The sequence below is a fragment of the Chanos chanos genome, chromosome 8 (assembly GCF_902362185.1).
Source record: "Chanos chanos chromosome 8, fChaCha1.1, whole genome shotgun sequence".
NCBI lineage: Eukaryota > Metazoa > Chordata > Actinopteri > Gonorynchiformes > Chanidae > Chanos > Chanos chanos.
In genome coordinates this window covers 14,009,285-14,081,373 of record NC_044502.1, presented here as the reverse complement: position 1 = coordinate 14,081,373, position 72,089 = coordinate 14,009,285, and the positions used below count along the sequence as shown (strand labels likewise).

At 42.2% G+C, this 72,089-nt stretch overlaps 2 protein-coding genes across 2 annotated transcripts; both read right to left on the bottom strand.

Annotated features, from left to right (window-relative positions):
• Positions 1 to 28,329: 28,329 nt before the first annotated feature.
• Positions 28,330 to 48,299, bottom strand: smc3 (structural maintenance of chromosomes 3). Its single transcript, XM_030781490.1, has 29 exons — positions 48,155 to 48,299; positions 47,256 to 47,331; positions 46,930 to 46,968; positions 46,724 to 46,791; positions 46,341 to 46,412; positions 46,168 to 46,247; positions 45,953 to 46,031; positions 45,623 to 45,740; positions 44,972 to 45,147; positions 44,662 to 44,742; positions 43,452 to 43,616; positions 42,541 to 42,662; positions 41,973 to 42,186; positions 41,179 to 41,282; positions 39,617 to 39,716; positions 38,925 to 39,085; positions 38,665 to 38,806; positions 38,018 to 38,168; positions 37,473 to 37,625; positions 35,696 to 35,847; positions 34,781 to 34,939; positions 33,749 to 33,856; positions 33,541 to 33,649; positions 32,909 to 33,156; positions 31,361 to 31,573; positions 29,854 to 30,045; positions 29,403 to 29,580; positions 28,944 to 29,050; positions 28,330 to 28,552 (listed from the first exon to the last, which is right to left on the bottom strand). Exons 1-29 carry the CDS (start codon positions 48,167 to 48,169, stop codon positions 28,481 to 28,483), a joined length of 3,654 nt encoding a protein of 1,217 aa, XP_030637350.1. The 5' UTR covers positions 48,170 to 48,299; the 3' UTR covers positions 28,330 to 28,480.
• Positions 48,300 to 49,842: 1,543 nt separating this feature from the next.
• On the bottom strand, positions 49,843 to 54,346 carry dusp5 (dual specificity phosphatase 5). Its single transcript, XM_030781516.1, has 4 exons — positions 53,983 to 54,346; positions 53,012 to 53,154; positions 52,164 to 52,383; positions 49,843 to 50,363 (listed from the first exon to the last, which is right to left on the bottom strand). Exons 1-4 carry the CDS (start codon positions 54,344 to 54,346, stop codon positions 49,957 to 49,959), a joined length of 1,134 nt encoding a protein of 377 aa, XP_030637376.1. The 3' UTR covers positions 49,843 to 49,956.
• Between the last annotated feature and the right edge of the window lie 17,743 nt (positions 54,347 to 72,089).

Here is a 72,089-nt window from a genome sequence, read left to right as displayed (position 1 = left end):
ATATGTTGCTTATCTCATATTCTACGACGCTTGTGTTCAAGGGATATTAGTCAAAGGGAAATTTTAAGTAAATTTTAGGGCACCGTGCTTGGGCAAATACACTCAACGACGCTACGAATAATGCTATGTCCCTAGCGCTCAGCATGAAGAAACTCAGATGAAGCCCGGGCAGATTCAACACTGTCCATATTTCTCTTTTTCAAGATTTTCATATTTTTCCACTTACGACCCAACAACAGAAAAAAGGAGACACCTCAAATTGACTGCTGCGCAAAACCCACATAAACATATTCTGTCTTCAATGTTTTAAGACAGTTTTAAACCAGTTTTACCAGAAAGTTTGGTTGTCCATCTGTAATTCCAAATATGCTGGGGTCCCGTCCATAGGTATCGGTTTCTTCCATTAACATCCAGTTTTCTTTGAAAATACAAAATGTACAGTGACACACGTGTGGCGAGCGCAAACAAACACTGACTGGGCGGGAGTGAGCACAGTTGAAAACCCTCACACCTGACAGCTTACAGATGAGGAATGATGACAACCATGTGGTTCTTTGAAGCCTAGCTAACACAAACGCACCAAAAAGTAGTGCGGCACGCATAGTTCAAGTACACACTTCACAACAGACGAAGTAGCTGTGCAGTTGACTTCGGTTTCATTAGTAGGATCCTACAGTTATAAATTATTTATATCTTTATTTCGAGCGATTCATATTCTGACAAACAGACTAACCGAGAAACTGACGAAAACATCCTTGTTAAAATCCACTGAGTAAAAGTGACTTATGTTACAACCAGATTTAGACCTTCGCACGGAAAAAGAGGGGTAACATTCAAAAGCATATTCTTAAAAGCAGGCCTGAGCGTTATCGACTTTCCATATTCCCGGTCGACATTTGACCCCCGCTCACTATTTTCTATAATTAATTGACACCAGACTAAGGCCTAATATGGGGGGTAAATGGTTTTGTTTACGGCGGAGGCCACAAGGTTAAATGCGCTACAACTTTCCGTCACCAGATGGCATTATTTTCGCGTTTTAGTCTCAATTCCTCAAATAGCGAACAACCCGTGGCCCCAACACCCTCCTCTACACATGGACATGCGCCATTTCAAAACAAAGAGAAAGATCTTTCCCATCTTCATGAGGTTCGCAATCCTATAATCGTAAATTCCCGTTTGGTCTCCCGCTAACTAATCAATATTCACAAATCGCACTATGGCATCTGTAACACTCTTCTGTTCTACTGTTCACTGGTGGCAGTCGTAAACCACCCCTAACCGACTTTTACCTAAACGCACAAGCATCCGATTCCCCGCGAGGTGTCAAAGCGACAGATTTACAGTCAGCCCATCTGTTGGCATTCAATCGAGACGACATGGCAACCTGCATTTCAGATTCTCTCCCCTTCTTTGGGCACTCAGGCGGGAGCCATGTGGATGCGCCACGAAGCCTTAAAACGTTCAAAACATCCCGCCTGTCCGGTACCAAGACTTGGGCGGATTACAGTCGGTCACCCCCTGTGGTGTGAACATATCGTCAAGGAAGTGCCAAAGATCCTGGTTGTATAACGGGGCATCTTATGGCGTGTGATTAACTGTAGTCTTACCCCCTCTACGAACTACTTTGCGAGTGCGTTCAACAGTTTTGAAAACTGTATCATTGAATGTAGCCTACACTGTCTTAAAGTCCGTCCGTCCTTAAATTTAAGTCCCGCTAAATTAATGCTATTGTGGTTTAGGTTGTTGTTGTTTAAAGAATAGCCTTTCTCTGCATCCCGAATACTTTGTAAGCACAGTGACATCAGAATCACAACCCTCCAGATATGACTAGTCGGTTATTTTTAACTAACAACTTCATTAAGTCCACCAGATGGGGCTGTGAAAATCGCCACTCTAGTCTCCAACACTGTATTTTATAAGATCCAACCAAACGAGGGCACTGCACGCTCTAAGATGAACCTGTTTGGACCAAGCCAGTCCTCAATTTAAACAGCTAAGACGCTGCTGTTACACGACATTAGGAGCTCATTCACATTTCAGAAAAGTGGAGAAAATACGTTGTGTTAACAAGTCCTCCCTCTGAACAGCTGAAAACGAGTAAAATATTAACACAGCATTTAAAACCCTTAAGCTTATAAATCCATGACAAGTACAAAAAAGAACGAAAAGAAAACTGATCCAACGGGAGAATCATTTTTTGTGGATAAGTGAGAGTGACTGATCACATCGAGACTTCAACCAAGTCAGTCTAGTGGACAAATCCAACTCGTCACACAGCGGGGGTTTGCTCAGTCAGTCCAAGCCATACAGTGGATTGGGATGGGATGGTCTGGACTGAGGAGTGTGTGAGCGTGGAGTGTGTAGGATTTACAATGTGCTGCTGTTGCCTACAGTGTGAGCCCTGAGTATCATCCCTGAACTGGACAGTAGCCCGCCGCTCACTTCAGTGATTCACATCTTATGGCACAGTTACAAACATTCCCACCAGACGTTTTTAAAAGACACAAATTTATGAAGGACGTTAGACTTAATGTAAGCTTTTATTGAGAGATATTAGAGAAGAGAGGATTAGTAATGAGGACACTAACAGCTAGGCTGTTATATACCGTCACTCTGTCTCACTTACTCACACACAAACACACACACACCCTCTCGATCATACATACACAGTAGCGATGTGATCATGTTCCAGTCTTCAGATGGGTGTTAAATGAGGCATCACAGTCATCAAAAAAAAAGATGCAAGTGAAACAAAATGTCAGAATGCTTTAACAGACCGCTAGCTCCAATGACGTGCGCTTTCTGGATATTCAATACTGTAAACTATTTTAAAAAACGAGGTGAATAAAACAAATGAGATTTTTGCTCGGAACACTGTGTTCATTTACTGCAATCAAAGAGTTCCTTGTTGGAATCTGATCTCATTGTATCTATATTCGGTAGCTAGGTGAAACGCAATCTCCTCAATGCTGCGGTGCTGACAAGTGTTTATAAAGGCAGTACAATTACCTGCAAGTTGCTGACAGTACGTGTCAAACCGCAAACTGAGAGCAGAGGCCAGGTGACTTAAGCAGACTTGGCTTGCTCCGAGGAAGAAACAGAAGCTCAGTAGGGGAACGGTAGCCCCGAAACTAACGGCAGCTGAACCTCTAAACCTGCTCGGTGCGCTCTTGACACCTGACGCCGTGGGCCCGATTTCAGCCCGGCGCTGCCAACATGTGCGACCAACAGTCTGTTCCCCCCTCTGACTTCTCATCTGTGCATCACTGACTAAGGAGCTCTCCTTCCGCTGGGGTGATGGAACAGGAAGAATGGTTTTACGGATACCGAAAACATGATTTATACTGACGGAAGACACAACCACCTGTCTATAGAGGAACATCTACTCAGTCGATTTAGGAAGTGGGGAAATCTGCCAGTCACAGAGAAGATTAACTATAATTAAATTAATGGACAAAGTTGGCAAACAAGATCCAAAAGGAAAAGAGATTAAGCGAATTCAACAAACGGTCTTTTCTTTCTTTCTTTTTTTTTTTAGCCATTCAACCATTTAACACGTTGTAGAGTCGAGAGATTCTTTTATAAACTGATCAAACCGTATCAATAAAAATTGTATATTTAACATGGACGTTTTAGTCTGGCTAATAAAATGTTAGTTTATTGTTAAAAAGGATCATTTAATTTAACACATTCAGTAATCTAAAATTGTTCAGGTCATCAAACAACATCAAAATTCACGTTATTATCACTATGTGAATACTGGAGTATATCTGCAGTATCACTGCTCTGACTTCGCAGGCCAGTCTAGATTTCCATACGTAACTGGTAGTGGGTTTGTATCAGACTACAGGGTGATGCAGTTTTGGCAGTCATACCCCTCTCCCTCTCCCCCTCCCCTGCTTGCTTGTGAGCTAAGTCCAGAGCAAGCGAAGCATTTTACCATCTGTCAGCACCCTCAGTCTGTGAATGCCAATCACACCCTGTCACTCCACGGCGACACAGTCTCCTCGTGGCCAATCCTGCTCTAGCACTACCCAGCAACGCGTCCTACTTAGCCAATCAGGAATCAGCCCTCCGTACACCTGCTGTACCCCTTCGCCTCAGTCCACAGATGGAAAACTATGTCTATGTCCTAAACTCCCTCAACCCCTCGGTCACGGATATACAGCCCCTTGAAAGTGATAGTGCTCTGGTGGGGATGCATCGGATTTCCAGTGTAAAACTTTTCCTGTGTGTGTGAGAGCAGTGAGGGAGGGGAGAGATGGAGAAAAGCATCCAACTCAAGCATTTGTCTTTTTGAAGTTCAGAGCTCTGTTTCTTTAACGCAACGCTGAGTGGATGAAAGATTCTTTGGTCACGAGAAAAACGATAGCATCCATGTACTACAGTAAATGCTACTGACATATTAATTTACATTCCTTGGTTGTGGAATCCTTACTGCAGTCAGTTTCAGGTGCGTCATCATGTCTGAACTGTATAAACCGCTCAACAACTTTCCCCCATGTGTGCACATGCACACAGACACACAAACACACTCACAAATTCAGACACACCCACATGTGTGCAACCGCTCAACAACTTTCCCCCATGTGTGCACACACACACACACACACACACACAAACGTGCACACATGTACACAGTGAATGAACTGCCCTACGATGTCTTTCAACAAGTCTGAGAATTAGAATTGACTGAAATGAGGCACATTGCTTCCTGTGTCTGATTTTCTGAAGTTGAACAGCTCTGGTTAAGATGACAGACCTGACCTGCAGCCTGTGGAAACACCATTATAAACACTGCACGGTGATAAAACAATAAGCAACTAGCGGTTAAAAAAGAGCGGGGAGCACTGAGGCAGGGTCATCCCTGTGAAAGCTGCAGAGCGCCACAGATTAATACCACTGTGCAATACAGCATGGAACAGCACGCAAGAAAGCGTTTGTTATGGTCTGACTCTGAATAGATGCAGTTTAATGAAAGTAAGCCAGCTTGTCAGAGGGAAAAAATAGAGGAGAGAAAGATGGGATGCATCTGTGAACGAATTAGTGACACTGCTCTTTTGTTTGTGCGCCTCTGATATAATTATGTGTGTGTGTGTGTGTGTGTGTGTGTGTGTGTGTCTGTGTCTGTGTATGTGGTAGGTTGAGGAAATATGAATCACAAATGAGAGGTTGGAATTGAAAGCACAGCTGGTTTTAGTTTCTGTGCTAGAACATCACATTGCAAGAATTAATAAAAACATCTGTTGGATTTCCAAACCAAAAGTACCAAAGTGACGAACAAAACCACAATCTCTTTGTTCTTCCATGTATATTTAATTTACTCACACTTATAAAGAAACAATGGTGTATATATAAAGGTATCAAAGTAATTTGCCACATGTTTAATTGAAGTTTCACTGTAGTGTCTTTGTCGTTCTAGAACACTCCTGACTGAATGTCTGGTGAGACTAGTCCTAAAGGGTAAAAGAATGCCATTACTCTTGTATCTGCCCACTGATTGTCTGTCTCAGCACTGTGTGAATCATCACACACACACACACACACACACACACACACACACACACAGAGCGCAGCTTTCCGTCTCTTTCCCACACACATCCACATTAGGAATACTTCAGCAGGGGCTGTGGTTGAGTCAGTCAGCTTGTCTGATTGACTGGACTCCAGCTGAGACGAACCACTTTATGTCCGCCCTCTTTTCGACTTGTCTGATTGACCGGAGACCAGCTGTGTCCAACCGCTACACGTCAGTCCTGGACAGCCACTGGCTGCTTCACGCTTGGTCCCACTGGGCCAATCGATTAGGGCAGGGTTAATTGAAGAGGGACTCTTATGGTGGGGTCAAGACTTTGCACTGACAGGCACACAGTGTATGGGCCTGAGGAAAACCATTAACATGCCACACAGGAGAGCATGCTTTAGAGTCTGCCAAAACCTCAATCCTTCCAGGATACACACACACACACACACAAACACACATTTTCAGATGTAGATACAGAACAAGTAATCTTTGCACAGACTCACAGACACACACACACAAACATAAGCACACATACAGAGACATATGCAAACAACAATACAAAACATCCAACAATACAAAAACATTCATGCACACCCGAGACCTGCACAAATCTACAAACACATCCACATTCACGTACATGCACATTCACACACTGCCCTCAGAGCATAGGTAATCAAAAGAAAACACAAAGACTGTTCAGTACGCTGACTCCTTCTTTGTTTCTATCTCAGTGTGCGTCTCTCTATCTCTCCCTCTGGTTATACCACTCTGCAGTAATAGTACCAGGACTGATAGCACATGCTCGGAATAGCCATCCGTGCACCGGTCCATATTTTGTCCAAAAATGGAGTCTGATGTGATTAGAACCCCCATGAGAACAAATGAGACTTTCAGAGGCTCCAACTGAGCCAAAAGTCCAATCATTTCTCCATTATCTAACTCAAAGCCACAGTCACTTGAGTCGGCAGAGTACAGCATGAGACACAAATATCTCACTGAGCTGACCCCAGGCCACTAAAAGTCCAGTGACAGTAATTCCTGAACTCCAGAGAACTCCAGGTAAAGCAGGAGTTTTCATTATGGTCCTACAGAGAAGAACTTACTCCACCGCACAGGTGTGACGAGTGAATATGATGACTGGACAAAGGGCATACAGAGTTTGGTGACGCACATGTACCTAAGCTGATGTAGTTTAATAACAACATAACAACCAGTGACGCCAAAACAATGGGTGGGTGGAGTTTCAACGATTTATTTTCGGCAAAAAAACCCCAAAAAAACAAAAAAAAAAACGTGAGGTCTCTACTGCTGTTTTGAGTGAAACTTTTGAGGGATTCTTTGTCAGCCCTGAGTTATATCATTCATGCAATGTATGAGAGTAATACTGACCCAGTTTCAAAAAGAAAAAGAAAGAAAAAAAAGAAACACCAAACGAAACAAAAAAAAAAGATGAAGTGTTGTTATGCAAGGTGTGCAGTGGGAGGACATGAGTCAGCCAGTCAGACCCCCAAAACTGTCCTATGACTCACCGTAACGCCACATTTCATTTTTCATCGCTCTGCTATTTACATCAGGAGACTGCAGAGAGAGAGAGAGCGCGCAGACCGTTTGCACTTTTCACACACCCCACCTGACAAACAATCGGTGCCGTCAAATGTCAACCTCCGCTTCTGTCATCTCACGCTAACCCCCCCTCCCCCCACCATGACCAACAGCGCTAACGCCGCCCGAGAGAATTTTTAGACATGATAAATTACAGTCTATTGACACAGGAAGAAAGAAAAAGAGAAAAGAAAAGCACCCCGCCGAACATCTTCATCATTATTAATGTAGCATTTGACAAGTACGTACGAAGGGTGCGTGTCAGATCACCCATACGCTACGAGAGATAATGAAGAAAAGTCTCTCTGAAAACATTTTTCGTCTGGCAACGAAAACAGTTTAAGAATGTTAATGCAGGCTAATCTCACGTTAAACCCTAGCCAAACATTAGACAGGCCGACTGAGACAGGGAGACAGAGCCAAGCATCCGAGACTCATCTCTTTCTAATCCACTACGGATAGCTCTTGTCGTCCTTGGTTTCTGTGTAAACAAATTAATGCAGCTCTTAATTCAAATGCTAATACAAGAGGTTTTTTGGCAAGGTACACCGGTTTTCCACGACAGGTAACGTGATACCTGAAGTGTGAGAGCACGACACCCCAAAAGAGTCGAACCTGAGCATTCATCAATCTGGCTTTGACTGTTCATTACATGACCTTTGACTACATTTACAAAAGTCTTCATTAGACTCTTTAAAAGAAGAGATTAAGTTGGCTCCAAGTCATGGAAAATCTGCTGGAAAAAACACAACACAACAGATCTATTCAAATCACACAACCCTATGTGCTTTCAACTCGTTTTATTACTTATTTGATCTTGTAATGAAAGGAAATGGACTCTTTATTGTTTACTTTGTCAGCAGAAAAATTTAGTATTTTTAACTGGAATTGATGGCACTCATGCAACACCATAAAGATGCACAGACTTCATCGTATACAGTGTGCAAGAGCAATTTAAGAAGCATTCCAGTGCTCACTGGATTTTTTTCTAGCTTGCATTTGATCCTAGGTAAGAACAAAATCTACAAGTGCTTAAGACCAAGTGTAGGGTTATACGCACTACAGCTGTTCTGCTGATTTCATGCTTTGTGTAAAGTCAGTTACAGAGGAAGTCGTGGGATCTATCTAATTGGTTGTCTAGAATGTAGAGTTAATGGAAATGAGATATTGTGTCCCCTGAGATTTAGGATCAGCAGTCCAACATTAATAACACCAGGTTACACTATCAGACATTACATTTGCTAGGGATGCACCGATCCGACTTTTTCAGCCCCGATACCAATACCGAACCTGGGCTTTGGGTATCAGCTGGTACCGAGTACCGATCCGATACCAGTGCTTAATTAATGAACTGTATGCCACACTGTGTGGAAGAGACAGGGATCATTCTTTTATGTGTAAGGCAACATCAGGCTTGACTTAAACATTGCTTAAACATTCCTAACTTTGTAAAGCAAAATGTAACAAATAACTACATATATATAAATGGACTGAATCGTTATCTATTATTAAAATAATAAATAATCGTGCACCGGCAACTGAATTCGACAACCTTTCCAGTTATTTTTGTCGTTTTCACACCAGGGAAGTTTCTCGTGTCTTTGCAATGCACCCGGCAAAGTTAACTGCTTCTTCAAATCATCCCCTTTTTTGTTTGGTTGAACTCGTCATGTTTTTCTGGGGGTGCTTGCCCTGTCCACACTAAAACGTATAATTATTTCTCTGTTTAGCCCTTGCGTCCACTGTAAAACAGCATTTTCCACCATCGAAAACTATACTTTTCCAAAACGCTCTCTGAGGTGCCGAGTTCACATTGTAATGTGGACAAGGAAAACAGAGAGTTTCAGAAACGTATTGTTGCCATGACACTGGAAAAAGTTTGTGCTGAGACACCAACACAAACATGATGGGCAAAATGCAGTCAATGCTGCTCTGTCTGTCAACTATGCTAATCTGTCTTCAATTACTGATCATCATACTGTACAATGCACATGCACTGCTCCAGCGGAGAGGATGAGCTTTATATTTGCTGTGTTTAAGAGATGGAAAACAACCGCAATGGTGATTCAAACCCTACCTGGAACGGCGATTTTGGATGCGACCTGGCCAAACAAATAGTTGGTGGGACAGTTTTGTGATGGCATAAAAACAAACCCTGAGGCGTTTCAGCGTTTTGGTGTGGGTGTGGGACATTTGGAAAACGTTGCGAAAATAAATTGAATTGAGCAGATCAGCCCCATAGATCGGCCCCATTGTCACCGATACCCGATCCAAGCTATTTCAGTCAGTATCGGACCGATATCTGATATCAGTATCGGATCGGTGCATCCCTACATTTGACGTATGGATACTGACTACAGGGAAGGCCATTTTACTGCCATGGTTGTTGTATTTTCATTTGTAACACTTTTTATTTAGTTTGTCTTAATCTGAATTATTGGAGCACTTACCTGAAGTTAACATGTTCGCGTGTTTCCACTTTAAGAACAATTACCAGTCATTAAGAGAAGTACTTGGCAATGCACAAAATCACATGTGCATCAGTACTTCATGAATCCCACATTGCTTTGTTTGTCCACATTTTGTTCTGATTGTTCAAGAAGAAATATGAGAACATTTCATCTCATGGAGCTGAATTTATCTCATGAGAATATCTGCAGTCATGCTTTGACCTCACCACTCCCGCTGGTATAAGCACGTCAGCGTTAGCAAATTGAAACCAAGTTATCACAGCCAGAGGACTGGGTCAAATCCCCTTCAGTACAGATACTGTAAGGTGGGGACGTAATGGTTATAAATAATATTAGCATAATTTATATATCCATAACCTATCATTTCCATTGTTCTAGCTGGTCATTAGTGCGCTTGACAGAGTACATGCCCATCACACATATCTCTCTCTCTCCCTCCCCCTGATATATATATCAGTATAAAAAATCAAAACTGTCTATCACTTAATGGAGATTCAGAGCATCAGGACTGAACCTGAAACAACAAATTCCCCCCAAAATGAAATAAGGGAATGAGATAAGCAAGATTGAAAGAGCTGACATCAGTGAATGGGTGAAAATTAGCTCTGTCAACCAGATCCTATTTATTTATCCAGCCTGGTGAGTAGTATCAGGAATCCACAGGGATCCTGGCACGAATCGAAAGGTGACCACGTTTTCAACTGTCAACAACACCTCCACAAAATGTCAGATGGCTGCAGTCACCAATGCACCCAATAGGCTGATCCAAGTCATGTGACGCTTCCGTCTATAATTTGAGACACTGCAGTTCTGTTCTGCTGCTGTTGTTAGTATTTCGAACATGGTGAGCTGTAAAATTATATATTTACCCTACTTACACACACACACACACACACACACACACACACACATACACACACACATACACACACATACTTCTCTTCGTGCACATCCACCGGTAAATCAGAGTAGTATCTTGTGTTGGCGTGCCGGAAAATTTATACACCAAGCACCTGACACATGCGAGAGGCACCGTGATGCCAACTCAACCAGACAAAATTCAACTGGGTCATCTCCTTTTCAGACAAGGTTAAAGCCAACACCACGGCTGCGTGGAGCACAAGGTCATGCATCCCGATAGCATGTCAGTTTGCATCATACGACACCGCAGATCAGTGCCCTGGTACGAGGAGTGCCGTGAAGTGAAGCAAGGGCACATGACCTTATGGACATGTGAATTTGCTAAACATATACGGTTTAATTAAGGATGAGCAATATGCCTGGCAGATGATGTCATATGAGACAGAAGCAGATAGTGAACAGCGAGGACATAAAGGTTGTTTGAGCGTTAAAGTTCCTACAGACGCCAAAAGAAATGTTTTAACCTTTTCAAAGAATGCCATATTATGTATTTAGTACCATTTTATATACCATACTACAGATTTTACATAATGTTTTATACCATATTACAGATCTCAAATTATTTTATACATTATGCAATGGATTTCATATTATTTTATATCATTTTATGTGCTATGCTATATATTTAATATAGCTGTATATGTTACACTATGGACTTGATAAGAGCTTATGATGAAAAGGTCTGTGAGGATCATTTCTTAAATCATTCTGTCACATTAACTCAATGTCTCCACACATACACATCTAGTCATATCAAACCACATCTGAGCAAACTCATTCTCCTTCTGTTTCCCTTTTTTTTATTATTATTATTTCTAATCTTTTTCTTCAGTTCTGTCTCTGTCTAAACTCCACCGTCATATGTATGTGGCTCAGATGGTGTTCTCTCCTGTTGGCCCTACTACAGTCACACTGTCCACAGAGACAGTTAGATGTCACAGTCAGACTGGTATGTTGACGGAGGGACGCTCCTGAGACCACCCTATTTGGTTTTAACTACTTTTTCAAAGGCAGAGGAATGCACCACGTATTCCCTGTCTCATGACACCCCACCACCTCCACCTCAACCTCCACCACCACCACCCCACCCCTCAAATCATCCCAGAGAATTTCAGTATCGCTTACACACATGCACATTCAGTCAGGTACTGCCGTGAGAGAGAGAGAGAGAGAGAGAGAGAGAGAAGGGAGGAGGGAGAGAGACCCAGCTTCCACAGTGGCTTAAGATAATGGCAATGACATGCCAGGTATGCCTCAAATTCAACACACAGCCAAGGCCCTTTTATAAAGAGTTATTTATGTTAATCTTTTACACAGACCGAAGGCTTACAGCGTCTGTCACCCACGTTCAATTAAACACTCCAATCAACCATTACAATACAACAATATCTTCTGAGGCTAAAAACAAAGTTATAATAAGCTGTAATTTTTTGACTGAATTACAATTTTGAGTGAATATATATCCAAATAGAGATACCACAAAATATATGAAATATCTAAAAATGTCACTTAAATCTCTGCAGGAGGGACAGCCTCACACTGAAGTGAAATTCATCTTTTTATTACATCTTATTAATTACTGAGACCAAAACACACACACACACACACACACACAAAACTGATGGTGTTATCTCCACGTGATGGACTGAGTCTTGGCTAAAAATTGGCCCAATCATGGGCTGACGCATCACGTGAAGGTGGTTGACTCAGAATGTTTCAGAGGGAACAGGAGGGAGGGAGAGGAGGCTAATAATTCCGGCACTGGGAACGACACGATAATGTCATGTTCGAACACTCACCTTGATGTGTCGTAACATCTAATAAACCTCAGAGCCTCTTAAAATTCCTTGTCCCAATGTCAGATGCCGATATTTCAGTCGTTTCTCTTTTAGCCGCCAACCATGTCACTCCCGCAAAAAAAAAAAAAGTTTGGCTACCATAAATAGAATACTTACACAACATGCCTCTCTGAAACAGAGAAGCTTTCAGAGAATGGACACACTTCAAAACTCAAAAAAACCCAAACCCAGAAGTTGCCGATATGTCATTTTGACATTAGTATTTCCCATGTGTCTGATTTCGTGGGTTTAAAAAACAACCGCGTGACCTCTGGACTTGTCTTGAGACGGCCACATAGATCGGGCTGGCTTAAAGAAGCGTTTTATGTTAGGACATACCAGAGGTTTCAAAAGAGTGAGTACAACCACTTGTCAAAACATCATCAGACCATTCCAACGACAAGCGTATGGACTTAGCACCTCTGACAGTTATGAGCTTCCTGAACAGCGCGTAAACCTTTAACACAGACACTTTTATACCCTCTGCTGCAAACACAGCAAAACGGCTCTTGGAAACACGAGTTACATCGAAAAGAAAATGATCGTTCTAAATTTGGCCAACGATAGACCAAATAAGTATTTCTGACAGACTGCAGTCGATCTGAGCGAGGGCCAGACTTCCCGTCAGCGTGATTTAATGGGAGGATAATACACAATTAAAAATAGGTTATTATCGCCATTATCTTTGAGCCTCTCGCAGCTGAAGACATCACATCCATCTCTGCAGGGCAATCTGTGACAAGGCTGAGAATTTGACTTTAAGTGTGGATGCCTGGGTTGGGCTGAGCTATAGATAGCTGGGCCCCAGCAGAAGGAGCTCATCGCCACTGGACCCCATTACTAGACATTACATTCTGTAAGAATTTTATTTGGAACGATGGGTATAGGTTGAAATTTCCTGATCCTGATTGTTGTCAGAAGAAAAATAGCACTGATGATCAAGTGGACAACAGTATTTTTACATGCTAACTCAGTGTTGTGCCTGTGTGAGTGTCTTTTTGTGTGAGTGTGTATGTGTGTGAGCAAGCGTGTATTTGTGTATGCGTGTATGCATGTACCCCCTGTGTGTGTGTGCACACGTGTGTGCGTGTGTTTAAACTAGAAAGGTCACATTAACAGTGGGATTATCACTGAACAATGACATGCATCCACTGAAGATATGGTTACTTAAAGCCCCATGCAGTTCAACTATTTCCCTCTCTCTCCGCCTAATGCAAATGATGCTCACCCCACTGGGTGTATGTAAACAACACCAAACACCACCAGCAAATGGGCATCTGGTCAGGACATCAGAGTGGAGAAGTAAGCCAACAGATCATGTGCACCCCTTTAAATGTGATTTCTCGTGTTCTGGTGAAGGCAGAATGCCTTTGAGGTGAAAACACATGTCTCAGACTCTTAGAGTTCAGCTGTTGACAGAGGAAAATGGGACATGCCAATCTAGTTCAGTCCAGTTCGGTGGTGGTGGCGGTAGAGGAGGAGGACGAGTGTAGGGGTCTGGGGGGTTACCCACTTAAAAGGCTTCAATTTGCCTGACTGCGAGGTATTTAATCTTGATCCTGAAATACTAACGTGCTGTCCTCTGAGATGTGGGCACACAACATTTACAAGAGGAGGCAGAAAGAGACAGAGACAGAGAGAGAGAGAGAGAGGCCGAGAGAGAGAAACGAAGACAGATCAGAGCGAGGGAGAGACAGAGATAGAGGCAGAGTGAGAGAGAGAGAGAGAGAGAGAGAGAGAGAGAGAGAGAGACCGAGAAAGACAGAGACAGAGAGACAGACAGAGACAGACAGAGAGACAGACAGAGATGGGAAGTGACTCACTCAGAATAACCAACCACGGCCACATGCTTTAGGGTTGCTAAGAATAGCCGTGAGGTTTTGATAACAAGACGCCATTTTTCCCAGTCTTCCTCACTTAGATATTTGTCATCAGTGGTTGCCAGGCTGTAAATCTAAGGTAAACGCTACACTGCCTGTCAGGTGTGGCTTTTATCTGTGTATGCCATGCCTTTTCCATTCAAATCAGTGAGGGCCAAACATTGCATTCAATTTGATAACCGATCCCCTTATTGTAAAGAATGACCAAACACACACACACACACACACACACACACACACTCTTCACTCTTCACCCCCCCAGGGGTGACACAATGTATAAGCCTCACTGACAATGTGCAACCTATATACAGAGGCACGTCAATGGTTTTAAATTCTGCCCTTGAAGCTCCTTGTGTTTTCACAGTCCAATAAAGGCTAAATAAAGGCTTTATATGAACTCAAGGCTAATAGCTCAGCTCTGGAACACACTCTCAATTAAACTGTGATCAACACCTACTTTAATTTCAGATTCTGTTTACCGAGAGGTCCTTGCCAACATGTTAGTGTAGAGCGAGCTGCAGTCAGAACAAATAGGACTGAGCTAAAAGCAGAGCCTATTACAGATAATCTAGTCCACGACACATCATGAGGATCTGTCTTCGGAAGGAAGAGCTCAAAAAAGTACGTTCATAGATTGTAATGAACCGATCGAGACTTACCAAAGTCTACAGTTTCATATTAAATGATTACACCGCGCGGTCTAAAGGCCTGAAAGATGATACCCGGGAATATTTCACTTTAGCATAAATAGATACGTACCCGGACAAGAAGATAGATGTTGCTGGGCAAGCATCGATGCACACCTATCAACACTGGCTTTAGGGTGTCAGTCAAATAGAACGCAATCTAAAATCTAAAAAAGTTTAATTCAATTCCCTCATTAAAAAGATGCTGTTTTAAACTCTTCATAACAACTCTTTGATTCTGAAAAACGCTTTGTAACATGTGATCTGGTTTGAAAGGTATCTACAGAAATGACTCATACTAATTTAGTACCATCTGGCAACATAACAAAGATAAAATAGTTACGTCTTTTCTACCTGCTAAAAGACTTTTATTAATGACTACGCACACTTTCAAAAATAAGCCAGGCCACGCCACTTTAAAAAGGTTCAAACTTAAAACAGGCACACAGGGGGTTATCTTACATTTTGAAGTCAACTTCTTTTTTGTTTTACCATATGTGGTCAAATCATACGCTACAGAATATCCATCCAGAATGTACCTCAGATGAGAAACAGGTTTAATCCCCGTCTGAGACTCTGGCCCCAGAGGTGTATAAAACCAGTTTTTATCCTCAACCAAATCTTTTAAAGCTGTTGCCACACTGCAAAAATGTGGAGAAAAAAAGATCAAAGTGCCTTTACAGAATGGTTATAGAATTTGGTATAGCTCTTTATCTGACTTCAAACATGGCCATATCCCGTTTGAGCCCCCAAATACATGCCTCCATATACAAGGCTAGCTTCTGTTCCCAAATCTTTAATAAAACCCCCGAGTCTACTTTTAGGCACCACAGTGCTTTCTCTCTCTCCGTCTCTCCATATATGTCGTTCACTGACACAAATTGTTACTTTCTGGTGCCATAAACACCAAAACAACATCACGTACTTAAGCAAAACTAATTGAGTCAAATGACTAAAATATCTCTCTGTGTCAGTTTTTTTTTCTTAGTCTTTACAACATAGCTAAGAGTATGCACCTGGTTGTGAAAAGCATAAGACATAAAAACAGTGTGTGGTGCTCAGGCCGCATGGTGAGCCCGTCGTAAAAGGCCCAACACTCTTGCCACAGAACTGTCAGGCCATTTAACATAAAGATCAGCCCAGTTGCTTCCACGTGTCAACACAGCAATGAACACTTGCTCAGTGTACCGAGCCGCGACACCACGGCAGCAAACACACATTTCGGCAGCGAGAGTTTAAAAAAAAAAAACTCGCTACAAATAGGCTTAATGGTTGATAAATGACAGTGCTAGTAAAGCCGCTGTAGCCCTATGAGCCAGCAATGCAGTTCACGTTAATGTGATGAATCAGATGTAACTGTGGATCTTTCTAAATTCATGTAAGCGTAAACAACAGGTGTAAATAATTTATTTACACACAGCATGAGAATACATACAATACCTCTCCAAAAACAAACAACAAACAAAGTGAAATGTTATTCATTAGGTCCTCCCCCATCCTCCCCAATTGTAATTTCAAAGGCTTTATAAACAAAAGCGATGTATAAGGTGTGAAGTGCTGTTCATAAATTAGTCTTGGTGACAGAAGAGCCATCCTCCAGAGACTTTGAGAAAAGAGAGAGATGGTGTGGGTAGTCACACCCTCCTGAAGAAGCAGTACTGTGTGTGACATGCTGTTTAGCACCAGCTAGTTGCAAAGTTATGATGTGTAAGAATCCCACTCCCAAACACAGAACCAAGTGCTGTCGGAGGGAAATTAGGCATTCGCAACAACAACAACAACAACAACAACACTGATTCACAACAAAAAATGTTGATAGACCATTCCAGAAAAAGACCACTTTGATTTGAATTTTACCCTAGAATCCATTGTAACAAGGCTCCAGTGAACTGTCATGACTTACTCTGAAAACTGTTGGACGCTAATACATTTCAAGAATATTCCGTAACCACGGCATATGCAGATGCGTACTGTCATCTACATCAAAACAAATTTCCCTGTCGTTAACGATACACTTGCTGATGAAACTCGATGTCAGTCTCTTTCTTCAGGGCAATTTGAAATCAGGGCAGTCCAGCGGGGCAATTGTAAATTCAGATGCATTCCATGTATTCCAGTTTGTCAAACATGCAGAAACAATTTCTCAACATGCAATTAATTCAAGAAGGCTGTCTTCAGCTGTGACGGATACAGAACAGTAGGTCTGGTAAGGTTTCCCAAAGACTAGGAAAGTAGACAAGAAACCTTGTACAAGATGGACTACGAGTTGATGAACAATAGTTCATCTGTTTTCACAAAGCCTTTTAGTACCACGTTATTTGTAAAACCACCAAACATGTGTTCTGCTGAGATCCAAGGTCAAGCTTAAGGTCACAGCCTGGTGCAATATGAACCTTTTTTTCCTGTGGTACATAAACCTTCCCAGTCACATACAACAGCGAAAACCCCTCCGCTCTCAGTCTGTACCCCGACACTGACTGACCTTCCCTCACAGCACCAACAAATCTACCTGGGGATTGCTCATTCACATGGATTTAACTTTCCTGTGGCATTTTTCGCAAAGGGGTGGAAATGAAGCACTTGGTCGCAGTTTTATGACGCAGTCACATAGGTTGGAAAGCACTGGAGGGCAGGTGACACTACCGAGTCACTGACAGAGAATGGCGGCCAAGACTCCCATCAGCCCTCTACAACCCCGGTCGTCAGGGGTAGTGTCATCCCCCCCCCCCCAACACACACCCCACACACACACATTCACACACACTCACACACACTGACAGACCAGCAGGGTGATATAGAGTTAACAACTGGGGGAGTAAGAGAAAAAGATGAAGTGAGAGAGTACGAAGAAAGAAAGAAAAAAGAAAAGACTGAGTGCAAAACATAAAAAAAAAACATTTAAGTAATGCTGCTGACCGCTAAGTAGTTAAAACAAAATCAATCAAAAATCAGAGGTCATGTTCCAGACTGAAAGGACAAGGAGCACTCACTCTTTAAAAGAAACTGACTCATGCTGTGCAAAAGCCAAGCTGTTCTCTGTAAGCATACAGCTATGGAATTACAGCAGAGAGCTAGGATAGAGGTAAATTACAGAAATGAAAAAAAAAGAGGAATAAAATGAAGAAACGAAAATAATGTTTTTAATAACAAGTTATGACAGCGTCAAGCTCACACCGAGGGACTTTTTTGTTTTAATAATTTTTTGTTTTGGTCAGTCTAAAAATTTGAACAACATTTAATAAAAGAAAATGTACTTTTTGTGTACTTTACATTTGTAGAAAGAAGATCAATGCGGTCTTTCTCACACACGCAGATGAATTAAAGTTAAAAAAAAAAAAACCTGAATCAACAAAGCAGGTGTACTGAACCAGTGTGTAAGTACTGCATATTCTCTGTAGTACATGCATGCAGTAGGCAGGATAAACATTTAGGGAGGGTACATAGAGAATTCATGAACCACTAAAGAACTTTAGTTCTCTGACAGTTACAAAACAACGACATAACTGTGTGTACTCTCTGTCAGAGTGTGTGAGCCTGATCTCCAGCAAACGCCATTAATCCAACACACTTAAAGCAGTCTTCTTCGATAATACAAGATTTGTAATACACAGGCTGGACACTTACATACAGAATCATTTTGGGGGTTTTATTGTTTTGTTTTATTTTTTGTCTCTTTGTTTTGTTTTGTTGCAAATAAAAATGTAAATCTTTATCAACAACAGATGTAAAAACTAAATGTTTACCACACACAACAAAATGGCCACAGAGAAATTCTCTTTCGATCAAATATATAAAAACATCAAAAACAAATACATAAATTGTTGATGTTTTAAAATAGAATCAGGGGAACGCAAGACCTTAAAAGGAGACCTATAACCTCTCTCACTTTCTAGAGGAGTCATGAACGTGGACAGAGTCATGGCTGTCCCAATTCCCCAAGTGTAACATACACACACACACACAACCCACAGGTTTCTCTTTAACCCTCTAGATTATCTCTGAGCCTCTAAGTCAACAGTGATTTACCAAGCTTTTACTTCGCCTATCCCGCAATATACCACACGCACACACACACACACGCACACACACATACACACACATACATACACACACACACAATCTGCTCGATCTCAACCATCACAAATTCATCAAAGAAATGTTGAAAGTCATACCTGCAAACAGTGTCACTTAATCTTACAGCGCAAAGAGAGAGTCCAGGCACAAGGCGATAGGAATTTGGAGCTGTTGTGCATCAGGCAAAGAGAGTACTACTGCTTTCTTTAATGCCTTCTGTCGAACAGGCGAATCGTCCGCATCATCGTTTGTGATACGATTCGAGAAAAGTATACACTGCATACACAGAACACGCCACCCGCCCCAAACACAGCTTTATGATTTACTCATGACGCTTATTATTTAGTCCTACTCGGAGGGAGCCTATGCACACTACAAATTATTATACCAAAATTGATATCTTTATGTTATCTTTTTTTTTTGTTATGAGAGTGTTGGTATGTAGAAAAATATAAATATAAATATATCTCAGCAAATATATCTCGGTATTTCGCAATTATAATTCAAGACTGAGATCAAACGCAGTCTGCAAACTGAGGAATGTTTTTAAACCGACTGGAGACCAGACAAAACTGCCTCAGGTCACAAAGATATAAATACATTCAGTAAACTAATGAATTCAGTAAACACAGCAGAAAAAAACACACATACAAAAACACAACAAACACTACTCCATGTGTCTATTCTTAAAACCATATGAGATCATATCCTGTGAAGCACATATTTTGATATTATTGAGAAGACGGATCCCAACTCTCCTGTCTGTTCTCTCATGTGTTCCTCATCTCCTGAGCTTTTTTTTTTCTCTATGATTGATTCAACATGTGGAAAAGAGAAACTATTTTAACCCTGACAAGACCTCAGTTCTTCCAACATTTCACCCTCAAAACCACAATGTCAGTCAACATGACATTTCTTTTCTACTTAGTGTAAAAAAGCAACGTCAAAATGTTGAAATATCGGTCTCACTCCCCACTTCCCAAGTACAACTGGATTGTCTCTTTTTACTTGTTTTCTTGGTAGTTAAAAAAGAGTCTGCATTTATAACAGGTAGCTCTGCATGGCTAAATTGTGGCACAAACCTATCTTTTTTTTTTAAACAAATTAAACTGAAATAAATTAAATGAAATGTTCTGTAGCTTTGTCATGGCCATAACTTTTCTCAAAATGATGACAAATGCTTTATACAAATTTTTTTTTTTTTGCCGTCGTGTGTTATTACATAACTATTATTAACTATAATTTATCCCACAGTCATACGTACTTCATCTATGTCCTTAGAGAAAATGATGTTCTTCATGCTAGCAAATCACTTTCATTTTTAATTTGAATACTGTACAGACTTTATACAGCATTCTCCCTGCTGTTTAAGAAAACTGTTCACAACATTTTTTCTGATTAAAAACATTTCTCTAAAAAAAAAAACAGCAAAAAGAATCCTGTGCAATTCAAATGATATAGTTATATGACTAATCAAATAATATCAACACAAACCACACAGAGAAACAGCTGATATCTGAACCACCCAGGAAAAAGATTCCCTAAAGACTTGTTGCCCACATCTTGTCCACCGTAAGACCGTGTGACACAGCCACATTAAACATGATGAATGTGCAGACCCAGTCCCCATCCGTTTCTCCAGAGTTTTAGTCGAACACTAAGCCAGAATAACCTCTTTTTTGGCCAGGAGCATCGAACAGCGCTCAGAGAGCAAACTCATTCATCATTTTTTTAATCTGTTATGGTTGGAAATTCAGGCTGTTTTTTTTTTTTTTTTTTTTTGCTCTTTCTCCAGAGGGCCTGAACTCTCAGAATCAACGCCGTTCCAAATATTTCAGTTACGCATCAGCCTTCCACTTGCTCTTCAAAAAAAACAAAAAAAAGAAAAGAAAAAAAGATACACACGCAGATAATGGGTAAAGTCCCGAGGGGGAAATTCAGTTTTTTTCGTACATGGGTTTTATTTCATGCCAGAACTACACTGCGAAAATCGTTTCCCTATCCGAGTGTTGTAAAAAAAAAAAAGAAAGAAAGAAAAAAAACCTCCTTACCTCTGAATGTGCTCAGCAGAACTTTTTGTTCCTGCAGCATGTCCCGCGTGGGCTTTCCCCAGCATTTTAATTTGGCCATTCTCAAAAACACTCTTATCCCAAGCCTGCTTCATACTAAAAAAAAAAAAAAAAAAAAGAGAGAGAGAGACAGACAGAGAGAGAGGGAGAGATCTTCTGTCTCTTTTTCAGCAAACACCACTTGAGGAGAATGAAGTGCAATCAGAAAGACAGAGTGCACGGTAGCCCGTCAAAACAGAATCCACACACACGGTGTACACCTTCTTCTGTACTCTTTCTCTTCCCAGGCCAACACACGGCTGGGGACAGCAGAGAGCTCAAGTCTGCCTCTGCTGTGTACAGTACGCAACCGACCACAGCAACGGCAAAGAACCCACTCTTTTTTTCCCCCCTCTCTCACTCTCTCACTCTCCTTCGCTTTTTTTTTTTTTCCCCAAAGTTAAAAAGTGGGGGGAAAAAAACCAAAAGGCTGTAAAAAAAAAAAGAAAGAAAGAAAGAAAAGAAAAAAGCCAAAGTCTTCAAAAGAAAATGTGGCAGAGTTTTTAAGAGGACTGAGGGGAAATGACAGTTGTAAGCCAGCTGAAAGGTGCTCGACCAATTGGAGGGGAGCCCCATGGACAAAAACGGACAACAGGGGTAGAGCCCTGCTGTTTTACACACACCCCCCTCCCCCTCACCTCCCCCACCTCCTCTCCCTCGCCCCCCTCCTCCTCTTCCCTTCGGTCGCAGCCCAGGATAGAGTGGAGTGTAAAGAATGCCATTACTCACTCACTGGGTGCTTGATCAATTTAGCAGAAGCATACACTGGAAACTTAGTCCCCAAAAACACAGTGTCAAATTATTCACATTGTGTGGTATGGCCATTTGCCTGGTATTACACATCTGTGTGCCAAAAGCCGGTGGTCTTTTCAATAAATCACCGCAAGGTGAAGAACAGCACTGAATGGACCTGTGTTAGTGGCTCCATCACTCATTCGACTCAAAGGGAACCGCGGCTGAGTCAGGAAACCATTATTCAGCAAGATAATATTGTGCCTGGCACTCGGGAACATCTCTTTACACAAGCAAAAGAACTATAGCCAGCTATATGGGAGTTTACTTATTTAAAGATAAAATCAAAACTGAACTGCTTCAGAATTATGCCACATGTGGGCCAGTGTTGGTAACACAGTGTCAGCACAAGAGATCCCTGAGACTCATAACTGTCACAAATTTAATAAACCTTTAAATCTGTCCTCCATCACAGACCATTACCACCAGTGTCTAATCTACAGCGCTGGTGTTTCAAAACCAACACAGCAGCTTAATGTTGGTCTGACAACTAAACGGAGAGAGACCACACAAATGAAAGCTAATTTCAAACACAGTAGTGGCTAAAACCTTTTTTTTTCTTTCTTTCTTAGTAAAAAGGCTCCTTACATATTCTGAATACTTTCACCTTCACTTTATTATTTCTAAAAATTAAAAAAAAATCACTGTCCCAAAGTCATGCAGTTAAAACACTGTCACGGTCATTTCTGGACAGAAATTTCGACTAATTTACTTAAATGTTTTTTTAACTCACCGCATCATAAAACTCTGCAAATAAGCAAGAAACGTATCTAGCGACCAGAGACGTGTGAACTCTCAAATGAATTGTTAACATGCAAACTGACTCTGCACAGAAGTTCTCCACCTCCTGGACGTGGAAGTCTCTCCACTTCTACACATCATCTGTTTAAATGACTAATAGCAAAGTTCATGAAACACCTGACAAATTCCTTGTTGACAACTCCAGCGACCCCCCCTGCTCATAAGTGTGATCCGCAGATAACAATCCGCATTTATTTTTGGCCCACGAGAAAGTGGATCCCATTAAGGTTATGGGACTACAATCATATCCGCAACCACACTGCAAAATTCACTTTCTCCAGTGGAAACGCTGAATAAAATAATAATGAAAAAGTAAAAATAATCATTTCAAAATTTTTAAAAAAAGAAAAGAAAAAGTGGGACAAAAAAAACATGGATGGTTTAAGAAGTGAAAGTCTCTTAACAGGTGTCAAAACGTTAAGTTGTCTGTCAGAGTAACAGAAAAAGACAGGTGACGCTACCTTAAACTTTGAAAAGGCAGTTCAGTGCACATTCTTTTTTTAGTACTGAAAAAGGGAAACTACAGCAAATATCACCTCTAAAACTGCCCTGAAGTTTCAAGCCTCTCTAACAGTCTGGGAGCTGTAAGTTGAGAGTAACCCGCAAGTGGAGAGCTATTCTGCTCCCCGGGCGCAGGCGTGCTGTCCACTGCTCCTGCGCCTGGTGTGTGTTGTGTTCACTACCGGGTGTACAGGATGGGTTAAATGCAGAGGTTAAATTCGCTGCTCACAGTGTGCATGTGCACGATCACGGAGATTCAATTCAGTTCTACTCAATTCGATCCTATTCTATTCTATTCTATTCTCTTAATTTTTTCTCTTTTTTTGATCATGCATCTATTGAGTACATACTTGTATTCTCTTAAACTGTCTACAACAACACCATAATGACACTATTAATTGTGTCTCTTTATTACACTGGAACAAGCATGCGGATAAACTTGTGTAAATATGACAATCCCTTCATTTCATGTTAGCTAAGAGCCTCATTAAATGGTTGCGTTAAGCTGTGGGGGCCCCGTTTGCGTAAGATCAGTTTTCTAGAAAATTCCCTTGGCACAGCTGGGAATGCCATTCTCACAGAAATGCCTTACTATGCAGGGCACTGTTTACTCAGTGAAGAACTGGTCACAGATGGAAAGTTGCTAACTAACTCGAGAATAATGATTAAAACATACACCATTTTATGATGTAGCAACATGGAGCCACAGCCTTGGGTCCGACACGACCGTAAAATACAACATATATAATCTAATAACACGAAGGCTACCAAAGACATGTTTCTACATGTTGAATAATACATGAAGGATATTGGAGATACTGTATGGTTACGTTTAAATTATTTAAAAAAGTGAGAAAAGTACTTTTGCATGTTCCATACCCCATAGGGCTATTTTGTTTTAGACTGACGCAATCTGTCATTGTCTTCTTGACATAAGAACAGTGGACATGTAGTAGCCCACACTGTATTTCCTTTTCTGTTCTTTCTCTGAGATCTCGCTGTAGCCTGTTCTGAGTGTTAAGTCCTTTGGCTGGGACTAGAAGCTCTTTGCGATTCTGTCTCGCGCCATCTCGTTTTGAGAAGGGAGGCAGAGCATGCGCGACCTCATAAAACAGGCTTAAAAAAGGAATGACCGCCGAGCAGCCACTCGCAACAACAGACTGTAAATGCCATTTTCTGACAGGGGGTTAACAGTTGCAGTTTTACTGTGTTCTGTGGTTATCAATAGAACAAACGTTACATGGTGATATACCGTGTCCATGAATTCTGCTGTAAAAGTCCATGTGTCGCGTGAGGCCAAGGTTGGGTGAACAAGGAATTTAAGGATCTCGGATCATGTTTGTTTCTTTGAAACGCTTTTAGTTAGAACAAAGCCCTAAACAGCAGGCCTAGTTAAGTAAAAGAGCTGTCACAATAATATGTTTATATGATTATATGATTTAAGAGACAAGTTGTAGATTTTGAATAGGTGGGATTCTAACTCACGGCTAAATAAATGCACACATACTTACTCTAGCTCACCTGTGTCAGGATATAAATTGTGGCCAAACTAAGTCATGACGTGACTTTAGACGGCTTATTTTCACTTACGTATTTGAAAGTACATTCAAGTTATTTGAGTACAGGTTGGTTATTTGGAATCACATTTAGTTGAAAATTAATTTTACAACATGGCCAAAATACGTCATATGGAGGCTCAAACTATTTTTGAAGTAACTGTAAACTTTTAAATTTAGACCAGGGTTGTGCAGTGAATTTGTGAATAGGTACGGATAAAATGATAGACTGGTATATAGAAAATGGGACGGCAGTAAAACTAAGCCGTTTTTACTTGTTTATATCCATCGTGCTGCCTGAGTGTCAGGTACAGGTCAAGGTCGAACAAACACAGAACATCATCAGTAGGGCTGAGTCAGTTAACGTAGGCTACATTAATTAAATGTTTAAAACATTATATGGGTTGACCTTGAAAGTAGAGCTACTTACTTGTCAAGTTAACTTAATAGTTTCCACGTAGTTTGTCCTCATTTTAAAGTCATTTTCTCCCTCCCAAATCCTGTAAAATTAACTGCATTTCAAACCAAAGAATACCAAGGTATACCAAAGAAAACTGTCCTGGATTATTGAGGACGGTACTGACCCCTATCAAAACATCTGGAACGCTTTGCCTGTCATGACGTCTGTCCAGCGGTAGTGCATCATGGGATAAACAACCGTGAAGAACATTAAACTGGTGATGATCAGGGCTGGATTAACATGGTCAGGGGCCCCTAGGCTACAAGCTGCTGTGGGCCCCCAACACCCCCGTTCCCGGTCCCCCGTCTGCCCGTCCCTCGTCCGCCCACCTTAGGCTACATCTATTTCATCTAGCTAGATAGATAGATAGATAGATAGCCCTAGATAGATAGATAGGCCTAGATAGATAGATAGATAGATATTTTTTGTTTTGTTTTTTGTTGTTTTTGTGTGTTTTTATTTTATTTTATTTTTTTTTATATTATTATTATTTTTTTTTTCAAACTATTTTAAACTATTAAACTCTGGTCTTTTGGGCCAGTGAAACAGAACAGCTAAAACTCAAGGAATTGACAACTTATCACAACTAATGCAACTGAATATTTGAATGTACATGTATGATATATGTAGGCCAGATATAATGAAAGATATTGAAGACAGGGTAAAGAAAACTAATGATCAACAACAACCAGCTAAAGATGAGCATGGCTCCAGTGCATCCACGCTAGCTAGCGTGGATGCACTGGAGCCATGCTCACTTGCCGACTGGCATTCACTCGGTTTAAAAAATCCGGTCAGTTTCGGCATATTGCTCAAGAGAGCTTGGCCTCGTTGGGCTTTTTGCCGCTGCGCTTTGCGCTTATGGGCACCGCTTTCGTATTTTCTTTCGTTCATAAGTACTGTCGCTGTTCAACTACAGACTGACACAGTACGTGACGCCTAACGTTTATATATGAAAGGCGGATTCCCCATAACCAATCAGTGTCCGGTTATTTAAATATTCATTTTGCGTCAATGAATAATACGTTTTTGTTTCTTTTGACCAATTGGGGGCCCCCTGTGCGGCGGGGGCGTGATTTTGAGCTAATGAATATGATATATATTTTTTTCTTTTGACCAATCGGGGGCCCCCTCCGAGGCGCGGGGGCGTGGGGGCCCCTAGGCTTAAGCCATATGAAGCCTGTGCGGTGATCCGGGCGTGGTGATGATAACGCTTGTAGCTAAATAATTAAATACATAGAATACAAAATAAATAAATTAAGTAAATAAAGAAATAAATTAACTACCTGTCTATCTATGTTTAAACCGACCAACAATGCCCATTCCTGTTAAAAAAAAAGTTTTCTTTCATGTATCTTTTCTACTAGGCCATCTCGAACACTGAGTACGGTCCACCAGAGTTCAAATCACTTTTTAGGGATTTACCCCCTGACACGAGTGATGAACTATACGCCCTATGAGTCAAAGTGCAGCAGCATCTGTTCTTTCAACAGAGAAACCCTTAAGAGACTGACAAGTTTATTGGAACTGTGGCACGGTCCGGAGAGGCAGACAGAGCCCCTGGCAAGGACATTGAAAGAAACCGCGTGGTAATGAGTTCACCACAGCACCTGTTGTACAACAAATTAACTCGTTCATGGACTGATTGTAAAACCAAGACAGTTTTATGTGTTGTTTATAGTGGCAGCAGAGCCCTGATTATGATCTGGTATCAGTAGCTCATTAGGTTTTGTTTAGTGAGACGAAGCTAAATAAGTAAACAGTCGCATTATATATGTATATACAGTCGAGGAAAAAAAAGTGGCAGGCGGACTTCAAGCATTCTTGGATCACGACCGGGGATCAGCTGACTATAGCGGGACAAACTGTCTGTCTGGTTGGCAGATACGGATGGCTGATTATGCTGGCATGGTTAGGTCTGATTCCATCGCTGTGCGTGACGCACCAAAAGTTGATTAGTTGATCTTACTCCTCGGAGACCGACGTGAAGTCGCCCCAATTAAAATGGCTGGAAGAGAGACGTCAAGATTTCAAAGTTAACTGTTTATTCAGCCATTCGAATTGAACGCAATTACTTGGTCCCATTTCTGTTCTGCGGCTGGAATTCAGCATCTACAACCATATAACCACGTGTAGGTGGATTACCTAATTTCCTTTCCTAATTACCTAAATTCTAAATGGATGTTGGGTAAACCATTCTTCAACATCAAGGGAAGACATATGAAGAGAACACCTTTACCCGACTCTTGCGTTTTATAAATTTTATGAACTACTGACACCTAGTGGTGACTAGGGTAATAAAGAGCAATAACAAATTCCTTGTACATGATGAAGACGCTTTCTCCTGGTCATTTTGAGCTCACAGAATAATTTTATTGTTTCTTATAGAGTAATAGAAGAGGGGTGAAATCAAAATTAAAATGAAGTACTGAAGTAAAACAGGCTTCATTATAAACAGCCTACAAGAATGCAATTACACAGTCAACAAAACGACAATTAAAAACAAGGAACGTTTGCAAACAGCTTTGTAACCATATTCATGAAAACTACAAAAAACAGATAAAGGTTACTATATCACTGTCAGTATAAAAAAATGACATTTTTCTTCTTTTAATCGTTTTAAGCTGAGGTTTCAGGGAGAAGCCTTTTTTTCAATATTCCTTTCAGTCCAGCAGACCTGAAATTTGGCGTCCCAACAGTAACAAACAGACTGTAATACCATCTTTTTTGCAGAATAAAGAAAGGACAAGGGATGAACTGGAGTGATGAGACCACTGGGATGGGTCTGATAACAATGTAAATAAGGTCAAATATGAAATGCAGAACTGTCCCCATGAAGGTGGAACACACACACTCTCTCTCACTCACACACACACACACACACACACACACACAGGAAGTGACCAATTTTATCTGAACGCTTTTTCAAAATCATAAGAATCAATCTTACACAAAGACAACAGGAACACGCCACATTTCAGCAGTATAATTAAAACGCATGGCACGCTTTTCTCCTCTCTTAAATATTACCTCAGCTGACAATCTTTATGTCTTTTTTTTATTAAAGGGGGTGGGGGGGGGGGGGGGGGGGGGGGGGGGGGGGGGGGGGGAATGTGTCTCATTCAGAAGAATGACAGAAACGAGGGAGTATATAAAAAAGCTGTAGAGGTGAGAGATGGTGCAGTCTGCTGGAGAGGAGAAATGCAGGCTCCTGGAGGGGGAGAGCGCTGGAGAGAGAGGAGGGAGGGGAGGAGGAGGAGTTCTTATCCATGAGTGGTGTCATCCTCCACAAAGTCCTTCGCTTGTTCGGCTGAGATCACGTCGATGTGACTCACCTGATGAGACACACACACACACACACACATACCACAAACAAACACGCACGCACGCACACACACATACCACATGTAACACACACACACACACAACTTCTTTAAATGAAGAAGAGCATATTGTCCATGGGGCTTAGACATGGAAGCTAAGTGAAGCCATCTCATTAAAAATCACTTTGATCATTTACAGGCCCCTCTGCATCGAGCACACCCAAATTACTGTCTCCAAATTTGATCCATCCAAGGACATTTAGTTCATTAATCACACATGCAAGTCAACGTACAGTTTGTGTGCATCTCTAGATGCTGCACATGATGTCTGTTTTCTGATTTGCTCACTGAGGCAGGGGAGGGACAAAAGACCAGGGAATGACAGAGTTTAGAGGGACGGCACCTTGTTCCTGAACTTGACTCCGTAGAACTTGTCTGCGGACTCCAGGAGCTCAGGTCTGAATGTTGTGGTGATGAACTGAGCATGTCCTGCCAACTCGACGATCATATCTGAAAACACACAGACCATGACATTACTGCTCAGCTTTTCCTATCACTGTCCTTTTCCTTTGATTCTGCATCTCTGAAAGCCTCTGTCTTTCTTTATTTCTTTCTTTCTGTCTTTTTTATAAAAAAGAAACATCTATCCAAGTTTCATAAGACAAGGTAAGATGACAAGATGACTCTAGCAGCGCCATGGAAACCAGCGAACCCATTCGGGGAGTGATTTAACAAAAGAGGCCCTCGGAGAGAGAACTAAGAGAGAGCTACTTGAAATCCTATTATCCTCTGCTCTGCCTTCCTTCCTGCTCTCGCTCGGCTTTCTTCGCGTCCAGGTTTAGCTGTTAAGAGGCTGACGTACCAGACACGGCTTTGCGGTGCTGGGCGTCCAAAGCCTGGTCGATCTCATCAAACAGGTAGAAGGGAGCAGGGTCACACTTCTGAATGGCAAAGATGAGAGCCAGGGCCACCAGAGACTTCTGTCCTCCTGAGAGCTGCTGCATCTCCCTCATCTCCCCCTGTTTTCCTGTGAAAGACACCTGATACACACACACACACACACACACACACACACACACACAAGAGTGTAAGGGAAGTAGTCTCACACGCGTGCGTGCATGCACGCACGGACGGACTCTTACACAAACCCCACAAACATCGCTGTGAACTGAAAAGTCATACGTATTATCATTTCAGCCTCAGCAGCACTGCAGCATGCTCTTGAGTGACGCCACGTAGTGTAAGCCATGTGTGGAACGTGAGATAAAGAACCTCTCGCTCTGGCACACACACACACAGAGGTGTTTTCCTACCCGGATGCCAACTCCAGTGAACTGGTCGACAGAGGGCACACTGCTCTGGGAGGCGGAGCCTTTCTCGCTGTCGGTCCCGCCCTCTCCTTCGTCCTGTGATTGGCTGCCCTCAGTGTCACCTTTCTTCATCACCAGTGTAGCCTTGCCCCCAGGGACCAGCTTCTGGAACACCTCACTGAAGTTCTTAGACACCTGCACAGCAAGACAAACAGAGCTTAACACAGTGCTACAAAAAAAAAATATATATAAGGGATTTAAACAAAATATATGGAATGAAATAATATATATGAAGTTAAATATTAAACATAATAAATTAGAAAAAAAAATATTATGGTGTATTCTGAATCACTTTGTGTTCTGTCTTCATTACTAGCTGTGTCTTATTTTGTAATGGGCAATTTCCAGGGCCATGTCTGATATGAAAGATTCTACCAGAGATTCTTACAGGAGGAAAAAACAAACAAACAAACAAACAAACAAACAAAAAAAACCCACAAAAGGGCATTTCAAATAACCAGTGGACCCAAAAAAGGAGCTCCCAGACCACTTGTTCTTCCCACATTCCATCTCCATGAATGAAAACTGGCATGTGTCAGATTTTGTGATCGTCATCAGGGGTCACAATGTATTCTTTTTCTGCTCCACTGCATCATTAAGTACAGCCGGGATCGACAGAGTCCGTTATTACTCAGAGATAATATTACGCTGCATTGTAGACGTAGGTCAAGTAGGTGAGGTTAAGTAACTCTGGCTGAATGTAGAGGAAGTGTCCTTTATTTTGAAATATCAGTTGATTTATAGTCATCGTTTTACACTCAGGAGGGCCTGTGGAGAACCACAAACTGTCACTGTTAGCTTAGCTTTCGTCATAAAAAAAAAAAAAAAGGAGAAGGCCAAAAAAAAAAGAAAAAGAAAAGGAAAGATCTGGCTGACGATAATGATCAAAAACAGAATATAGGTCAGCTCACAAAGAGGCACCCCTAGGCAATTTCCCATTTTTCCCTTGACAAGATTGGTCTCATCTCTATATCTCTGTATGGCTGACGGGATAAGGGATGCAGACAGCTTATCATGGTCAAAGTGCAGCTGAGTGTCTGTTGTGGGGGGTGTAACTCCTCACTCCCCATATCTGAACTGCCCCCCCCCCCCCTAAGTCTATACAGCTCCAGAGTCCACAGCAATCTTCAGAGGCTCATCTGTGACACTAACTACATTCACCACTGGGCTTCACATTCACTATAAACTCCTTATTTATGTTTACAGGGGGATAAGCTAATGATGCAGAATGATTTTCAGTAGGCGTATGGACTACTCATGTCCACATTCATGTCTACCCATGCTGAAGGCAAGTTAAATGCTTTTGTATGCGCCTGACGACCCGAAGGGGACTTAGTGAACCGACGATACGTGTATCTGTTTGAAGATGAGTTGTATGTATTTGCACATATATGTTCTAGTTTGAAGGTTTGTTAAATGCTCTTTTGTGTGTGTGTGTGTGTGTGTGTACCTGTTTGAATGTGAGTTGGATGGCTTCGTATTTACGTAGCTCCAGAACGTTCATGAGTTCCATGATGGAGTTGTACCCTCGGTCCAGTTCATCCTGTCTCTTAATCAGCTTCTCCTTCTGCTCAGAGAAGTTGACAAACTGGTCCAGAGCCTTTTTGTTGACGTGACTGTATTTCTTCAGCTCAGTATTACACTGCTCCAGCTTCCTGAAGAGCTGCACACAAAAAGCAACACACACATGTGACTTTTACAAAAGTGTGTTATGTACAGAGTGAAAATGTGTGATGTTCTAATGCAGGTACTGATTGTAAAGCCTACATCTGTTTGATACACTCCACAACCTCACTGAAGTACAGCAGGGAGAAAAGGAGTAATGAGTGAGAAAAGAGAGAGAGAGAGACAGAGAGAGGGAAAATATCTTGTGTAATTTAACAAACAGAAATATGGTTTAGCAGAAAAGAAAAAAACTGTCAACTGTCTACTCATGTTTCAAAAAAGGACCATTACTGGCCAACGGCTTCAACAGAAGAAAAAACAGAGATATTTCAACAGAAGAAAAAAAACAGATATATTTCCAGCCGTGAAGATGAAGAGGACACATGTGAACATCCCCCTCATCAGAAACTCAAACAAGCAGGGGAAAAAAAAAGAGAGAGAGAAAGAGAGGGAGAGGTAACGAGAGTGTGAGTCACCTCGGTGTAGGAGGGCTGTGACACAGAGGCAAGGGCGCTCTGACATGGAGAGAAGAGATGGAGGGAGGTAGAGAATGACAGATACGGGGGGGGGGGGGGGGGGGGGGGGGTCGGTGGGAGGAATGACAGAGGACGGAATCTAAGTGGTGCATGAAAGACCCCAGTTGACTGACAAGGACAATGAAGAGGCAAAAGAAAGGAAAAAAAGAAAGAAAGAAAGAAAGCAGAAAGACAGAAAGAAAGAGCAGAAAGATATTTTGAGTGGGAGTGCTTAGCTAGGTACGTCTTGCTGGCTGAAGGTGGGGTTTAAGGTTAGATAACTGATCCTTGTCTGGTAAGATGAATGTACCTGAGGGTAAGAGTTAGGTAAGTTTGGTAGGTTTGAGTGGGAGGCTTAGCTAGTTCTAGGGTGAGGGTTAGGTAATTCTGCTGTTTGAGCGTCAGGTACTTGTCCAAATCTATCCCTATCTGTGTCGACTGCGTCGGCTAGAAGAGCCTCACACTCTGGTTCTAGGGCTGTGTGATCAGACAGATAAACGTTATTTTTTTGAGCGTGGAGGTTATCTGGACTGTGTTTGGATGGGTAAGTGTTACCTGTTGGAGTGTGCATTTTAGGCTGTGATTGGATAGAGCAATGTTGTTACCTGTTTAGAGTGTGGGGGGCTGACTGTTAGTTCTCTGTTTGGACAGGTAAAAGTTACCTGTCTGAGCGTGTGATTAACTCTTTGGGCTGTGTGTTTTGGATAGTGTTACCTATCTGAGCGTGTGATTAAGTCTTTGGGCTGTGCGTTTTGCATAGTGTTACCTGTCTGAGCATGTGATTAACTCTTTGGGCTGTGTGTTTTGGATAGTGTTACCTGTTTGAGCGTGAGGGTCTGGTATTTCTCGAAAGCCTCCTGAGGCAAGGAGCCAAGCTCTCTGATTTTCTTCATACACTCCTCCTTCTTCTTCAGAAGCATACCCTGTCTGTTGGTCATCTTCTCCAGCTCCTTAGTGTCGTGGTTGATGGCGTCGTTCTGTTCTTTCTCGATGGTCTTCCATCGATCCATGCTCTTCAGGTGGTCTTTGATCTCGATCTCCGTCTTATCGATAAGCCCGTCTAAATCTGAACGCACGCAAGAGAATCACTGAATGAGAATCTGAATGACCTTAATCCACAAATTGTCCAATTCAGTTGCCTTTTATGAGACAGACTCCATTCAACTGGTGAAATCACCTCATGGCCTCTCCCAATATAACCACCTTTCTTTTCTGTCTAACCCTGGATGTGTTTTTCATTTAATCTTTATTTCTCTCTTGGGTGAAACTACGCCACGTCCATCCACAGTTCAACACTTCTCCTGGGAAAGCTTGCTTCCAACTCAATACATTCAGTGCACTGTGTCTCAATTAGCCTAAGTAGTGTAGAATTAATCTAATGTTATGTCTGGAATAGATACAGATCCCCAAGGACTAATTTCCCAAAGCCTGGAGCTGTGTCCATACTCACCCTCTGAACGAGCCATGGTGTCTTTGATCCGTTTGTTGATGCCGTCCAACTCTGATGTGGTCGCTGTGAGAACTGTGCCTCCCTCTGTCTCTCTCAACTCATTCAGTTCCTAAACACACACACACACATTAACATTACAGCTCGACCCCTGCAGGACCGATTGTGAGAAGCCAAATAAAGACAGACGGGGCCAGTACTGTGAACATACCTGTTCGACTTGATCGAGTCGTTTGCGCAGGTTTTCGTTGAGGTAGGTCTCCACTCTTGTCATGATACCCTCCAGTTTGATTCTCTCGTTCAGCAGTTGCCTGTTATCCTGACAAGTTACAAAACACATTGACAGGTAGACTGAAGTGATGGTGGATTTTTCTGCATGTAAGTTTTTCACTGCTCATTAATAGAACAGAACTCATCAACCATGCATAACTTTTCACACAAGCACACAAACACAAACACACCCTCCTCACAGAGTAAATACAGAAACAATAACCCTGTCTTCTCAGAAACCAGAAGACCAAATAAGGTTAAAAAAAAAAAAAAAAAAACAATAGGACAGACTGGGTTATGAAGGTACAGCTCACACGTAGTGATAAAAAAAAAAAAAAAAACAGTTTTGTCCAGGCCGCTGTGTGTGGACTGAAGCCAACAGGACTGTATTGTGGTGATAATGAGAGACAGCTGAGTGAGGACAAGCTTTAGCAAAGACTCCCACTCAAACACACACAGAGCTTTGTAGTGACAAACGCCATTCATATGCTTTCCAGCGTCGTGGTGCGGGGGAGGGGGGAGGGATATCTTTCAGCCTCCACACAGGTGTGAATTAATACTGGGGGGGGGGGGTATTGTAATTTTATGTACGTGGGCAAAGTGTGGGCACAGCCACTAATCTTTGTCCCTTTAGAAAAAACTCTGTGTTTCCCTCACAAGCTTGCGACATACACCTGACATACAATGCAGCACATTCATGGCGAATTCAATAGCACTTAGGATTTACACTGAATTTTAGGGAAAAGCACATCGCTGAGAAAGTTCACCAGTTTAAGACAGTGATCTTCAAAATGCTTTAACTAAAAAAACACATTAAAACACATAAAAAACTTCATAACGGTTAGCAGCAGCCTGTCATTGTAAGGCAGGTCATGAGGTAATCTAAGATGCCTAACCCAAATTAAACACAGAAACGACACAGTTTTGAGTCCGTGCGGGAGCACTGTCCTCGGCCTGCAATGAGCGGCCGTACCTGCTGGAGCTGACGGATCTCGTCGTTGAGGTCATCGACGCGACGCTGATCCTCCAGGCTCAGCTGAGACAGCAGGTCTGTGCCCAGCTCTGCTTTCAGAGACTCCCGCGTGGACTCCATAGCGTGCAGACTGGCCTCCAGGCTCTGGAGACTGCGTTGCTGTCAAACAGAGAAGAGAACGCGTCATCAGACAAAGTCACAGGCAGATCTGTTGAGGACCGGCCTCTAGGATGATAGGACGTTAGACCGCACGTACTCAAGGAACTTTTCTAGTAAACCTTTTCTGGCAGATCTTCAGGAGATGAAGCAGGAGAAATCTGGGATTTATTTTGTTGACTAAAGGCTTTGTGCTCAGTTCTCAGCCGTGTTTGTTTACAGTCTGCGGAGCCAAATGGTTTGTGACTAAAACTGGGCAGCATCAAGAGACATCCGTGCTATGCTTGCCATTTGTACTCTAACTGAACCAAATTCATTTAGTAAAATGGGCTTATTTTTACATTCATAAATGTAGGCTACCCCGTGAAGTGACTGAAAACATGCTGGCATTAAGAAACAGAAAGATGCTGAGTTTTCAAGGATGAGTTGTTGGCTGGTCTACAGATTAAAAGAAGAAAAAATTAAACTGTGAGGAGATTAAGTGTCATGTAAACCAGCACCCACTTTCTGTACTGTGAAGTATTGAAAGGGAGACCACAACCATGAAGCAGCTGACTTTCAGATGTAACTGATCTGTAATTTAACAGTTCCTTCATTTTTCAACCCAAAAAAAAAAAAGAGGGAGAGAAAAGAAAAAACCCCATACCATATTATGTAACATTGCCGACCAAAACTGAAATCGTATAAACGAATTTTTGGCTACACTGGCAAAGCTGTGTTTGTGCTGGATGCAGGAGTGTGGGGAGTTGGCCCACTCACCTTTGGCATGAAGGTTTTCTCTGACTGCTGTCTTTTCTCTTTCAGCATCTTCATCTCAGACAGGATGCTGTCTCTGGAGGCTTTAAACTTCCTCTGCTGCGTCTCTATCTGCTGCATCTGGTTCATCAGCTGGTCGATCTCATTGTTAATGCGTACAGGGCGCTAAGGAAAGACTGTCTCAGTGGACTCTCTGTCTATTACATCTATACAGCACAGATTACAAATCAAAGACTATTGCAACCACACTACAGACAAAACACATCTGGCCAAATAACCACGAATGAGGCCACCGTTACCTAAGAAATACATATATATGTGTGTGCATGTGTGTGTGAATGTACGTATATAGAGAGACAAATATATATATATATATATATATATATATATATATATATACACACACACACACACATATACATACACATACATACATATATACAAACAGATATATATAGATATATATATATATAGGTGTGTGTGTGCATATGTGTGTGTGCGCGCATAGATATCAATATAGATATATAGCAAGAGAGAGAGATAGAAAGACAAAGTCTGTTTAGAAGTGTTTTAAAATGGGCTGCAGGCAGTCTGGTTCTAAACAGTATTTTACGCTTTCAGTGTGGCACCGTCACAATGCCCTGTTAAGATAATTGTGCTACGCGGGGTTATGTCACCGCACTGCTGTTAAGACTTGCCGCTATAAATAGAGCAGACACAGCACTTGAGGCAAGGCCAATCTAACAGAGAGGGGCTTTAAAGGAAAACAAGCTTTTAAAAGAAATCATTTGGGCTCTGAGTCAGCCACAAGAGTGGCTCTGTCATCAGTTCAGCACAGCCACCCACACCCACGCAGCTCAGACTGACACACACACACACACACACACACACACACACACACACACACACGCCGCTCTGACTGACACACACACACACACACCGCTCTGACTGACACACACACACACTGCTCTGACTGACACACACACACACACACACACATTGCTCTGACTGACTGACACACACACACACACACGCCGCTCTGACTGACACGCACACACGCACACGCGCGCGCACACCCACGCATGCGTGCACACACACACACACACAGGCGATAATGGCCCAGTGCCTGCTGTGAGTCATCCAGCTGCCCTTTCTGACCTCCTGTCATGCTAATCAGCTTTGGCTGATCAGGGTGTGATATCATCGGAGTACAGCCCCGGCCAAATGCGGATTAAGACATATTGCCACCTCACGTCCGCCTTTCCGCCTTCCAAAACCTCCAGATCTCTCAACGACCTTGGCCAGGACCGGGTCAAGCACAGATTAAGAATTCACAGAACCAAGTGTTTTTCACACGCTAAAAAAGAACACCTTTTAAAATAGTAGCACAATCTCCTCCACTTCTGTATTCAACACACCGGTCTATGTCGGAGTTAGAATGGCCGTTAGTGTACCTCACCAATCTGGCGTTTGAAATTCCAGCCCTAATGAATAATTTCTCTTTTTCTCTAGAGCCGTGTGGCTGATGACTCTACTACTACTGGGAAAGTGTGTCATAAATACCTTACCGCAGTGTTCAGACACAGTTGTTTCAGTCTACAGCTAAACATGCCCTGTTCACTGCCACTGTAAACATTAGGAGGGGAAAAATAAACAGTCTCACTATTGACAACTGAGTTCAGCAGAAGGGTCATCTTTTTCACAGAATGATCCTTTCCAAAGGGCTGGGGGTAAACGTATAAGAGTGTCTCTGGCCGTTTTGTTCTGGACTAAAGGATATGTTCGATGTTCCTGCGCAGGTTCTCGTTGAGTTTGGCCTCCAGTTCCGTTAGCTCCTCCTCCGCCTTCCTCATGTCCTTCTGCAGCTCCAGGCGAGACTTCCGCGTGTCGTAGTAACCGCCTGTCAGAGCACCACGATGGCTCACCTGGTCACCTGCACATCAGACACACACACACACACACACACACGCAGAGACACAAGATTAAGATCTGTAGATTTAGCCATCATAAATGTAAGCATTTGGTCCTCACACTACTTCACTGGTGCTACTGAAATATTTACCAGTCTGCAAAGTCTATTACACTGCAACACGTTAAAAAAAAAAAGAATAACCGACACAATCAGCAGTGCAACGGTTTTACCACATGACACAGATTTGTATGTCCGTTATTACCACAGCATTATGTAATCTCAGTCCTAATGCCATAAACCATCGGTAGTTTCATAAGATTGAGGAAAAAGCCTTTCACCACTGCCGATGATGGTCAGTCTTATGTAATATGTGCCTGCATGTGTCTGATGAGGGCATCAAGACCGTTACATACCCTCCAGAGTGATACAGTCCATTGTGAAAGCCCTGGCCAGCTGCGTGGACACCTCCATGCTGCGACAGATCAGGGTTTTCCCAAACACGTGTTTGAAGGCTTTGTCGAAGTTCGGGCTGTATCGCAGTTTGCTGATCATCGGAATCGCATCCTGGGGGGGGAGAACAGTTTCAGATTGGGTTCACCGGGACAGCATCTAGGCTAAGGCGCTGGTGAAAACCGTGAAGCGTCTCCAGCCAGATCTGACAACATGTGGCCATCGCTGCACAGAATGTCTCATCCAAACAAGAGGGGGCGTTAGTACTGTTCTCTCAACGGTTTTACGTCATCAGTAAAGCTGTCAAAGTACAGCAGAATTTCACTGTACAAGGCTGAGAAATTTTTCGCGTCGGATCCATCAGGGGTCTTTGGCTAACTGATGAGACTAACTTGCCACTGTACACAATTAAATAACACATTCATCATTGCCCAGAGAGCATGAAATCAATGACGCTCCTTCAGGATGGGCTGAAGAACAGGACGAGATGATGCATATGAACCTGGAAAGAGGGGGTGGCAGTGTGGTAATGGGACTGGGACGGGGGATTGGGCAGTGGGAATAAGATGAGGCACTCTGAATACGATGACACATTAGTTTTTACACTTACGTTAGTCTCAGGGTAGGCAGTGTCCCTGACGTCCAGCTTATTGAGTGGGAGGAAAGTGACCTCACCAGGCAAGTTCATCTTATTGAACTCCATCAGGATCTTAGTGCTGACTTCATCAGTCTCTACGATGTGATAAAACAACCTGAGCAACACAAGGGGGAAAAAAAAACCCTGTCAGTTCATCCAGTGGCCATTCATTTACTAACGCTCACCTCGGATTTCTGGACACGTGGTGTACAAAATTGTGTTGAGGTGCTCACCTGGTTCCTGCAGTCACCTCCACGCACGTATAAAAAGCTGGCTCACATTCAAAGTTGTTCATGACGATGCCATGGTAACCGCTGATGACATGCTGGTTGATTCCTTTCCTACGGAAGTGTTCTAATACCTTGTTGATGCTGTCAATGCCGTTCAGAATGGCCTGAGGGTATAATGCGCGACAAATTACCATTTTAAATTTGTTCAGTGTTTTTTTTTTACAGACAGAGTATGAGCTAGCCTTGGATCGTGTCTACACTCACACTTAAGAAAACCACGACATGGTACATAAACATTATGTTATTAACTATGTACCTGTCCAATAAATTTAACTGATATAGCGATGGTGAGAAATACCAAACTCTATTAGTGGCTTCATCCGCATTGAGACAATTTCTTTAACAGCTTCTCTTCGTTTGCAGAAGTGGGATAGGTCCCCCCCCCCCCCCCCCCCCCCCCCCCCCCCCCATCTCTCTGACAGATCTGACTCATAGTATGTAGGATACATTAATTTCATCACACACGCAAAGACATGACAATTTAAACACAGACTCTCCCTCTCTCTGATTAAGATGACTCACAGTGTGTGAAAAAAGGTTAGCTCCTGCGTAGAAATGTTAATACATATGTATATATATATATGTGTGTGTATGAGACCGGATATAGAGAGTGGGCAGAGACTGGCTGTCCTGACCTTTCCTGTAGCTGCTCTCAGGAGCTGCTGCTTCTTCTCCAAATCCTCCCGTTTGGCTGCCAGGGCCTGCTGCTCTGCATTCTCCTCTCTCCACAGGTAACTAGAGCAAGAGGAGGGGAAAGAGACATCCAACAGACCAGCTTAGGGACACCATACCTGGGCATAAATCCAGCCAACCAACCTCCCCCCTTCCTCGTTTCGTGAGGGCTCATGGCACAGTGCTGCATGCAGTAGGCTTCGGCGGTATCTATTTCTTCCATACCTTCCTGACATTTCACCGGGGTATACAGTATATGACGGTTTTTGCGTAAATAAATAAATAAACAACTAAAATGTAACGAGAATCAGCCTTTGGTTAAACAGTCAGTGGTTATCTAAAAAGACCTAGTAATTTTACGACTATATGATGAATATGTATAGTTGTGTACAAGGGAGGGAATGTTGATGGCCTAACTAGTGTTCTGTGGAATAGACTAGAGTACGAGGCATAGGTGTTTACTGTAAGCAGGCTAATTGCATATTAGACACTGTCAGTGAACCTAAGTCATTCACAATGTTAGAGCAATCCTATGTGATATTGCTCGGAAGCATTAAATGTCAAGACTTGTAGGCTAATGTAATTTTACTATTCCTTAACTCAAAAGTTAAGTAAGGACAGCCAGCAATATCTCACGGCCCATTTACTAAAAGTAAATTTTCCTTTCTTTGTGGCCATGACGTTGCCTGGTAGCTTTTAACTTCATATCTGCAAAGTTTGTGTAAGTTTGGTTTTTGTAACGTAGCAGAGGAGTTTGCTGGCCCCACATCTGCGCAGTTTGATTGACGGCCAACACAGCCTCTTGATGACCGCCTTCACTGCTCTCTTCTCAGCCACTGGATGAAAGCCAGGCTTTTAGAAAAGCTTGGCTATGTTGCATTTGTATGAGCCAGGCTGCTTCTTTTGACGTAGCGCTATTAAACAGAGCAGAAACTACGCAGCTCCTGCCGGGCTGGTGACAGAACTCATCCACGTGTTCTTATTTCTGACAGTTAAAATCCAAGTGACCAACGAAAATGCGGGACATTATCTCGATATGTGGGATGTGTGACAAAGGCTCAAAATTCTGTGCAGTACAACGCAAAGCAAGACGCCTGGTCACCCTACTTCAATACAGCATCTCCGTAACAGTCTAATAGAAAGAGGAGCGTCTGTATTTTTGACGGTATTGAAAATCAGAAATTCGGAATTTCTAAATACCCCGGTATACCGTAATACCTTGATACCGCCCAATGCTAGCGTATGGTGAAACCTCATGCGGGGTTGCCTATGGCTTAGGGCTATAGATGGAGCTTCAGAAAAGCAACATTTCGAACACAAAGTGGGATGTTGGGATACTGGGCCGAAGCCAAAAGGTCTCCATGCCGATATTTCTGTTTGGCTGAGTCACTGAGGTTTCGTGCTTTTGGAATATCAATCAATATGAGGAATATGAGGGATGAGTCAAAGCCAGGGCTCCTCTGGGTGTCTTACTCACTGGGAGAACCCAGGAGGGAAAAAAGTGGGATAAAAAATAGAGTCTTACTTTCTTTCACTCTGGAGCTCGTCTTTCTTATTCTTCACTTCGTAATACTTTCTGTCCAGCTCCTCCACACGAGTTTTCACCTCGTTCAAATCTTGATCCAATTTCTAGGGGGGTAAAAGTTAAAGATTTTAAGTACATGTTTGCCATGTTATAATAACAGACTGAGCACATTCACTGTCTACTGTAAAACAACAGTTGAAAAGATTATTGCATTCATTGTGCCCTCTTGCTGGTCCACGTCAGCTATTGGCTCGGGTGTGACTACTTTTATTGAATGTCATAATACGTTTTAAATCAGCTCCACTATTAGTTTACTTAGTCGCTATCTAAACAGTCCTTTGGATTTGTTTTATAAGCGAAATGTCAAACTCAAGAGTTTGTGTTGTTATCGTGTTAACATTACTTGTACTGAGCAAACAAAAGACACATTAACGACTGCAATAACACACTCGGGCTCTTGGGTGTGATCTGTAATATTAGTCACATTTACAAATATTAAAAGTACATTCAAACACTTCCAACAGTGCTGTCACTGATCCTCTAAACACAGCACTGATATTATAGATTTATTTTCTAGTCACAAACTTCATCACATTGTAATTAAACTACTACAAAGGTATAATTATTACTACATAATAAATTACAGCATAGCACAATAAAGTCATACAGTGTTGCCTAGTAACCAAATAACTGCAACTTGATCTCAGGGACCACCACGTCTTCTAATTAGTTCAATCAAGACTGATTTCTGATCATGTCTGGTCAGGTCGACTACTGTGACGCTATGTTCCTACATTGTACTGTTCAAGGTTCCTCTCCTTGTTAGCCTCGGTGTCCTCCAGGTCTTTGTGGATGGCAGCGATCTGTCGTTTCTTGTCATTAATGGCTTGGTCTAAAGACTTGAGCTCTTTCTTAATCCACTTGTCTCTCTCCTCCTTGGACGTGAACTGACTTCCTCGACCTTGTTTGGCATACAGGTCGGTTCTCTCCTGAGTGGCCTGGGCGAGTCTGCACAACAAGAGTGTAGAGACATTGGTGAACACCAGGAAACACACCTGTCCCCTTCTTCACAACTCGACTGCGTAGGCGAATACAGACAGTGAATCTGTTCATTAGCTTAATACAAACGACTGAAACAGTAGTGAAAATGCATTAATGTCTTAAAATGTTTTACAGCAACTTCACTGTAAATATCTAATATGATGCATCGGGTGAGTCCCTACTTGTGTGATATGAAGAAGAAGAAATGATGGTGCCATTAATAAGTCCGTGCTGAAAATGCTTGATCAAGTTCGCAGAGTGGGGAGGGAAAAATGACTGTCTGGGAGGAGTAAAAAAGCGGAAGTTGTTGACGAGTGTTACCTAGCAATCCCTCTCTCCTCCTTCTCTTTCACAGTGTTGAATTTGGGCTCTGTCTCCTGCAGCTCCTTCTGTTTCTCCTCTATCTTCTCTAGAAGCTTCTGACGCTCTTTCAGCAGTCGTTTCTAGAAAGGAAAGGGTAGAGGTGGGGGGTGGAGAGAGAGATCCAAAACAGAACTGTCACACGACGACGATGACAGGGGAAAGGCTCATGATCTTCCACACAAATGATTTGGCAGCAAATGTGTAGTGTTTTTATTACTACTGTAAGACTGTGTCTGTGTGTGTGTGTCTATAAACTGATCTGTGAGAAAACTGTGGAATTCTTCTGTGTGACGTGAGTAAGGGTGCCCATCTAACAGAGCATCTGGTGGTGGAAAGCGACTCTCTTCCTGAGCCAAACGTAATTACCTTCACCTGTCAAAGGGCAAATGACGCACTTCTCCAGCCCTCCCTTCCTCTGCCCAAATAAACACAACAGTGCCAGCCATGCCAGGTGGGCCTAATCCTGCATAGAGCCAGGCTGGCACACAGGGGGCACTATCTGTGTGTGTGTGTGTGTACTATGTATTTCACACATGCAGAGCTCTATGGCTAAAACCACTTGTATTAGTTTCACACACACAGAGCAACACACCCATGATACACACAGAGAGAGAGAGAGATAGAGAGAGACAGACAGAATGTGTGTATTTGTGACTCACTCATGACTGTGCATTTGTACGTGTCTGTTTGAATGAGACAATATGTATATGTATGGATTGGTGGTGAGCGAGTGAGTGTGTGTTTGTGCACAAGCGTGTGTGTGTGACAGGCCCGTGGCGCAGGCTTGGGTTTATGCCCAGGGAGGTGGTAGTGACGCAGATGGAGATGTGTGTGTCAGAGCGTGTATGTGTGTGTGTGTGTGCGCGTACCCTCTGTTCGCTGTTGCCTGCCAGCTCATCCTGCAGATCTTTGGCCTTCAGCTCTAGCTTGGTCCTCTGCTTTATCTGCTCCTGCCGCTCCGCACTCAACTGCTCTTTCTCCTCCTTCATCGCAGAGATCTTAGCCTTCAACTCCCGCACTACACGCTCCGTTTCCTGACAGACAGTGAGAAGAGGTCAGAATATGTCAGAGCTCCTTAAAAAAGAAACGTCCTTGAACTTTTTCGTTTTTCACCATCACATTCTGACTTAAGAACTACTTGTTCCACAGACCATGAGAGCTGAGCTTCTAAAAATTTACATTCGAAGCAGGAACCAACAGGAGTGTAAGAGACTATGGTTAGCATTTGTGTCCTCCAAAAAGAATGCTACTGAAACTCAAATGATCAAACTTGGCCATCGTAGCCACTGGAAAGCTTCAATATCAATCCATAATAGGAATGCTAGAATGAAGGTTTCAAAACGTTTTGGAAAACTGCTGAACTTCTCCTTTAACTTCTACCACAGCACAAAAACGACAGTGAACAGAGGGGGAATGGGATTCGCATGCTACCCAAAACAGGCACCCCAGGACAGCGTTTCACTCGCATTTGCCACTAAAAATAGATGCGTGCGAACCATAAAATGTATTTAGGGGCATGTGTGCAAATAAAAAGTATTACAAAATTCAGCCCAAGCAGGCTCAATTTTTTTTTTCCGACAAAAAGGTTGATAACGCAACAACAATGACGATGACGTGGTCACTGCGCTGAATCAATGATGTCTGTTGAAAGAAATCACGTGATCCACTCGTCAGCGCAAAGGGCCCTCTAGACACCACTTTTTCTACAAAAACTGCTAGACCAGTGATATCCTTTGTGTCTAAATGGACTGAGCAGACTTTTTTTGGCATTTAGAACTAAGAAGAACTACTTAATTACAGAGGTGTTCATACCATTCATACCGTTTATCCTGGTTATACAGTTTAAAGCAGTTTTAAGTTTGAAGCAGTTTGAAGCAGAAATAATTAAAAACCTAGCATCCTTTTTGTATTCAAATAAATGAAATCATTTTGCTTGTAAATGTCTCCTCATATCCCTTTATTAAGGAAAAACACATTATTTGATAAATATTCATTGCGCCCCTAAAGTTCTTTATGCGCTCCCCAATTTTTCAACTTAGGAGCACATCAAGCCCTGCTCTCCACCACTCAAACACTCACCTCCACTTTGTCTCTGGCATCTTGCTGGGCATCACGCAGCTGCCTGGACTTATCCCCACAAGTCTCACGCTTAGTAGACAACTGGAAAAAAGCACCCAAAACTCTTTAACTACTCAACCAAGACACTGATTTAAAAAAATAATAAACTCACTCAGAATTCAACCACAAACACAAAACAATATTTATTTACTATTTATACTATAGCAGATTACCTCACACTACAAAATGGATTTGGATAAGATGTTCCTCAGTTTGAAACATGGTACTTTCTGAGGAAAATCACTGAATTTCTCTGTCTGTCCGTGTGTACCTCGTCCAGTTTGGCGCGGGTCTCGTTGAGCTCCTGGTTGTAGATGGTGTACTCCAGGGCTCTCCTCATCTTGTCCCATTTCTGATACTGAGCCAGTTCCTCCTTCTCATCCTCCAGGGTGTGTAGCCTCTCCTCTATGTACTTCAGCAGTTCATTAATCTTCTCTCTCTTCCCCTCTGAAAAAAAAAAAATCAGGACTCAGTCTGTTCTCTCTCCTTCCCTGTCCGTGCACCCACAGGATGGGGGTTAAATAAGTATGGGGTTGTTTTAGAGCACTGAAAGTACTTTGTTGGCTCTTTTCTTTTATTTTCTCTTTACGATGTGTCATTCTTTTTCCAAATGCCAAAAGAGCAATTATGCATGTATACACCTGGGTCGCATTCATGTATCAGTGACGCACTTATCACGTCCAAAAAAGAGACAAAGAAACTATGCATTTGAAAACATGACTCAGCCTCCGAAGCTTTCATGCTTCTGTATCAACAGTATCTGAATCATTTTAACACATCCACTTGATTATATTTAAGGCATTTATAGCAATACAGCTCAGACAGTGCATAAAAGAAAACGTTTTGATGGAGTTGTACAGAAAAGTGAACCAGTGAAAGAAAACACTGAATGAAAGCACTGAAAAGAGAAGAGAATCCTCACCTGTCTCTTTCATGAGAGAGATACTTTCTTCTTTACGTTCATCATAGACCCTGGTGCCTGCCACCTCTCTGAGCAATTTCAGCCTCTGGGAGTCCGGAGCTGTGGCCATTTGGTTGATCTTAGGGTCAAACAAGGCAAGAGGGTCCACATTACTGTACACTGAATAGCAAAACCCCTTAGCAGCAAAATGACTCAGTCAGATGAAGCAGGTTAAATGTAAGTGACTCCTACAAGTTCAGGCTCAGGAAGTAAATCGCCTCCCTTCATGAAGCGCAGAAAAAAATTACAACTCTAGTTTATACTTGAGCAATACTTGAGAGATGCGTTTACCTTTCCCTGCTTAACAATGTAGTAAGGGTTGCTGCGAGAGAAGCCAGCGCTTTCCAGCAGGTTCATGACATCGTTCTTACTGTAAAAAAAACATGGGAAGTTTCATTAGCAAAATATCAGCATTTCTATTGTAAACCATGGCACAGTTCCTGATTTTCCTATGATAGTAGGAAAACACACATTAAAATTTGTTGTTGTTGTTTTTTTTTACTTACGTCACCATCTTCTTATCCAGGAAATACTGGTCCTTTTTAGCACCAATCACTCTGCGCAACGAAACTTCTTCTTTGTCGATCTACAAACGGACCATACAAACAATTCACACAACTGATAACTCTGAAAATTAGCCATCTCTCTGCAGCAACACAGTCAGCAGTGGGAACCTTACCGGCAGCCTGTTGTCAGAATTGTCAAATATAATCTCCACAAACGCTGAAATAACCCGAGGACCAGTGCCTTCCTGTTATGGAGAAAGACAGGAACGGTCACTACAAATCTATTATTGTGTAATATTTCATTTAAAAATACATGCTGAGAGTGAGAAAACAATCCTGAGGCACATCACGAATAGAAGATGAACGAGGAAACACAAAAACTCTGAAATTACATCAAACTCAAATGCAAGTGGGCGACCACCAAAAATCTCTGCAGCTTAGAGGAAAACAGACAACACCATGAAACAGAAATAGTTTCAGACCATTCTTAGGGGAAATAGAGACAGGAATGAGTCCATCCTCTGAGCAGTTTGTTTCAGATTAACGTGTGACTTACATGCAGCAGGGCCAGCCGTTGCTCTGGACGAAGATGACTGAACTCATCACTGAGCACAAACTGAATGGCTGTGGAAAAACAAACAATCCCACTGAGTCTTAAGTCCAGTAAGAACCAATGCACGCACACACATACATACACACACAAACACGCAGAAAAATAAAAAGGATGTGATGTGGATATGAGAAACCCAAATAGCCACTTACCGTAAAAGAAGTTACTTTTTCCTGATCCATTTCGTCCGACTGTAGGGGGGGGGAAAAACACATCACAGTCAAAAGTCTGTCAGATGAACGCTCAAAAGCATGTGCCCCAAAGTGAGGACAATCTATTGTTGGCTGGGGTGATAGTCTGACAGTTTTTGGTGATCATAAGTATATGAGATCACAGTTTTTAAAATCAGTTTATCTATAGGGAACAAAACACAAGAAAATCAGGTGTCAATTGTGCAAAGCAAAAAAATGAAACCCTCAGAGAAAATTAAAAACACTAGCTGTTTACTATATGGGGGTGAGAGAGAAAACAAACTCACCAATGACATTGTGTTTTGAACTGAATGGATCGACTACTGTCTGATCCCTGTAACTTCTGAACCCCTGGATAATGACCTGAAAGCAAACAGCACCAAATCACACATGACACAGACATGTCCTTAATATTTCCATTAAAAGTTTATGGTCGGCAGACCTCTAAGTGTCTCTGTCAGACTGCCCGCTAAGACTGAACATGACCTATATTACACCTGCATTTCAGGTACTTGAGTCTTCCAAATGACACTCTTACATAATTAATGAGCAAGACGCGTGTAACTCTGTCATTACGATTAGCAGAGTCGGGTGAATCTGGGGCGGCATATTTGCCAAATCAGTGACGTTAAATTCTCGCATATAATAAAAACCTGAGAACTTCTCAGAGAGGGAAATGCAGAGGTGCCCAAAACATAACGTGTAACGCAGAGCGACAGACAACGCGGATTAACATACTTTTCTGACACGAACTTAAATAAACAGACCACAGTCATAGGTTTCCAAAAATACATATATTATTGATTTTTTTAAGTAACAGGGTCTGCAGTATTTGATACGTCTGTACTTTCAATTGCTCTATGTCAGCTACACTGGACTACAACATGACTGCAGCCTGAAAACAGACGGCTAACGAAGCTAGCTTGCTAGCTAAAACAACAGGCCATGCACTACGATAGGTTACCGACCATGCTAACTAGCTAGCCAATGTTATGCCAGTTAGCCGCGAAGTAGTTTGACATAAACCTCACTATCTCTATGCAAAGATAATGCACTTTCTTCTAACAGAACATTGGCTTACCGTGAACACGGTAAATTACCTCAGCAAATACCAGAGTAACATTTTTATGCAGCAAAAACACCCAAATGTTCACAATTCGACGACATGCAACTCGCTCTCACATACCTGTTTAATGTACATGGTCGGTTCTGCAGAAACTTTCCTCAGCAATTAAAGTCCAAATCAAACACCCACCTCCTCCACAAAAGGGAAGAAGGATAGGATAGTTTAAAATCTCAGTAATATGGACAGTTAATCAAAATTTAAAACTGTATGTGGCATCTGTAATTTTGTTATCCTGACAATACAGAAATAACAAGGAAAATGGCGATGGGGCGGGACAAAATAGGACGTTTGATTTCACAATTTAGGGGGAAATGAAATTATTTCGTTTTATTAAATTTAAAATTTCACAAATTCGATCTCTAAATATCAAATAATTTCATTTACTTTCTTGTTAAAATATTATTTTAAAAGAGTATGAAATTAATTCACCCATGCTCATGACTTTTGCAATGATTTATTTTCAATGGCCCTCCCATTTTGCGAAGATGGTTTAGCTCAAGCGGCTAGACGTTGGGCGCCAAGATACAGGAGCTCTGCCTGGCCTGTAAGAGCTCTTAAACTGTGCTGCGGTACAGTATTACGGGCAGTTCGGCATTATCCAATGTATTGGCCTTTTAGAATTAATGTTCGATGTTGTTCTTCGAGATTACTGCACCTCTCTTCCTTTGAAGGACTAGTTTGACACATATTTCTATAAAAAGAAAGGATTCATCTCGTGGTAGTAATTCATAAAAATAAGTGAATGTTTAGAGAGTAATAGTTCAGTAATGAGAAAAGTTTTGATACATCTCGGTCAACGGTTGAAATAATAAGATACCAGACGAAATGTTAAAAACCACAGCTAAACGTCTCGGGAGGAATTACTAAATATGTAAGAGGTATGAAGTAAGAGGGTTTGCGTTATTCATCCATTTTACCTATACAGGACAAGAATTTTGTAATTTCATGCCTTTAGACTGCTTTGACAGGTTTTTCTCTTCCAGCACAAAGAGCGCGTCAATGTGACCCTTTCAAAATCGAAATTTCTACGTCTCCCGCAGTTATTATATACGATGACGGAGAAATCTCTAGAATAAGTGTAAATTTTCCAGAAATGCAGAATCCACTATTCAAAGCTGCCTGATGAACCCGAATGCAAATTAGAGAGCAACTTGAAACTTTCTCGGTCGCTGCAGGGGTCACTGTTGTATCTTGTTTGTTGCTGGGAAGACCTGACCGATTAAGATTTCAATGCCAGCTGCTTACCCTTCGTTCAAGAGACGTGCAAATGTCCATTTTAATCGCTCAAATGAGGAAATGTTATTGTGATGGTATATTTAAATGTAAAAAGTCGAACTATTATTCTTATAATTCTTCACGTACATCAGCTTTAGCTAATTGCAATCATGATGACAGTCATGTTTAGGAAATGGATGTTGTTGAGGTCAATGAGAAACGTACAAAATGTTTTTTTTTTTTTGTAAAAACATTTATTAACATATTCATGTTCAATAATAATAATAAAAAAAAGAAACAAATAAAAAACCAATAATTTAGTTTTAAATGCCTGGTTGGGTTGTGAGTAGGCAGGTATCACATCTTCAAACTGAGGCATTTATTGCAGTATTATCAGTGTGCATTAATTCACTCCTGTCTGAGGCAAACAGCAGCACTGAATGGAAATCTCTGGAGGGAAAAGGTCTGTTCTTTAAAATCATGTCTCTCTCCCTCTCCCTCCGTTCATTAAATGTATGGTGGGGGGGGGGGGGATTTCTCTCCTCCAAAATCCCATTGCAATCCCATTGCTCTATCCTGATTGCCTAATCGTTTATTTAACTTTTTCTTTTTTTTCAAGTAATCTGAGACTAGAGGAGGCCAAGCAGTCATTTTAAGGCAGCAGTTATTGGGCTTAGTTTGAACTGATGAACTGGTGTCTGAAGGGGGAGGGGTGTCAGGAATGAGGTAGGGAACGTAAAAACAGAGGACTCGAAATTCTTGTTGAGCGCGAACTCGTTGGCGAAGAAGGACGCCGTCTCTTGGGCGCAGGGTGCGGTGGCCGGGTCGGCCGAGGGTGGCGTGGAGGACAGGACCTCGGACTCGAACTGGAGCAGCTGCCCCATGAAGCTGAAGTTGGGAGAGATGATGGCTCGGCACTGTCTGATCATGTCGAAAGCCTCTTCCAGGCGTACCCTCTGGGTTTTCATGATGTAGGCCATGCAGATGGTGGGAGAGCGGGAGATGCCTGCCTCGCAGTGTACCAGCACCTTCCCACCTGCCTGCTTCACCCGATCTGAAACGGAAAAAAAAAACACACACGCACACACTTTTATCAGCGATGATCGTCTTTGGAAAAATTCATCACCATTTCCTGTGTAATGTAATGAAGAGTCGTGAGAGAGCTAACAAAAGAGGATAAAAAAAAACACATCCACTGTCATTGTGCAAGTATAGATGCGTGGGTTTTTTGTTTTTTTTTTAGAGGAGAACAGTATTCAGGTGTATATCCATGAAGTTTCCATCAAACCTATATCTTCATCATGTATCAGACCTCTCCTACACGCTCACAGTCACTCTCCTATTCCACTCCCCTCACTCTCCTACCCAAACCCTTCAAAATCTCCACCTTATCAGCCAGCCTTCACCACAGTAGTTCTGTCTTCTCCACTCACCACACACAAGAAAAGACTTTAATCCAGTATTATACCCTCCTACACTACACTGCTGCGGCTCAGAGCTCACGGTGACACAGAGAGTAGGATGGGGGGGGGGGGGGTAGTTTAGCTTGGTTAGTTCGTGCCGCTCAGATCTTCAAAACAAAACCTGCTTGTGAATGAATCATGAGCTTCCCATCTGGAGTGGGGGCAGAGTCTGTGGGGAGTCACACTGACCATCCTATTCACTAATGCGCCTAAATATTTTGATACGCTTATGCTCATGCTTGACAAGGGCTCATTGGTTCCCTGTAACAGTCTAGTGGATTCATATGGGTTCCTTTGGAAGTATAGTCTTTCACTCTATTTTTTTTTTTATGCTGAAAACTTTTGTTCAGGACAAAGGACACATAAATGAACTGGCTTGATGGTACAAGAGTGACGTAAAGAGTTTGTGCCTGGCAGGTGAATTCACGGAAAGGCGTCACCAGCGGCAAGTGAAAATAGATACTGGTCAGGCGAGGTGTTCAGGGGTTTCCCCTGCCTTTGGGTAGAAGACAACTATTAACAGTCACAGCCACATGTCTGCTTAGCCACTACCCATGACCTATTGTTAGGTCCTTTTTTTGTCAAGAAAACAACCCATACCACTGTGGGTGGTTGGACACCTGTATGAGGTAAATGAACGTAGCATATCCCTCACAAATCTCCACCCGCCGTTAACCAACAGCTCATTCAGTGACACAAAAGCCCCACCCTCTGACGATTAGGCTTTCAGATTTGCACTGCGTCACTTAAGCTTTTATTGTTTTACTGAAGAAGGAGGAGGCAGTTGCTTTTACTTCTCCAGATTAAAGTAGTCTATGGATTTATTTGTAAACAGAAAAAAAAGAAAAGCTAAATACAAGGTTTAGTGAGAGGGTATGACTTACTTAAGCAAGGGCAATGGGAAGTCTTAAGTTAGAACAGCAGGTGCTTTAAAATAGACAGGTATATCTATAGATTGGTTCTTCACCAGAATTCCCAGAATAGATTTTGTAATTCACATGTATTTATATAACAGGAGACAAAAATGTGTTTTTTGGCCTCCCAATATTTAGTTCCGTGTTGGAAAGTGAAAGATTTTAAAGATTTTTTTTAAATGCTGAGAGTATAATGTCAAGGTCTATTTAAATTTAGAATCAATTACTTACCAAATTTAGAACTCAAAATAAACAAGAGAACTTTCAGAATAGAACTGAATTGTGTCACCAGAGGAGAACGACTGTGGGAAGTCCCGGTGTCTTAAATGAAAACAATGACGGGCAGATGTTTTTGAAATTGAGGAGGCGAGAATCATTGTGCCCTGAATTTCCAGGGTGTGTGATTTACATTTTCATTTACTCATTTAGTGGACCCGTTTATCCCAAGTAAGCAGACGAAGGAGAAAAACTGCTCACCGATAAATTCGATAGCCTCCTGAAAATGAGAGCTGATATCAGCCGTGTGACTGTCCTCCACCGGGATCCACTTGTAATCGTAGTGGCCTTTGGAGGGCTGCGTATCTCTGCGGGAGACGTTGAGCAAGGCCGATATGTGAAGGTCAGCAAGATAGTCCTGTCTGGAGGCATGATAGGCACTGCCGAGGTATAGGAAAGGCAAGATTTCCACGGGCTTGCCCTGCAAAAACAAATCAACATCAAGATATCAAGAAAAAGCTTCAAGCGCGGATGTAACATATATGTCTGCACTAGGCGCTCCGTGGTTAATACAGGTCACTGTAAACACAGTGAAAAATGTCGGTGTTTTTAATAAATAATATAAAACTGGGACAGGACTAAGGTCAAGCATAAAAGGTCTCCTTTAAAGTTCAGATGTCAGTTGGGTGTCTTTCATATCAGATCTATAAACTGTTCCAACCTTTTAGGGGTTACTGTGGTTGTTTGGGTCTTTCACTCATCCACAGATGAGGTAAACAAACCCTACAGATCCTACAGGCCATTACAACACATTGCGTTAAATTTGTCCATGTTTTTCTATGCCTTATAAATAAATGAACACTGAACAATACATCACCCAAACACTAAAATATATGTCAATAAACACTGACAAAAATCAAAGATATTAGTTCTCCGGCAAGTGAAGTGTACAAATGTCAAATAGCATTGTTCCCACGGTTCACCATTCTTCTTATTTTATCAGTTTCGGAAAGAGGAGATGCCCACTAATAGCGACTGATTAAAGGGGATGTGGCAAAGTGGAAATAAGTTAAAATAAGGAAGTTTGAGGCATTTTAGCTCTTCCATACCTGATCGTAATCCGGTTTGTGGTGAGAGCCAAGCGCTTCACAGTGGTTGCGTGCAATTCTCTCTGTTTCAGTTCCGCTGGACTCGGCGTTTTTCGTTTCTGTGCAAAGTTCGGGGTAATGAGATTGGAAGTTCTCAAACCCTCCTGTCAAGAGAAACAATGTTGTTGTTTTGTTTTGTTTTTTAAAAAAAGGTAGGTGTCGGGGATGACCAAGATGATTCATCTATATCATTTGTTTAACGTCTTTATTGGGACATTTTTTCTTTCCTGAAGTCACAGTCTAATACCACAGCTAAGAGTATCCGATCAGCTTACATGATTAATCATTTAAAATCCAGAACCCCGGCTGTTATGATATTTTTGCGTGGAAATGGGAAAATACAGCCTCCGGCTTACTGACATTTAGCTATGTTCTATGTTGTAATACAGTCGAAAATACTGTCAAATGAGAGACATATATTTTGCGCTCCCATGGTAAGTTATTTCTGCGTTCGTTCACAAGCTTCTCGAGCTGTGAGTCATCAGTCCTTTGACGCACGCTGAGAATCTCTCACTCTCTCTCTCTCTCTCTCTCTCTCTCTCACACACACACACACACACACGCAAAGAAAACTGAAAAGTATGGTTGCTACAACAAGAGGGGTGACTGTAACAGCATGACTGTAACTAGCAGCATAAATTTCAATGGATAAAGGAAACGGAATATCCTCCTTCACCCTTGAGCTTTTTGTATATTATACGATACAACTGACAAATGTATGTTTTGTGAGGGTATTCATTGCATTACCTGGAACAGACCTCACTTCTTACAATGACATTTGTTTAAATCCCGAGGTATTCTAGCATAGTGTCGGTGTCCCATATGAAATTAACAGTTAGGTGTTTTAGTTGCCTATATTTTTAATTAATTAAGAAATTCCCTGGAATAATACATATTTTAAAAACTCGGGTAAAGTTTTTTTAGCATCTCACCTTTCAGGAAGCAGATGTTTGTGCTACTCGCAAGATGTGAAAGAGTATTTATCACTATTTGAGCGATACTGTCCTTCTTCAGCTTTTGCAAATGAGGCGTCCGGTCATCAAGTGCCACCACCGCCGAAATGCTACCTTCTCGAAGCCGAAACAAGGCTTTTTCGTCTGGGATCACAAACTGAAGAGGCACGGTACCACCCCGAGATCTCCGGACGACAACGGAATTCAAGTTTACATTGACCGAACCTTTGATATTACAGTTGGAGAAAGAAAAGTATGGTCGGCAATCCACTATAAGGCAGCTCCCGCACTCCTTTCGGATAATTTTCTTAAGACGGCGACAGTCTATGCTTGAGACCTTCATCTTGTCTGTAGTACTGAGGATTAAATAACTCTAAGATTGCTGAAATGTTTTCACTTCTGATAAATGGTATTACAGGGCGTCAGAGCCGACGATAGCCAACTACACCCTCTACTGCTTCTGTGCCTACATTTCCTCCAAGGGGATTCCGTAGGATCAGTTTTATATGAATGGAACCTCCGGCTCGTGACGTCACGAACCATATATGGACACCCGACAAGGCGTGATTAAAGTCAGCCTGCCTACACTAATGTTGAGTCTCTGAAACCCCGCCTTCACTCAAACGAATACTCAGTGTTTGATTCACTGAACACTTCGTCATAACAGACCAAAATGTTTTGTTTAGGAGCACGTCTTTGATTTGGAAACAAACTAACGATTAAATTTAAATAAAAGCCTTGCCTCAGTACCATGTAGACGCTTGGATATTACAACGTTATTTACTGAGTATGACATTGCCATTCCCCAGAAATCACCCTTTTTTATTGCCCCTTTACAGGATAGACATTTCGGGAGAATATATCGACAATTCAAAACAAAGCGTTGCCAACTACAGTTCGGTAAAGGTAACTTCCGTCTCAGAGCCTTTCTATAGCCACCTGTCCCATATCCGTTTGTCATAATCCCTTAATGTCCTAACGGGTTTAAACGTCACGTCACCGCCTGTCAAATTACATGCTTAAAACAAAACCTACCGTTCGATTTCTCTTAAAAACGTCAATTTCCAAATATTTACAAACAAACACATTTTTAAAATTTATTCTGTTAGGGGTGCAGAGTGGCTTTCTACATAAAAAAAAAAAAACATTAGAATTTAACACGGGAGAGGGAGAGAGAGAGAGGGAGAGGGAGAGAGATAGAGGGAGAGGGAGAGAGAGAGAAAGAGAGAGAGAGAGAGAGAGAGAGAGAGAGAGAGATGGAGGGAGAGGGAGAGAGGGAGAAAGAGAGATGGAGAGAGAGACTTGTTATCAGTTGGTGGGGAGGTAAATGTAGGAAGTGAGTTGAGTTTGGAAGCAGTGACAGGAAGAGCGGGCTGCCATGGATTAGTGCAGCAGGCAGAGAATGCCATATGGCCGGAGTGTAATCTCTCATGATGACATCACAGTACGGTGGGTGAATACCTAACTGTGTTTCTCCCTGTCAAAGCAGTACTACACCTAATCTAAATAATGATAGCACAAAAGAGAAAAACTGTTTCTGTTGCATTTTTTATTTAATGTGTAAGTCTCTGTGTGTCTATGTGTGTGTGTGTGTGTGTGTGTGTGTGTGTGTGTGTGAGAGAGAGAGAGAGAGAGAGAGAGAGAGAGAGAATCCTGTATTAGTGTAATAGGATTGACCGTGTGTCATTCATGACTTGCTGCATTAGTAGTCTTTTGGATGTCTGCAGAGAGGCTACGTCTTTGGCTCTGAGATGACTACAGCGTCTCCTGAGCCACGGTCAGTGGCTTGTCGTGTGCTTAGGGTGAGCCGCGGCTAACTCACACAGCTACAGCTCCACACGCATTATACTGACTCTAAGAGGGACCCAATTAAGCAAACACAAGTAAGCCTATGTGTTCAAAGTTCAATTAGTTTCTGGGCTCTCTGCCTTGCTCTTTTATTCCCTCTCCCTCCTTCCCTGACTCTCCATCTCTCTCCTTATTTCTCTTATGCTTGTTTTCTTTCCCTCTCTCTTCCCATTCTCTCTTTCTCTCTCTATCTCTCTCTCTCTTTTTCCCCTTCCCTTTTTCTCCTCCTTCCACAAAATTTTCAGCTGCACTTTTTCTTCCCTTGTGTTCTTGCAATGGAATGCACAGATCCAAACTTCCTGTCACAAATATGTGTGGTTTAAAAAAAGACATCACACACAATAGAAGGCTAGAGGATCTCGTCTTTTTGTGTGAACCAGGTGCTTCCTGTACTCCTGACAGTGCACAGAATTCCATGCTCACTACCGCATTTCCAAAGAAGATGCAGGCCACTTCCAACAGCCCCGCATCACAGGCTTGTTCACTGGAAAAATTCCCAAAAGCAGTGTTTCTCAGTCCTGCTCCTGGGGCCCCCCTGCTCTGCACATTTTCCATCCATCCCTGCTCTACCTACCTGACTGAACTCATCAGTGGCACTTTTGATTAGCTGAGCACACCTGATTTAATTAAGAGCATGTTAATCACACTAATTAGGTGTGTTCAGAGCAAGGATAGATAGCAGATATGAAGAGCAGAGGTCCCCAAGGGGCAGGATTGAGAAACACTGCCCTACAGCACAGGGGTAGTGGGTGGTGGAGTTTCTGAGTTCTGACTGGCTGGATGAGAATCATTGCATGGCACATGGTGGTTGGAAGAACAGATTTATTAATAAGCTCATAAAGGATTCAAATAAATCCGCAAGAACATTGAAAGTGACAAGATATCGAGTCTTACTGCTTACTCGAAGACCATCTTTCAAGGTATAAGCATTTCAGGAACTCAAACCTCCTTCAGTCTTCTCAAGTCTAGATTAATCAAGTCAACTCGTCCTGGCCATAAAATATTTTACTATCTCATTTTTTTAAATATGTGTAGATAAAAGATAGGGAGCGCGCACACCTCACACACACACACACACACACACACACACACACACACACACACACACACGTACACAATCCTGACTCATAACACCCATCCCTCTGACTTCTCTTCCAGAGCTCTGATTTCTTCCCTGTCTCCCCTCCCTGCAGGCTGCTATTCTAAAAAGAGAATGAGGGAGTACACAACTGCAGAACCTGTCTCACCGCCTGTCTGTTACCAGCCCAAAGACCAAAGGGACCCATGAGTGAGAAAATAGCACAGGCTCCAGATACTGACAGCCACAGACTCATCTAACCTGTCCAGATCTGACACAGCACATCACTAGAGTCTGGTTTTGTTTTGTTTTTCTTCAGAACAAATGTTTGGTGACCTTGAGAAATATGTCAGACGTCACTGACGTTCTACTCTGGCGGAAAAAAACCCAAAACAAAATAAAAGCCTAAATTCTTGGGTGAAAATGAGATTTTGTTGCAATTTGACAGTTGAAATCCTGCAGTGTTTGAAAAATGTGTTACAGTTTATTAAAAATGTAATTTCATTGTTTATTATTGACATATTTCACACATCAGAGTGGAACAGCTGCTTGTCCTCATTGGAGTTACATGAGTATTGCATCTCTCTCCTTAAACACTGGCGTTTCTCTGACAGAAAATCTGAAAGGAATCTAGTCATAGGTAGAGTTTGAATGTTGCATCTTAGTGTCATATCCAGATAACTAAAAAACTCAAAAAGTGGAAATAGCCTGGAACAGACTTGACTTTTTTCAGAAAAGAAAAATCAACATTTCACCATCTTACTGGTCTCTCTGGGCTGTGACACAAAAGACAAAGCTTAACAGAGGTTAGCTAAGGTTAGTGATCGAATGCTAATGCTGCTTCTTCTGTTCTGAGACAACAGGAAACTCTGAAAACAGGCTTTTCAACCCACCTCAGTGGTTCCAATTTCAAAATGAGTACAACACATCAGTTTACACACAGACAATAGACGATATATATAAAAACCAAAAGCGCTTCTTTTTTTTTTTTTTAACGGAATTTGCAAGGTTTAAAAACATGTTCAGTTTATGTTGATCATGTCCCTCATGACTATACTAGACAAATGAGTCACGTTATCAAAGTTTGATCACACATACACACACACACACACAAACACACACACACACACACACACGCAAACACACATACACGAACACATACATACACACAAACACACACAGGCACAAAACCAGGAGACAAAAACAAACAGTAGATTGGATAGCCTCCCATATCTAAGTTAAGCTCTCCAGAAGAAACAATAAATAGCTTTATAAAAGCACTGTGAGTCAGTCAGTGGATCATAAACTTCAGTACAGAGAAGAATCATTTCATACAGTGGGTGGAGTAAATAAGAATATGAGCCAGAACTCACAGAAAACTCCACTGAAATGGAATATTGCAACTGTCAGTACTGTTCATGGATATCATGCAATACGAAAAAGGTTCTGTTTTCTGAGTCAAGGTAACTGTGTATAGAGGAGATTGAGCATTAGAATACAATACACATCAAGTTCCTCATACATCTGTCCCTCGTTGTTTTACTTGATGTTAAAGGTGCTCTTCAGTTCATTAAATGTCACCGTCAGTCCTCTCACAATGTTCCTGTTTTATCTTTTTTTGTTCTTATATCAGCTAGTGTGAGAAAGTTTCAGTTGGGAAGCCCTGATCCTAATCTGTCATCTTTTCAAAGACGCTTCTCGGAAATTGCTCTTACGATTCTTGAAAGTGTATTCTTTCTCACACGTGTGTGTGTGTGTGTGTGTGTGTGTGTGTGTGTGAGTGTGTTTGTGTGTGTGTGTTTGTGTGTGTGTTTGTGTTTGTATGTGTTTGTTTGTTTTTGGTGGGAGGGTCATTACCGCTAACACATTGCTGTTGAAGATACTTACTCAGGAAAACATTCTATCCTAAGGAATTCCCCTCACATATTCCCCTGACTTCCTTGTGATTTTCTGCGCACAATCACAAGCTCTGTTCTCACACAATACTTGTAATAAGAGTTGACCATATACCTTGTACACACCATTGTAAAAGTGAAAATAGCAACAAATGTCATTGTAAATGTTAACTTTAGCATTCTACTGTGGCAACTATTTCTGCTTCCGAGACTGCATAGTAAACAACTATGCAATGCAAAGTCCCACCAGAGCCCATGTCTCTTCTACCAGATGAATGGGACAAAAGGGGGAGTGCCTGTACTCTTTCACCTGTGTGGGAGAGTGAGAGAGAGGTATAAAGCCAAATCCCCTCAGCTAGAGTTAAAGACAGCATGATCTGAAGAATGTCTTTTCTCCTTTTTCCTCTAATCAAATACCACTACTGAGCTCTCCTACAATTCCCCTCCCCAGGGTGTGGAAGGAAAAAGGCAAGAAAGGGGAGAGGGAATGTGTGTGTGTGTGTGTGTGTGTGTGTGTGTGTTTGGCCTGGACCACGTCATTACTGACGACTCCAGGCCAGGGCAGGTCCCCCCTGAGCCAATGTGGAGGCAGTTGTTTGGAAAGACGGGGTCTGAATAGCCTGGTCTAAAAGACGGGAGCCAAATATCACTGGGGGAGACAGTGCCCCCCCCCCCCTTGCCCCCGCCACCACCGTATCTTACTCACTATCTTAGGTGAAGGGTGTTCCAGCTGTGCACAGCTGCAGTGTCCTCTACACTATTAAAAGAATGAATCTGAAATCATGGACAGTGCTGCCAAAGACACTTCTTAAACATTAACTCTAGTGAGATGAGAGCTAAAATATTTAAAAACAATCTCTAGGATGGCAAGGCATAAATATGCCAAGGTCACTGTGCTACATTTGAAATATACCTTCTGTCGGCTGTCTATATTTATCACTCAGTTTCATACTGCCTTCAGGCATGTGGACAATTCAAGATTAATATCAAGAGTGACATTTTAGTACAACTTTAAGGGAAAGTTCAACAATCTTTTCAACCTACACTCAGGATATGGAATAAGTTTCATAACCCTGGAAATCACAGGTCTCGACCAGCTGAACACAGCTGGCATCGTGGGTGTTTGAATGTGAAGGTTTTTCACAGAGACCAGGTCACGGATATGACATTTTCTTATATCATTTTTTAACATCCAAACCGAGGAGAGATAGAGAGAAAGAGAGTGAGAGAGAGAGACAGTGAGAGATAGAAGGAGAGAGAGAGCGAGAGAGAGAGGGAGAGAGAGACAGAAATAGGTACACAGAGAGACAGAAATGTAGAGAGAGAGACAGCTATGTGACTCATGTACCTGCATGTTTGATTAGGCTCCCTTTTTTTCTGATACAGGTGGATGGAGTCTGTCGTTACCCTCCTGGGTATCTGTAAATGCCCCCCCCCCCCCCCCTCAAGGGAATAACAGAGAAAGAGGAAGAGTGGAGGTGGTTGAGGAAGGTGGCGGCAACCACAAAAGGAAGGTGACACATCCTGTAGCTGGAGGCACCCCCCCCTCCCCCCACTATGACGGTGCTCCTATCTGAGAAAGCCTCTAAATTTATACCACTAACCTGGTGCTTTAATTAGAGCAGGCAGGTTTCTTTGCCCAACCCACCTGCCTCAACTGACAGAACGCAACGTTTGCTCCACTGGCACTGAGCTGTGATATCAAAAATAGAAAAATACCTCAGCGACATGCAAGTGTCTTCACGATTTTAATTTAGAATTAAAAGGCGAGGAGACAGCAGCGGCGTTTGCAAATATGTGTCTGCCTGTCAATCAAAAACCAAAACAAGCCGAACCAAAGAGAGATGAAAAACACGGTGGGTCTGAAAAACCCTCCTGAACGCTCCGGAATGTTCTTCGGAGTGACTCACTGAGTGATAAGTCTTGGAGGCGGACACACTTGTGTATTATACTACCACTTAAGCCCGGGCGCAGCATCCCAGAAAAAAAAGCCCATTTATCTCCCAGAGAGCATTAGACTGGACACATGTAGGCCAAACCGACTGGGAAAGCAGGATGAATTGAACAGTGCCTGGGTTCAAATGTAATACGATAAGATAAAATGAAATAAAATAAAAATAAAACAAAGAGCAAAAAAAGAAGCTAAAGAAATAAAAAAAGATACAAGCATATTTGATTAACATAAACATTGGACAATAAACAGGTCATGGGTCGTCGTTTGAGTAATACTGGAGTAATCAGGGGAATATAAACCCTATATTTAATCTCTAAACAGAACAAAGGCCGGACTGAGATCATAAAGTCTGCCACGCCATATGCTCTGTCTAATCCACTTTAACCTCAATCAATGACTGATTGTCCCTTAATTAAAGTAAAATCTAATTCATTAATAACTGACAAAGCCAGTGGATTCTACCGCATATTCAGTCAAACAGAACAGCCATTTTTGACTCTGCTAAAGTACACTACTGACCAGTGGCAGTCATACTCTACAGAACCTCACTGTGGGAGAAAAAGAGCGATCTGTGGGTTTTTAAAAATCCACAACCTTATGAACAGTACGGCAAACGATCAAAATGAGTGAGTCAGCCACTTAAAAGTAAATATCAATCCTGAGTCATCAAGTAAACATGAGTTACCAACGGCTCATCTCAAATATTTGCACTGGATGTCAAAAATTTCATTAGAGCCCGCGAAGACTCTGAAATAATTGAATGTGCGATTAACTACACTGCAGATTTTGGCAGTGTGAAATGAACTCTGGCGGTGTTTGTATTGTCCCATGATGCTCTAGACTGGAATGGTATTAACACTCCCAGAGTTATTTTAACACTAACAAATTCCCTGTGTAGATTGCAGTTCACCCATTTAAATGAGTTGGTGTATGAGACATGTTGGATTTACCAATCCAGACACATAAGAGGCAGGAAACAGGCAAGTTTAATGTGACGGTGAAAAGCTTGGAAACCATCTTGTTTCTTCTGAGAAGAGAGTTTACCAAGTGAAAAGATGGAGAACGGTGGTCTCCCTACAAAAGAGTGACAGGTCAAAGTGTGCTTCACAATGTTTCTGTGAGCGCGCGCACACACACACACACAAAACCCTGGAAAATATTAAGCAAATGGAGATTCTCCTCATCCGTTTTAGCGCAGAGCTCCAGAAACCATTCATGAATGGCTCTCCGATAGGCTAACCAGAGACCCATTACCACGGCAATTTCCATTTGTGAAGCTCGTTCGAGGGCTGTCAGCTCATGGAAATTGATTTGACATTATCTTTCCTTTTTTTGCCTCTGTGGGTTTCGCCAATACGACCCAGGTGATTTGGAGAGGTTGTGATCTGAAGCGTCCATCTGTTGCAGACGTCCGCTGTCGGCATTAACTCAGCCCCCGCCCTGATTAGCGGCTCGTTCTCGAGGCGCCGCGACACAGCTATGAGTCATGACACTCTCTCTCGTTAGCCTCTTTCTTTCGTTTACTTATTATCAACCGTTGCCGTCAGTAAGCGAATAATGTCGACGGTAGGTCATTTAGGTCGGTGATTTTAGGGGCGAGTATGACTTCGAGAAACGCTTTAATAGACACACCTGAAGTCAGCAGGATGATAAATGTAAAATTGTGTATTATAGTGGTTGAAGGCCTTCCAGCGTCTCCGACAAAAGACCGAGAATCTGGTTCATAGCTCAAAACTGCTGAAAATACTTCGTGAAATGGTTGGAATTTTCGAGAGCGCCCTCAAGGCTCTCTGTTTCAGGGTTTTCTCTGAAATTATTTAAATCCTGCATTCTTGACGGTCATTCGGTGACTTTTGGAAAAGCTTTATCTAGTTTAAAACTAAAAATAATTTGTACTTAATGTGCCATAAAACACTCTGAAACCACAGTACACTTTTTTCTAAGGCACTGAAAAATTCTCGGACTATTACAGCAACTCACATGAGGGAAATTTAGATCTGCGGTAGGGGAAATAACAAACTTCTCCATTTTGTTTCAGACATCTGCAACTGTCCTCATTTTCCCCCTCACAGTTTTAATTTCCCTGTAAATAGATATGTAACATGTTGTTGGTTCATGTGAAATGAAAACTGTACTATGAATCAAGCATGAGTCAATGATAGCTTGTAATTGCTTGTTTGAAAAAGGAGTTTACCCTGTTGCCATAAAAGGAGAAGCCATTTGGTCATTTACGTTCCTGTTCCTCCATGATTTGGCATGAAGAGCAGATAACTTTGTAGAAAGTGAAACAGGGCCCTGGTTGATTTACGGGAATTTTGCTGCTTGTGGTAATACAAAAGCACATCTAAGTGCATCTTATTATGGTTAGAATTCATCAAATTAATTGTAATTTTTTTGTTTTAATATTTAAAAATCTGTATCTGTATAGGTGTGTGTGTGTGTGTGTGTGTGTTTGTGTTTGTGAGCGAGCACATGTGTGTGTGTGGGTGGGTGTGTCTGTGTGTGCATGCATGCTTATGTGACTGACAAAGAGAAGAGAGAGAAAGAGAGGGAAGGAGGAGATAGAGAGAGAGAGAAACAGAGAGAGAGTGAGAAGACAGAGAAAGAACAGGGAGAGGATTAGAGAGAGTATTTGGCTCCCGAACTGTGAGGACAATAGTTGACTTTTGGGGGAGGGGGTGGGGGGGCAGTTTCCCCCTGACCGTTTCCTGTTCCCTGTCACACTGAGTGACAAAGACGAACGGGGCTCAGCACTTCCTGCTGAACAGGAAATGGGAGCGGGATTCGCTCTGCTCCCCTCCAAGAGCATGTCCAAACTAATGATTAACGATGGTTTCGCAAGATCAGATTATTTCAACGTGCAGCATCCTATCTCCCCCTAATATTCTCCAAACATCTCTTCTTGTTTGATCTGATATGAAACCATATCTATTTCTCAACACACTGGCAAGGGCATTCTAGATTAAGATTAGGCTGCTCTACTGTACTCTACTGCCTCTATTTTAAGGAGTTAACAGTTTCGTAAATTAAAGGTTCATCTACAAGTATGTAGATTAAGGATAAATCCCTGAGGGGTAATTGCGCAATAAAAAAAAATTCAAGAAAATATGTTAGGTAATCAACAATAAACACAAAGTAGTTCTGTTTGATTTTCAACATGCCTATAACACACCTCATTCATGACACAGGATTTTGACATTCACTCCCTCCTGGTTTGTGGTTTCAGTGAGAAAGAAACCACCATGGTGAAACGATGCTGAAAAAATCCCTCTCCCTCCGCAAGGCGGTTTAGCTTTGTGTGTTGTAGTGTAAACCAAACACCAAATATCCCCACAAATATGTGAATATCTGATACAGTGACCCTAATTTGGAACAGTTCACTTAGAAAAGTCTACTCTTCGTTTAGAAACACTCTAATGAAAGACAAAAGATGTGGCTTTTATAGACAAAGGTAGTGCTAATATCTGGCCATAGTTAAATGGAAATCAGTGGGAAGCCAATGTTGTGTGTGTCTTTGTGTGTGTGTGTGTGTCTGTATACATATATATGTGTATATGTGTGTATGTATGTGTGTGAGTTATACACATAAACTAAAAGGAGGAATGCAACTATTCCTTCTTGCATTCTGAAACATATTCACTCTCATACTGTAAAGAACGGGTGTCTGCGTGGGAGCTAATACAAGTCAGGACTTGTTCCTTGCTCCTGTGTAAAATCAAAAGCGTTGTGCTACAAACCAGGTATAAACAACTAATTGGCCAAAATGATCTGGAATATTTTGTCATTACGTTCAGAATGTACAGATGGAGCACAATTATTAAGTACAGTTACTGAGACCCGGTGCAGAAAACCACCATATTTACACAACTTTAAGGCTATCATGTGTTGGCGTGTCTGTGTGTGTGTGTGTGTGTGCACGTGTGCATTTTCAGAAGCAATTAGGATGTCTCCAGTGTCAAAAAAAAAAGGACGCACTGTAGTACTGTACTATAATATTAGCCATACCATATTGAATTGTACAGTCCAAGAGAATTGAGATTCTTTAAATATTTAAAGATTTTAAAATTCCAGGTAGACCCTTTTTTTTTGACTTGAGGAGGTGTGTAGTCAAGGCCTAAAGTTTAGATGTTTGTGTCAACCACGTGAGGTGAGGCAGGCTCCAAACGATTGAGGAGCTGCTCTGCCAATGTAGCCCCCCATCTCCTCTGCCCCACCACACCCCACCCCAGCCTAAAAGCCCCTCTTTTTGGGGGGGGAAGGAAACAGAAGCGGGTGGGCTGGGTCCAGAAGCACCATGTTTATGCAATAACATCCTGCCAGCATCGTGCTGCAGTGAATAATCTGGCCCAATCTGTTCACAGTCTATCTGAGTCTGCTCTCCACGCACACTATGCCAAGCTCCCACTGTGACACAACTACACACCGAGGATGGCCCCTACGCAAGAGAACTGCTCCGTTGGCAATAGTGAGCACACACATCGTATACGTGCACACATACACATACACACACGCACACACACACACACACACACGAATATGCGTAGATTCATAGATACATGTGAACGCAGCCAGGCAAATGCATCAATATTCGGCATACACATGCAAAGTCATTCACATACTGTGTACAGGCATGCCACACAGACACACAAACACACACACACATACACACACACACACACTGAAACACACATATGCACACCTATACAAAAACATATCCATACATACATACATACACATTCATGCATACAATCAAATATATACTTTGAACAAACACATGCACACAAGCGTGAACACATACACACACACACACACACCCACACCCACACCCACACCCACAAAGAAACTACACCCAAACACCATTGTTTATATATACGTAGATAAACACAAACACAAGCCTGTACATGCACTCACACACACACACACACCTATCCACACACACACACACACACACACGTGACAATAATGTAATAAGTAATGTGTGTCTGTGTTAAAACTGATCATCAGGAGTGACAGTATAGGCCAAAGTATATTATACATAAGGGTTATATGATGTTACTGTCCAGTAATAGTACTGTTAACAATGACTTCACCACCATAATCACCTTCACTGCTGTCTACCTATCCAATCTCCCAGTATTCCGGCAGCATTTGAAGCTGTAATTTACATTAGACAATTTCTAACTACCATTATTATTTCCTCTGATAAAGCTATTCCAGATAGGAATGATAAAGCTTAATTAACACAGAAACAATGCCTATGTATTTCTGCTAGCACTACGAGTAGTTCTGTTTAGTTGAAGTCATTCTGAGTGTCCTTGAATCAGCCGTGATACAGATATGCCAGATAGAGCTGATTACGGAGAGAACGGATGAATAGCAAGCAGGTCAGAATGAGAAACGTCTTGTTGCATGGGAGTGGTCTAGTGAGTCACAGTGACACCCTGGTTCCATCACCGCCTGGAGTCTCAAACCACACACCAACCACAATGTACTCACGGTGTGTGTGTGTGTGTGTGTGTGTGTGTGTGTGTGTGTGAGTGTGAGTGTGTATGTGTGTGTGTGCATGTGTGTGTGATATTTCTCTCTTCTGCCTGTGTGGTTCTTATCCCTCTGGTCTGTGTATGATTCACATCTGCCTCTGGTGAGTTACACAGCCCTCAGGCTTCGTTACCTGTAGGGTTGGGCTCAGGTCCTCAGAACAAACACACACACACATACATACACACACACACACACACACACACACACACACAAAACACACACACACACACACACACACACACACCAGGGACTTTCTACCTCTCCTTGACAGCAGCTTTTCTATTTTGCGAACGCTGTTTGCACACAGTCACCCGGCCAGATCTAGTTAGAGGAAAGAGCCCACACACAAAATAACGGTGTATCGCTTGCACACGTATGTATGTACGTCTGTGTGTGTGTATGTACGTATGTGTGTGCACGCGTGTGTGTATGTATGTAATGGGAGAGAGAGAGAGAGAGAGAGAGAGAGAAAGAGAGAGAGAGAAACAGAGAGTCAGAGTGGGTGTTTGATGGTGTAATGAAAGTCTCCAGCAATACATTGTGCAGCATGATTTGTCAGATTGGACTGACCACAGTGACGCATGCGTTGTCACAGTCCTGTGTCACCTCACGCCATTCGGTCGTCTCCTCGCCTTCTCAGGCTGCTGTGTGGGGAAACCTTGAGCTGTAAACCAATCTACTGTAAACCAGCTCATGAATTATGACCAAACTGCTCTTCTCTCTCTCTCTCTCTCTCTCTCTCTCTCTCTCTCTCCCTCTGTCTGAGGGATGAGAAAATGAATGCTTAATTTTGGTATTTCATAGGTTTGGTTATACTTTAAGTTTGGAATGTGATTATGGACAGGCGGAGTAACACCTGCAATGGTGAATTTTTCTCTTGAGGTGGGTAGGTATAACAGAGAACATTTATATTAGAACATATTGGGGCTATGATTCATAAAGGCTTCAAACAAGAGAGAGTGAGAGAGGGAGAGTGAGAGAGAGAGAGAGTGAGAGGAAGAGAGAGAGAGAGAGAGAGGTCTGTATTTCCCTGTGTTCTGTGAGAGATGAAAGGAAAATGGGATCTGAAATGGGTCTGTGTGCAATGACACACAGGAGCCAAATTGACTTGATGGAAAAGGAAGTTACCGAGCGCACTGACCCCTCTCCCCTCCCCTCCCTAAAACGACAGCACTACATTATCACACTGTGCCCCACTTCTCATTTTCTGATACAACCAGATGTACCAAACCCCGCGCTACGCTTGCTTTCTTTCTTTCTTTCTTTCTTTCTTTCTTTCTTTCTTTCTTTCTTTCTGTCTTTGTTTTTTTGTTTTGTGTTTTTTTGGGGGGGTTTTTTTGGGCGAAGCATCCACACAAAGTGCTAGCCTCATCATACTCTTTTTCGTCATTTGGTTTTAGCACAAAAAAAAATTATGCTTAAAGATCTCAACACATCACAGCAAAGCGTCAACATAGCAGCAGCAGCGTGACTCACACAGCATTTCCTGTTGGTCATAAGAGACAGAGAGAGACAGAGAAAGAGAGAAAGAGAGAGAGAGAAAGAGAGAGAGAGAGAAATTTTCATGAAAATGATTTCCACTCATTTGCATAATTTGATGCCTTATATGCAATTTGTTGCATCGTCTCTCTCCTCATCAAACACTTAGGCTGTCGCGCCAAGCATTTAGGTTTGATTTAAATTTGCATTCTGAAGATGGCAGAGTACAACTGGAGATCCACGCCAGTCTCATACATACCACCAGTTCTCACCACTGCTCTCACCAGAGAGAGAGAGAGAGAGAGAGAGAGAAAGAGAGACAGAGAGAGAGGGAGAGAGAGAGAGAGAGAGAGAGAGAGAGAATGAGTCAACTATAGTATAAAACTATGGATCCAAATACATTTAAAATAATCTTTTGACTTCCATTCTTTTGAGGGAATCTGACTAGACAAGCAGATATAAATTACTGTCCAGTGCACAATTAGAAAATTAGTATTCCTTCACTTTCAGGGAGGGAGAGAGGTCAAACTGGCCACTGTGGGTCATGAGTCCTTGAATTTGTCTCCTCATCCACACACACACACACACCACACACACACACACACACACACACACACACACACAAACACGTACATGTACGCACGTGCACACACACAGACCACAGACCACACCATGACTACAAGACTCTCACGTGTTCAAACGCTTCTTGGAAAACAGCAAGATTAAAGTATCTGCTGCTGACTTCTAGCAAAAAAAAAAAAAAAAAAAGCTATTGCTCCGTTCACAACTGACTCTGGAGATAAAGAGAGCATGCAGAGAAAGCCGTTAGTCATCAGCCATTTTGCATTGTTCTTAACCTCAGCTCACTGCACTGTGACACATATTTTAATTACTAGAGCGCCAAAGCAACATGCCCCCACACTAATAGGCCGCTGTTGATGCAGGTTGAACAAAAGCAAGTTTGGCCATGCACACCAAATCAGCAGAGACTATTTTAGCTTTTTTCGCTGACAAAAGGCTTTGCGGAAATGACGGGAAGGAAGGGACAGTGATGTCACGGAGCGAGGCTTGGCGCCTCAGATGGGATCTAAAAGTATGTTCGGCCACGCTGAAACGTATGCCGTATCTCCCAGTACTGCTGTTTTACTTAAATGCCCCTTTCTTTGGATTCAGCGCTCCTAAGAGAAAGCTTTGTCCTCAACTGGTTTACGTTCCTGGGCCGTGGGTCATGTCAGACATTGTTGTGATAATGTGTCGATTCATAAGAGAGCTATGGGGAATGAAGCTTGGATGTGTGAGGCAGACTCCAGCTGCTGTTCAGAGAGACCTTCAAGGCTGAACTTGTTATTGGGAGGGGAGGGCTGGGCTGATCAGGGCTGGGCCTGTTTCCGGTTATGAAGCCCTGCAGTAACGGTGAATAATGGTGAGTCATCTTTCACCACACATAAGATAGACTGACACATGTTCTCTTTCTCTCTCTTTCTCTCTCTCTCTCCCCCTCCCTCCCTCCCTCTCTCTCTCTCTCTTCTCTGTCCTCACTCTCTCTCTCTCTCTCTCTTCTCTGTCCCCTCTCTCTCTCTCTCTCTCTCTCTCTCTCTCTCTGTCTTTCTCCTCTCTCTGTTTCTCTCTCTTTCTCTTTCTCTGCCTGTCTGTCTGTCTATCATGGTACATGTGTGTAGTGTGTGTCGTTAACCTGGGTGTAATAGTGACGGATGAATCCTTTCAGACTTAGTCAGAGCTGTGTATTATGTAAAGAAAAGCTGTCACTCATGCATAGCACATCCTTTTACATGCACTCAGACTACTGATCTCAACAAACACTTCTTATTGGACAGTGTCTGAAAACACAGACACACCAAGTCACGCAAATGAAATTTAAGTATCACTGACTAGGAAGACCGGCAGCATCTGTAAAAAACAAACAAACAGACAAAAACAATAATGGCTGTAAGCTATTTTGGGAGAATTGATTGGACTTTGGGCTGTAACTGATGATCTATATTGTCATCCATTAGTCCTGTGACTTACTGTGACCTCCGCCAATGATGACGCCTCAGAAGGAATGCCTGGTACTTTCCTCAGCTGCTCTTATGACGCTGGCCTTTATGTTCAGCTCATTTATCACTGTGGCTGTCTCCTAAGAACACTGATCTCAGATCAGTGCAGTTTTTATTGACAGGCCCAGGTCTTTACTGAGGGCTTTTACGGGAGCTCCGGAACATTCTCTGTGACATCACACTACGGTCACGTAAGTGGATAAATGTGTGAGTGTGTGTGTGTGTTTACATGTCGGTGTTTGTGTGTGTGTGTGTGTGTGTGTAGGAGGAGGGGGGCTATGACGATGGGGAGAATGATGTCATTGGAGAACTTTCACACCTCTCCACGCGCTCTGACAGTGAGATGTCCACCAGCACTACAGGCAGAGAGCAGGCGTGTAAACATCATGTAATAATGCCTTCTACTCTTTTCTTTCATACCACCCCACCCATCACTGCTCTGTGTGTTTATTTATCTGTTTAAAGCAGGGACTTCTTGATGACAAATTAACCATCACAAGTGTTTATTTTTACCACACACTATTGATATTATCATGATAATTGTTGGTTTTGTTGTTGTTTTTGTTGTTGTTAAAGTTAGCAGTAGAAGCGGGCTTTGTGGCCACAGTGGTACTACAAGTAGTAATGGCGATAATAGTGCTGATGATTGTTTTCTCACTTTTGAAGCGTCTTTACAAATACATTGCTAATTGCTTCATTAGAGAGGGAACAGGTTCTCAATTTTGTTCCTTTTTTCATTCCTCTTTCTATCTCTTTCACTGGAACACCTTGACTCTGCGGAGTGACGCTGTGGTGTGACAGGATGATAAATCCAATTTTCACTGGCACATGACACAAAACTCAAACTGTCAACGTGTGATGCGCCTGAACCAGGATTGAAAATAACTCTCTCTCTCTCTCTCTCTCTCTCTCTCTCTCTCTCTCTCTATCTATCTAGGGTGAGATTTGTCATAGTCCTGCCATCTGTCTATAAGCATCAAACAGGAAGAGTGTGAGCTACTCTTAATCATTAATCACCTCAAAGGCCCTCATTTCCCAATGGATGCTTCTCCATCAAATGATGCTTGCCTGTGTGTGTATGTGTGTGTGTGTGTGTGTGCGCGTGTGCGTGTGTGTGTGCGTGTGTGCGGAGTGACGTGGTATGTTCTCTCAGAAAGGCCAGGAGTTCACAGAAACTTCAGCTACCCCCCGGTCGCTCCATTATCTTCCTCTGCCCTGTTTTATCATGGGCACACACTCAAATGTGATGGAAAACGTTAGAGGCTGAAGGGACTATTCTTACCCAATCATAACCCTTTGATGAGGTTAACCAGCACAGCTCTCAGCAAAACACACACTAGGGAACACATTATGTTTTAAAAGGTTTTTGTAAACTTGAATTTATGATCGTAGAGGGGTATTGACATTAGTAAAAGATATGTATGGAAATAATTCAGAGTTGGTGAATCATTTTAGTGACTGAAAGACTAAAAAAGCTCTATGAACATGTTAGAGACAATCTAAACATAAACGTTTATTTAGGACAAAGCAACAATGAGATTTTCACACTATACAGAGTGTGAGAACCAGAACACAATCCTTAAACACAATCAAGGTAATTTTTCAGTCTCTTAAGTTTTCCCAGTGTAAATTCTGGTAAAGCTATGAAACTCTGAAACTTCTGCCTCATTCCAAAACTGAAAGAGAGAAAAAAAACCTCTGGACTAGTTGGTAAAAAGCAAATTTGGGAGCAAGTCATAACTCTTTTGTATGGATGATTCAACGCAAAGAAGACAAGAAAACCAAGAATCTTCTGAGTATTACCCTAGAGTCAACATTTTCGCGAGTACTGGCTATGTAACTGTTATCACGTTGCCGTAGAGACTAGAGTTTTATTTATCCTGTCAGTGGGGCTTAGTGATTGTAACACTGTAGTCAGTTCAGCGTTGGCCTCTCATCAAAAGATGACGTGTTCTTTGGGTTCGAACTCTCCTTCTGGCTCCATCGTAGCCGCTATGTTGTTTCCTTTGTTTACGGTCCTCTGCTACTGGTCCGGAGTCAGTTGATGTAGCTGTTCCCAAAGTTAAGTGATGAGCGTGGTAAAGCTGATCCTAATTCAGAAGTTACATGTTAGCAACCATGTAGAGCTGTGGGCAAGCAAACAGAATCCATGATCTCATCCACTGGTCATACATTGTCACAGTACACAGGACGGTGGAACTGATGTTAAAGGTTCACAGATTAAGAGATTTAAC

Excerpts from the sequence above, each read along its gene's own strand:
- dusp5 (XM_030781516.1), bottom strand. The coding sequence starts at position 54,346 with ATGAAGGTCTCAAGCATAGACTGTCGCCGTCTTAAGAAAATTATCCGA. Across the intron at positions 53,155-53,982 it reads AAACATCTGCTTCCTGAAAG|GAGGGTTTGAGAACTTCCAA; the intron begins GTGAGATGCTAA and ends TTCTCTTGACAG. Across the intron at positions 52,384-53,011 it reads ACAAACCGGATTACGATCAG|GGCAAGCCCGTGGAAATCTT; the intron begins GTATGGAAGAGC and ends TTGTTTTTGCAG.
- smc3 (XM_030781490.1), bottom strand. Across the intron at positions 38,169-38,664 it reads CTGCCTACCCTGAGACTAAC|GATGCGATTCCGATGATCAG; the intron begins GTAAGTGTAAAA and ends CTCCCCCCCCAG. Across the intron at positions 33,650-33,748 it reads GACTCGATCAAGTCGAACAG|GAACTGAATGAGTTGAGAGA; the intron begins GTATGTTCACAG and ends GTGTGTGTTTAG.